We start from the raw sequence: 72089 nt of genomic DNA, 5'->3' as shown, positions 1-72089 counted from the left end.
TCCCTTCCCATTAATGCTCCTCTTCAGTGCAGGAGAAGAGCCATCAGTCTCTGCAGGATTAGGACAGCTGGAGACAATTTTTCCTCCTGGAAAAACACGATTTGCTCAAGTTCTGTCAAGTGAAAACACAAGCTCTAACTTTATTACACTGAAGGGATAAAAGCTTTAAATGATGCAAGAAAACATTAATGCCAGTGGATGGCTGTGAAGTATAATATTATATGATGTTATTGATAGCACTGGAAATGAACTTCAACTGCAATATCAGGTACGACCTCTGCCAGCTCCTGCACTGCCCCTTTCCCTTCGGAAACCATCATCTCACTGCTGCAGTTAAACTCTGTGACACCACTGAATTACTCAGCAAGTTCTTGGGTTTTATGAGCTAAAGCTTTATTTCAGGATAACTCCCATCTCGTCCTTCAGCACAGCTCCATGGAAGTCAGCGACATTACACCAGCATTAGCTCAGCACACAAGGAATGTGACACAAGTCAGCTGGGAGAAACAAAGCAGGAATTTCAGGCAGCACGGGACAACTTCCTTTAAACCCTCCTGGTTCATGAAAACAGATGTTTCATGTGCAAAACCAAATACGACACATGTGTTGGGATTTCATAGTTTCACTGATTCAGAGGTGCTTGTGTTTGAATGCATTTAGAAACATTTTGAGAGGTTTGGGGTTTTTTAGTTATTTATGAATGTAAATAAAAGTAGCTAATACATAAAAAAGAGGTGAAGAGGAGTTATCAAATACTCATCATTCATACTGCAATTCAAGAGATGTACACTCTAACTGTAGCTCATTATCAGTAAAATCAACAATACTTGGATCCAGAAATATTATACATTTTGAAGGCAGCATTATTGCCATATAAGAACTTCATCACTAAGTTTAATATTTAAAACTGTAAATTCTCAAAAGCAAAAGCAAGAGATGTGCATAAGAAAGCCAGCCGGTAAACACACTTCTCCCATCCAAAGTTCTGGCATCGCAGTTCAGGTCTAACCTCCCAGTGTGATTCCTCCCACAAGTGATCAGTGCTACATGAAAGCTCTCTACATTAATTTTGGTGTGAGGAGCTCACACCAGGTGGGTCAGGAATGGAACTGAGTTGATTTTAATTTTTGTCACATCTGAATTCAAAATTAGTCAAAAACTGAGAATATTTCTAGTCTCAATGCAGCTTGGAGCAATTTCTTCTGGATTCAAAATCATGAATCAGTTCATGAGCTTTGAATGAAAAAGATCCACCTGTTTAAGTGGAGTGACAGGTTACTGTCTGACACAATGTGCCATTCAATGATGAGGGCATGACCTGACCTGTCCTCCATGGCCAAAGCTTGGAATTTGGACTTTCCATGTAACCTTCAACTTTGTCCTTCATTTTGCCCACTTGTAATGACAACTTCACCTTCAACCACATCAGCATCAGTTTGCAGAAGCACAAAGGTATTACTGCAAGGAGATTCTCAAGTGGCAAAGAGAAGCCAATGCTCAAGTCATTAGAGGACTTGTATGACTTTAGATGATGTGTTAATTTGCTAACATATTCTAGAGTATATTAGCAACTGCATTGGAGGTGCTGATATCACTGTGACAGAGGCTTGTCTAATGAGAACAGGTGACCGTGTGGTATTTATAAAATAAGCCTTTTGTAGTTGGGCTCTTTAGAACTAGTTCATTATACAGATGAACAACCAAAATAACATTCCCTGGATTTAATGAGCTTGTAAAGTCACAGACTTTAAGATTCTCTCCCATTACACGTCTCTAGCCAATAATGTCCAGATTTCTAATGCTTTGGTATAGTATCCTAGCATGTCTTTATAAAGGAAATACAATAAGGAAATATTAAGGAAACACAATATTAAGGAAATACAATAAAACAATCCAGATGATAGCTGAATGAGTAATGCTCACAAAAGTGAGCAAATTATAGATCTGATAAACTGAGCCTAGGAGCAAATGTGGGCTGGGTGAAAGCACCTATCAGTCTTGTTAATACAGAGGGATTGCACTTTGCCTTTGGGAATGCCGCCAAAGGGAATGCCTTCTGGGTGGAAAAGCCTGTCTCCTGGCTAGCTTTAGTACTGCCTTGGGTTGAGATTATGCAGTGAGTTTCTCCACTTTTAATCCTCTGATGGGGAGGTGAAATGTCAGCAGCACAGCTCTAGGCAGAATTGATTGTAAGAAATGTGTGCTAGCCCTCCCCTGGCAATAAACGCCACTGATACCTGGAATGCTTTGGCAAGAAGCACCATGTGCAAGGAATCAGCCCATGTGAGTGCAGGTGCACTGGTTTTGGCTGGGATAGTTAATTTTCTTCATAGTAGCCTATACGGGGCTGTGTTTTGGATTTGTGCTGCAAACAGTGTAGACAACACAGGGATGTTCTTACTACTGCTGAGCAGTGCTTGCACAGAGCCAAGGCCTTTTCTGCTCATTCAGGGAGACAGCTGGGGGACACAAGGAGTTTGGGGGGACACACAGCCAGACAGCCAACCCCAGCTGACCTAAGAGATACCCCTTAGCATCATACTCAGCAATGAAAAGCTGGGGAAGTAGAAGGAAAGGGGGGATGTTCAGAGTGATAGCGTTTGCCTTTCCAAATAACTGTTATGCACCCTGCTTTCCTGGAGATGGCTGATCACCTGCCTGCCCATGGGAAGCAGGGAATGAATTCCTTGGTTTGCTCTGCTTGTGCATGCAGCTTTTGTTTTACCTATTAAGCTGTCTTTATCTCAACCCATGAGTTGTCTCACTTTTCCAGTTTTGTCCCCCATCCCACAAGGGGACACTGAATGAGCGGCTGTATGGGGTTGTATCACAACAGCATGAGAGGACATCCTCTCACCTTCCTGTGAACCCCAGTGTGCTGCACCTCGATGCTCACCCTGATAATCAGGGCTAAGTAAAGATAACTGCAAGGAAGCAACTACATTTAAACCCCACACACAACAGCGTAGGGTAGGTTGTTGTCAGAGAACTTCCACACAGTAAGAACTATACCAAGGTGCATTTACTGAGGCTGCTCCCAGCAGGGGCTGTTTGCAGAGCGGGGAGCTGGTGTGCACCAGCATCCAGCCCTGCCTCTGACTGGACTGGGTGGCACCATGCCATTTCCCTGCTCAGAGCACTGGTCCTTTGCAGCTCCCAGGTAGCTTCAATGTGTGCGTTTGTTTCACACGCAGGGGACAGGGCACCTGTGTCTGGATGTGGCACTGGGAGCTGTTGTGCACAATGCACTCTTGCAGGAGAGCTAAGACCCTGCAAAAGATTCTTGGCATTTGCTCCATTTTACAGAAAAATAGGCAATCCAGCTTTACAACATTCAATTAAGAGGGTTTCCTTACATATCTTAAAACTAGGAAACAGAGTGCAACAGAGTGCAAATATTTGACTCATTTACCAACCTTTTTTCTCCCAATCTGCCCTTTGTAGGAGTAGCTTAAGGGCAAGAGATGTATAAGAGGTTGTTTCATTGACACCTTTGTCTTCTAATAAAGACTCAAGAATATATCTTCTCTCTTCATGATTTATTTCAATTTAATCTTCTGATAAGCAGGAACTACCCAGCTTTTCCTTTGATACTTAAACTTGAGGAGTTCTTTTTAATATTTCTTTTTCTGCCAAGCTCCTGTTCATTTCCAGGGCTATTCTTGGGTCTTTCTCTAATTTGCCAATTTGCAAATGATACACATGGACTAAATGGATAAATGTCACCTTAATTCTGAAGGAAAGTAGAAGAAAGTTAACTTGGTTTTATGAATGCAGCTTGATACATATTTAAAAGCCTTTTATGTACTTACGCTATAAGCCAAATGATGAATTTGTTATTCTTTGTTCCTTGTGCCTTTTCATATCGATTGTAACCTGCTTTTCTTCTTCCCCATACATCTCTACTTTGGAGCATGGTTTTTGGTCATAGCTCTGTCTCTTCTGTTTCGTTTCTATTCTTTATCCTCTAAACTACTATTTTTTTCCCTGCTAATTTGATAAAATTAAAGTTTACCTTAAACAAGGTGAATCATATCAGGTGAGTCAGGGGTAGTGAGAAATCACATGAATTAAGCACAACTAACACTAAAGACAGGCTTTCTATGGCTCTATCGTATCAAATAAATCTGCTCAATTCTTCTATTGCCTTTAGTCCCACGTTAAGATTGAACGGGGTAGGAAACAACGTGGGCTGGGGTTTACATGGCACAAAGTGCAGGGGAATACAAGCCCAGAACTGTAGTTTGAAGATCCTACTACATTAACTACCATCAAGTTACTGGTAGTGGTATGGTGGTTGGGGTTTTTAATTGTGAATGAGGGAGATGATGACACCTTTAATGCATGAGACTAAGTAAAAAATTATAAACACCCCCCCCCCCCCCCAACTCCATACTGTAACTCTGAAATGTAGGAAAGCTCATGAATTCTCCATCAGACCAGGAATGCTGCTGCCTGTCCCTGGCAGCCCGACGGCAGATGGCAGCCTTAGGTCGCCTTCAAGGGGGAGTCTGCGCCGAGCTCTGTGTTTATAGACCAAAAGAGGCAGCAGTGAAACATTCCCTGGGATCTGAAAGGCAGCATTCACTTGAGAGGTTTTAGAGTCTGAAATCTGCTTTGGAGCTAAACCTCACTGCTGTCTCACCGCCCCAACCTTCCTAAGTAGGTAAACCCACTTCTGGCTGCTCATGCTTTGGGTGGCAACTGAGTAGTTCAGCCTACTCAGCACTAGTGTGAATGGTCAGGGATGTTCCCAGTAAGACAAAATACCTTTAGACAGCAAAGGTTCCCCTTTGAGGTATTAGACTAAAAGATGGAACCCCCTTTTTAATTTTCTGCATAGTTCTGTCGTGCATTCATAGGTGACTCAGGAAACGTCTCTTAACAACAAACATTGCAGTTACTCAGGGTTGACTCAAAATGAAAACATTTCTCAAAAAAGTGACAAATAAATCCTCAGATGAGCGAGGTCATCTGGAAGGTTTCATCTGATCAGGAACTGCATTGCATAACCCCCTCGAACTCATTAAAACCCCAGATGTCAAGAACTGACAAAACGAAACCAAAACTATTAAATTTATTGGAATACTTTTCCCTACCTTTTACTTTTTTCCCCCTGGTAAAATTTTTCACAGGATTTATGTATTTTCATCCACATCTAGGAACAATTTCCCTTCTGCTTCATTTGCCAGCATAAGATTTGCCTGCTGAAAGTAATCCGTCTTAAACATGGAATGATTTTGGCTGGATGTTCACACTCCATACGTTTCTGCCTGTGTAACCTTACCCCAATGACATTGTATTCATTTATTTACAAATTGGCCTGGCCCATGCATTGCTGTGCAAGACCTCAACATTTGGGCCAGACAAAAGGTCATTCTCTATCACCACTGCTGTGATGACAGATGTGGAACTCTTGCACTTGTTTTTACTTACAGAAAGAATGCCTTAAGTCAATGGGATCGTGTTGTCAGGCAGTGCTGGTATTAAGTGGCACTGCTACATATTCTGCATATGGATTTGGGAAAACATGTGCCTCTGCTAGTTATAAGTGAATGATGTAAGCAGCTGAATTGCAGGTGAGGATTCTTGGAGGCCAAGCTCTTTCTTCAGTCTCCTGCTGACATTTCTCAGTGTCCTTGTTTAAGCCCAGCCAGTAGCTCAGAACCACTCACTCCCTCCCTCCCTCCTTCCTCTCCCTGCTCCCGGAGGGGTGGGGAGGAGAATCAAAAGAACGTCAGACCCATGGGCTGAGATAAGAACAGTCCAGTATCTAAGGCATAACACAAAACTAATAACTGCTACCATCAGTGATAATAATGATAAGGCAAACAACAAGGAGAGCGAATACAGTTGCTTGCCACCTGCTGACCAATACCCAGCCTGACCCAAGCAGTGATTTGGGCCTTCCAGGTGACTGCACCCAGTTTCTATGCTGGGCGTGATGTGCTGTGTTATGGAATACCTCTTTGGCTAGTTTGGATCAGGTGTCCTGTCTCTGCTTCCTCCTGGCTTCTTGTGCCCCTCCTCACTGGCAGAGCATGAGCCTGAAAAGTCCTTGGTTGGAGTAAACATTGCTTAGCAACAACTGAAAACATTGGTGTGTTGTCAGCGTTGTTCTTGGGCTAAAGTCAAAAACACAGCGCTGCACCAGCTACTAAGAAGGAGAAAAATGACTGCTACTGCTGAACCCAGGACACTCAGTTACTCCATAAGCTGGTGAGAGCTGTAGGTAGATAACTGACAGGAAGGAGCTATTCAGTGGAGTACGTGCAACATCATAAGATAGATTTGTGAAGGACAATGTTAAGGAAGCAGTATCTGGGGAAAGAATGGAAAATTGGCAATCAGCATTTCTCATTGATGCTGTCTGCTGCAACCGTGACTCACTGGGGAGTGCCTGGAACACTGTGTCTGTTTGCATTTCACTTTCCCCATCTATTGGATTAATAAGGTCAGCTACACATTTCATGGGGTGACCCATTACAGCTAGCATTTCTTATGGACTTGGGGGTTTTGGATTTAATGATTAGAGTGCTATTTCAGATATACATATTTGAGTAACTGTTTGGCTCCTTTATGTCCCTGATAAGCTGTAGAGCTTATCATAGAATCATAGAATAATTAAGGTTAGAAAGGACCTTAAGATCATCCAGTTCCAATCGTCTGTAACGGGCAGGGATGCCTCACACTAGACCATGTCACCCAAGGTTCTGTCCAATCTGGCCTTGAACACCACCAGGGATGGAGCACTCACCACTTCTTTGGGAAACTTGTGCCACTGCCTCACCACTCTGACAGTAAAGAACTTCTTCCTTACATGTAACCTGAACTTCTCCTGTTTTAGTTTAAAACCATCACCCCTTGTCCTATCACTACAGTCCCTAATGAAGAGTCCCTCTTCCAGCATCCTTGTAGGACCCCTTCAGATACTGGAAGTTGCTCTGACGTCTCCATGCAGCTCCTCCAGTCTGAACAATCCTGACTTTCTCATTCTGTCTTCACAGGAGGTGCTCCAGCCCCTGATCATCCCCGTGGCCTCCTCTGGACTTGTTCCAACAGTTCCATGTCCTTTTTATGCTGAGGACACCAGAACTGCACACAATACTCCAGGTGAGGTCTCATGAGAGCAGAGTAGATAGGCAGGTTCACCACCTTCGACCTGCTGGTCACACTTCAGTTTGGCAAATGCCATTCCTCATGCCACACCTGACTCCTTCACAACCTCACATCATGCATTTTTAGGCTCGGCATCTCCTTTTTTTCAAATGCTAGTGTGTTGGTGAGCACAGTGACCACCACAAATGGCAAAGGTTGAACCATAGTAGTTATTGAGTTATTTTAGGATTTAAGACAATCCTTTAATAGAGAGTAAGAGACGTTTAATAAGGGACAATGCCTTTGGTACCTAGCTAAAACCATCTTGCATCTGCCTTGCTTTGAAGGTCTTGAATCACTCCTGGAGTCAGTGGGATAATTGACTGACCAAAAGTCTCACCTGGAATAGGAATTCCAATGGTCAATGTTCTATTTGTTCAATAATTTAGATGACATCTAGGTAACTATAGCAAAGAAGAACATTTCTAGCAACAAGCCATTTTCTTCCATATTATTTCCGCTAATTGGGACTGCTGTATCCATCAGAAAGTTCCATTGTTCCAGCAAGCTTCAATTTTGTCCATTATTTGGTATTTTCTTCCAATCCAGGTTCAAGTTCCTGGAGAACATTACAGTGATTACAATCTGAACATGTGGGCTTCTGGCCTTCTCAACTCATCCTGCGGGTATGACTTTGAAAGTTTGTCTTTCCAAATCTGTTTGGTCTGGTTCATAGCTGCCCACTGTGTTTATCTTTGTGTAACTGTTTTGCAGTTAGTTTATGAACTCTGGATTAGAAAGAACTCAATGCCTCGAGTGAAGTCCCATTAAAACCATTAGTTTTTTTGAAACCAGTTCATTTGCTTAATTTCCCCAACAGAAACCCCCTTTCAGCCATATGATGTACTTGACACCAAGCTAAAGGCCACCTGAAATGTCAGACTGAGGATTATCAGGAACACAGGTTTGGATTGTGTGAGAATTTGGCAGAGGTTTACCTCGCCATGGGATCTCAGCTCATTTGGCAATGGCTACAGGAGAGTCTGAAACTAAGTTTGCCTAATCTGTCCTCAAACCTGAGTGTCAGCAAGGGGCTGAGGTCCAGGACATGCTTATTACAACTGTTTCTGGCATCTGTGTCCTGCAACTTCCATTGCCAGAAAACAAGCTGTCCCCTGCCTTGCCTTTTCCTCATGGATAGCAGGTGTCATGAGGTAATCAGCCTCATTTTTAAGTTTCTGAACATTTCTGTGACTCAAAATGGGGTATTCTTATCCAGTCTTGTGTCTTGTAACTCTTCACGGGTACTTCCAGCCACTTCCTCCCTTCTGCAAGGGAATTTTCTATCTGTTCTCTTTTGCCTTCAACCAAAGACAAACATGCCTCATTTTAATTGCTCCAGTATGTGCATATCTGTACAGCTCCAACTGGAAGTGATATTTCTACTATTTAATTGCTGACCCTGAAAAAGACTCTGTTTTTTCTTTATGCTGCTACAATGCCCACAGCTTCCCTTCTGTTATTAAAATAAACAAATTGTGGTGACTGAATGGGGAGTTTGACTGCAAAAGAGCTGTTCTTGTCATGACATACTCATAGCCAGGTCCGTTTTTAGCATCTGTAGTAAAATCATAAGTCACAGCTGTGAAAATAATAGGTAGGTATCATCAGGTCAAGGACATACTCATATATCCTTAAAAAAATTAGGTACACCCCACAGCATGTTATAATTTTAATTGCCTTTTAAATAAAAACCAAAAACCCAGGACATGAATGCACCAGCTGTTATGATCAACCCCTTGGGCAGCCAAACTATTTCCTATTCTTCATTCCTTTATTTTCATTTTGAGCACAACCTTCAATTTAGGAATGAGAAAGCTTCTGAAGATGCATCTACCTCCCTGTCTTGTCATGCCATGGCCCCACTGTGCATAAGCCATGCCATGACTCAGGTGTCTCTCAAACCACAGGGCTGGCTATGCTTGGTCTGGACTAGTCTCATTCTAGTTAGTTTTTCAGATCAAGTTTTTGTGTTGTTAAATTTGCTGCCTGGGGTCACTGAGTCCACGCTGATGTTTTCAGGTGGGGTTAATGATTTAATGTGACTCATATGTCAGAGCTAACTCACTCAGCTCTCACAACAAACCCAGCTGATGACTCAGGAAGCCTTTTTATCATTGTATTTAGATGATGTGTGCTTACAGTGCCCAAGGTTTCTAAAAGAAAGAGAAGTTACATATATTTGGCAGGGGTTTTTTGTCTCTACTATCTCTTTTCAACTTTGTGAAGTGATTAGATAGCCGTTATCAGAAACAGAACACATCACCCAGAAAACACCAGGTTATGGCCTCCCTGCTGCTGATAGTGGGCTGGGTTTAAAGAGGACATAATGGTTAATGGTTTTGCAGTTAGCATGTGACTTCAGCCAGAGGGGACACACAAGTAGGAAGAGAAAGGGGATCTGGGTATCACGTAGCACCATCAGGGTTTCTGAGTGCAAAAGACAGAATCATTTCAGGCCTTATCCAAGCATATTCAAATCCAATAGAAAGGAACCCACCAATTTTAGCAAGCTTTGGACACCACCTCTAATGTGCACAAAGATTAATAACAAGAACATTATAGAAATACTGTGTTTTGCAGGCGATGGTGTGCACAACTTTGGCATTCAGGTTTATGCTCAAACACAAGAAGAATGGCCTCCAGCTTAAATGGATCTCAGGTCCATGCCAGGATGAGGCCTTTGCACAATTCCTGTCACCCTGCTACTGATTTCCCTGGGGTATTGTACAAAAAGGAGCCATAGGGAATTACAGATGGATGTAGTTACACTTGCCCTGCAGTTTAGATACAGCCAGTAAGAATTCCAAGCTCCATTGGGGAATTATTTATATGGTTTTTGGTAGAATACCTTCAAGTATATTTCCTGCTTAATTTCTGAAAATGAGTTAGAATAGCTTTTTCTGGACATAGCTAAAAGGCTATTGAATGCTGCAACTAGACACTGAAATCTTTCTTAACACTTATCTTTTGAACAACTACAAAGCAAGAACTTGGTTACAAAGCACTGATTTCAATTAATTCTCGAAACGGTGTTGAGTAGGGATTATGGTAGGTATGACTACCATATATCACTGTCCCTGTTGCTTTGCCAGAGGCAGAGATAGTACAAATAGAAGCTGAGATTTTGGTCAAAATTAAAGAATGAGTTTGAAATGTTGAATTATAATAGATACCACATAGGAAAAGTATGCGCACAGTGCTGAGACATGGGGGTGGCTCACAAAACAAGACTTCTTTAGCAAGTATTAGTAAAAGCTTAAATATTGTATTATATAAATACAATTCTCTGTGATGCTGATGAGAGATTGGGAATAATATTATTCCCAATATTATTTTACTGGGAATAATAAAAGCATCCTTATTGTATTTGTGCATCCTGCAATTTCATATGAAAACACTTCCGGAGAGTGACCTTGATATTTACCTAACTCTGGATTTTTAAGAGTTATAAATAACTGGTAGGAAGTACTACACGTACCACTAGTTTGTGTAATATTTAAACGAGGTCAGTGTGCAATGAACTCTTCAGGTAACGGAGTCCAGTAGAAAATTATTGCCTGACACTTGAGTTTTCTATTTGGATAATTTGAACTTTTAATTGAGCACTTAACCTGAAAGTTTACACAGTTTGGGGCCACTTTCAGGGAAAAAAAACCCTCTACTATCTATATTCTTCTCCAATTTTCCAATTAAAAGGAAAAACAATTGAAAAGTGTAAAGGTTTTCATTTAGCTGATGGCTGGTGTTGAGGCTCATGTGAAAAATACAGGGGTGTTTTTAACTTCAATTGGTGTTGCCCATGTTTTCCAGCAGGGCAGAGTGGGTCATGTACTCGTGTCAGTGTTGGGATAGGCTGCACTCTCTGGCCTTTCCCTTATCGCATGAAGGATTCGTGCTGACTATTTGTTCTGCACACACATAGTAGACCCAGTGTGAGGTGGGTTTGCTGTGCATACACAACATGACCATATTTCATGTTTTCCCAAGAGGCGACGCTTTCCTGGGAGGACTGGGTTCGCTCTGTGTGTGCAGTTCATTCACTCAGCAAATTCTTAAGGACATGCTTGGAAAAGGCTTGAGGAGGCAGCAGCCTGGACTGGGCTGTTCCTGCTGCCCTAATGATCAAGCCTGCCTACAACCTGCTCTCTTCACTTCCCAGATTGCTCCCCAAAAGAGGCATTTCAAAGACTGGGCTGAGTACTCTTTTAATTGTCTTGATGGTCCAGATATTGCCTGCAAGTTGCAGGCTGAGTTGCATACCTAAATATTGAGACTGGTTATAAAAGACAATTCTGCTGAAAACATTGTTTGTTTAGGAAAGCCACATCTTGATAGAAGAAAATACAATCCTTTGTGTACCTTCTGCAGCAGCTGGTTAGTCTTCCAGCTCTTACGGACTCCCCAGCTGGTAAAATGGGTTATAACTCTACAAAGAACTAACACGAGGTTTCTGACAACTCAAATTCCAATGCTGGTGGTTTTTTCTCACCCTTAATAGTGTCTAATAAAAGATAAAAGATGAGAAGCAAACTGTTTTCCTTTAGATCAAGGACTGTTGAAAGCAAGGGCAGTGCTCTTACTCATAAGCAAGCTTGAAAATCCCAGCAAACTCACTCATCCATTCCCTGAAACAAATATATTCCAGTTCAGATCATGCAGTTCATTTCTGGTAAGAAGGTGGGACAAACTTTTGCAATAAGCTCCTAGGAGCTGATCACCTTTTTCTACTCATTTTTTTTCCTAACAGGTTGCCCAATAAAATTAAAGATAACCCCAACTAGACTTTGCACACCACTGACTACCTGATGCTTTTGTTGGCTGCAACAAACCTGGACTTAGAAGGTTTTGTGCAACAAATAGGTGGAATGGGAGGTGGGGAGAATAACTGAAAATGCAAAAGCAAACTCAGCATTTAGGATGTGGGATTTAGGATACTTCTGCTTTGGGTAAAAGAGGGACAGAGAGAAAGGAGTTTGACACAAAACTAGTTCTAGCAGAAAATTCTCAGTGAAATTCTAAGGAATTCAGGAAGAAATGGTTGTGGAAGATAACTTTTATAGCAGTTCTCAAAACATTGGCATGGCAAAGAGAGAACAGTGGCTATAAAGACTTTAATGTCTTTCTTGCCAGTTAGGCTCTGATTATTTCAAGCATCCTCTGTGCAACAAGAAAATGATGTTGACTTAAACCTCCCTGAACAAGGTGTCCACAACTGTCCTGATTGGCAGTTGTAGCTGAAAAAACAAGCAATATGTGCAAAATTAATGATAAATTCTCTTCTAGAAAAAGACTTGAGCTAATGGACTTTTTATGATGTCTGTCTGGAAATGGTCATTTCCAGCAGAGCCAGACATATCCCTTTTACCATCAAAACCAGGAAAGTAATGTGCATTTGGGATCTTGTATGTCCTAATAAGGTGGAGATATACAATTAATGGAGACATAAACTTTAAATCAAAGTAAATGTAAAGAATCTTGTTTAGCAAATATCACAACTGGAACGTCCTTCTGCTGTGCTGGTGACAATTATCAGGCACATTTCCTTGCACTTGCCCATTTTTCTTTCATAATAAACCACCCACTAAACCATGAGTGGAAAACAGACCAAAAATGGCTGAAAAACACTTTTCAAAGAACAGCACATAGCTACATTCCTTTTTTTCACACACCACTAATAAATAACTTGCACTGACTTTGAGTTGGGTTCCTTGGGCTGGATCAGAACAGGCAGTTCTGTCAGTTCCATGGGTGAGGGCTAAATCAGCTCCTGCTTAATTGATCAGAGGTGCAGGAGTTCATATGAGAGCAAAGGAAAGTCATAACCTGCATGTGTTTATTGTACTGTCAGTCAACCCATTCTGCCTCTAGCCTTGCCCTGAGACACAGCCATCCCAAACTTTGTGCTCCCTCTGTTCTGGCTGTAAGACCCTTTTCACCTTCACCCAAGGAATATTAGCCGTGTGCTCTGAACTGATAAGGTAGAAATCTTGCTCTGACAGTGCCCATGAGAAGGAATGTTTAACTTGTAAGAGCAGGGAAGGGCATTCTGGAGTCCTCAACATAAAAAGGACATGGATCTGTTGGAACAAGTCCAGAGGAGGGCCACGAGAACGATCAGGGGCTGGAGCACCTCCCATATGAAGATCGGCTGAGAAAGTTGGGGCTGTTCAGCCTGGAGAAGAGAAGGCTGCGTGGAGACCTCATAGCAGTCTTCCAGTATCTGAAGGGGGCCTATAAGGATGCTGGGGAGGAACTCTTCATTAGGGACTGTAGTGATAGGACAAGGGGTAATGGGTTAAAACTTAAACAGGGGAAGTTTAGACTGGATATAAGGAGGAAATTCTTTCCTGTTAGGGTGGTGAGGCACTGGAATGGGTTGCCCAAGGAGGTTGCGAATGCTCCATCTTTGGCAGTGTTCAAGGCCAGGCTGGACGAGGCCTTGGGTGATATGGTTTAGAGCGAGGTGTCCCTGCCCATGGCAGGGGGGTTGGAACTTGATCTTAAGGTCCTTTCCAACCCTAACTATTCTATGATTCTGTGTGTTTTTATTATTTGTGTCTTAATCCTGTGCAGTTTGGAAAGTTTAAAAGCAAAGGATACTTTATTCCTTATGTGAACACAAATATAGATTAATCCCTCTAACCTTACAGGAAAATTGGGGGTGCTGAGGGACCAAAAGGAGGGGAAATCTGTATGGGCCTGAAAATACATTAACATTTTTGCAAGTAAACATAATGTGTAGTTGGGTGATAAAAGCTGCTGCATTAGTTCAATATTATTCTTGGAACAGAGAAGCAAACACTCAATTTCTGTTTCTCACTTAACCTTTCAAGTAAAAATAACATTAGACATGAGAGTGTCATATACTGCTGTGACATAAATGCAGCTCTCCTGGCTTGGTTTTCCTACCCAGATTTTCTTCCTTTCTTCTGAGCTGTCACCCATCCACTGACACTGACTCCCACTTGCTGCACCACAACCCATGGTGGCATTTTTGTTTTACACACATGACCCGTATTATCTTTCTGCAACAATGCATCTTAAATGATCCTGATCCTTTATTTCCTCTTAAATCAGGACTATTCCCTGCTTTTCAGACTCAAACCAGCTCCTGACACACTTGTATTAGGGAGTCTGGGAAAAACGTGCAGCTGAGACTTGTGATCCTTCACCTGCCACTTGTCCCTGCATCCCTGTGAGACATTCCATCCCTGTGATGCTGCCCTCCTACATCTACAAGCGGGTTGAATAAGGCAGCTTGTGGCTATTGGCCCCAGTTCTGACTTTTGAGGCTGTGACTGTTCAGTCACCAGCCAGGAGGAAGCTTGTCACCCTGGGAGCAACAGCCCCCCCCCAGCATGGGCATGAGTCCTGGCGACACAAGGCACCTGCTGCTTCTTGCTCAAGCATCCTGGCAGAGCCCTCTATTGTTTTTTAAGTGGGTATCAAGTCATAAGGTTCACAGAAGCAAACTGCAAAGCAGTGGGAATGTATTGCCATGCACTGTCAGACTGGTTACTTATTGAGACCTTTTCTATTAATAGTAAAACACCATCCAGAGGTCAGGAGTGCAAGTTCAGTCAGTGCATTTTTCAGCTGAAGGATGCCAAAAATAGACAGGCAAAAGTCCAATCCTAATGAAATTTTAATTGTTTTTAGTACAAAACACATACTACACTGACTCTGTGAGCCCTGGAGGCACTGATCCCTGATACTCGCTACTTCCGTGGAAGTTACTGAGTAAACACTATGTTAAAAAAATCAGGTTAGCATCCTCTACCTTGTAATCTCTCTTTTAGTAGTGTTTACAAATTAATATAGATCAAAGTTCATTTCAGCTTTTCATCTGATGAAATCCTTGACGTTAAGTTCAGGGATTTTAAAATGTATTTTATAAACTGCAGTCATTAAGCAACTGTTAAGTCAATTCTAAACCAAGTAAGGTATTGGATTTCAGATTAAATGTTATGAAGCTGCCAAGATTCATCCTATGACTGCAGTCGCCCCTAGTTAAGCACATGCTGATGTAGTTAAGAACCTACCTGTTCCCAAAGATATTCCACTAAGGACCCAAACCTATATTTCTTGAACCTACAAGAAATCTAATGTGTAATTTCAGCATCCAAGACAGGGTTGAACACTGCAGGATCTAAAGACAAACCAGGCTAACCAAAAAGTTGTTCTCCATATCCGAGGAACTGTTCATCCTAAGCAGCAGAACTTTCAGGCATTAACAGTGAAGTAGTTAAACCTCCTGTTTCTGGGATGTGCTGAATAGCAAAATATTTGGTGTAAGAGCTGCTCCAGATCCCTCCAAACACAATCCTAATTTTTCTCCATGCCCTTCCACAGGAAGAAACAGTGACAAAAACAAAAAGGAGAAACATCTTAAAAGAAAGGAGTCGTACCAGCTATACCCTGTCTCCTCCCCAGCAGTTGTAAGACATTGCATGGATGATGAATAGTTGCTTTAGACACAGTCTGTAAATTTCTCTTCTTGAAGCAGACCAGAAGAGATGCTTTGTGCATAGTCCACCTTTTTTTTACATCTCACCTATCGGATGCCATTCATCAATGGCAGCAGGTTCATCTTCTTTTGCAGTCACCCTCCACAGTGTCTTGCTGGGGCAATAGATGTGCTAAAACAAGCCTTCTGGCCATCCTAAAGTAGCTCAGTCAGGGACACTGGCAGAATATGTTACCTTCATTGCCCTGTATGGTTTTGCTCAGCTTGTCTCAACTAAGATATGGTGCAGGCTGAGACAACATCACAGGGAATGCTAGGAAGTGGGTAGCTGGGTGGAATACGCGTGTGGGGATTACCCAAGAGCAAAGGAGAAAGGTGTCTGACACGCTGTGATAAGCACCAAGGGTGAGAATTGATGGATCCTCCATTTCTATCCAACAGCACGAGATAAATCTGGCATGAGATAAATATGGAAAGGTGGAGCATGAAATGAGTGCTCTGCAGAGACACAAAAGAGACAGCATCTGCCTGCTTTTGAGCAAGTATGGTATTAACTTTAAGTCAAATGCTGTTACCAGAGCTTTTAAAACCTCTTCCTGATTTAAGTCACTAATAAAATATTTATGCTTGCTATACAAGCAAATAATATTACGAAGTCCTGCTCAGACTGTTGGAAATGTCTCAGAGGACAGGTTTCCACCGTGAATGATGTTGCCTAACGTAAGTGTGGTCCTCCAAGGCAAGAGTCACAGAAGCAAAACTCTATCTCTGGATTAGCAACTGCAAATAAACTAGTTGAGTCTTTGTGGACATGCTAAGACAAGAGCATGTAGGAAAGGGTACAATGGTTGTGTATTTCTGAAGACTTCAGTGTTATCCACACATAAAATAGATGCAACCTTTGACAGAAGTCCAGTGTAAAGTTTTCTGATGACTACTCAGTTATTCATTGGGAAAAATCTTTGTCCTGGCATAATTTCTTGTAACAGCCCTGCTACTTCTTAAAAACAATTCTAAGGAATTGTTTTCCTTGGAAAGGAATCTAAAAGTCTCCCACTTCATTTTTATTTAATCCCATTCAAATTTCCAAACACAGAAGAATTTTGTATTTCAAGATTGGCCAAAATAAATATCAAACCTATTTCTCATTCTCCTTCAGCTGCAATGGAAGTCACCAGCCCTATGCAAGATGTAAAGACAAGGAGCTGTCAGCTTCAGTACACATAGCACGGAGTACAATATCCCTCCAGAAAGAAGAATGGAAAGTGGAGGAGTTTGAGCGTGGCCAGTGTCAGGCATGTGGCTTCACAGCCACTCTGTTGTAAAACTGTGAGCATCCTGTAAGACTGTTGGGGAGGACAGCACATGTCCGTGCTTTGGGTAGTGCATTTTGTTGTGACTATACAAGCACGTTCCTTGGCAGTGCGACTGTCCCTGTATGCCATGCAGGTCCAGCACCCATCTCCCTTGCCTGGGCACCCTGCCCTGGACATGATGGTGCTGGAAGATAGGAGCTAGGGGATGTAGACCCTGGCGGTAGCTGTGCCCAGCACAAGCACTCAGGCTGCCAAACACAACATCCACTTCCTGACATAATCCCCATCTGCTTTGTACCTGATCTCTGTTAGTGATTGCTGTGTGACCTGTCTGAACACCCTCTACTTTAATCTCCCTTATGAGCATGTTAATTCCATTCTGCAGGATTCACACCTTTGTTTATTTGCCCAGCAGCTCTCATTTTCCCCAGAACTGCCTGTTTCTACTTCAATTGTTTTCCCTGGATCCCATTGACTTCTATAGATAGCACAGTACCCTTCATGTTGTCAGAAATCTTTTGCCTTTTCCAGTGAAGCACATTGGGTGCCAATCACAACCCAAGAGGGGCTTGGAGGAAACAGTGGCTTCCGAGGGGCTATTGAATATGCAGAAAAATATATGTTCTGTTTTCCTAAGGGCACCTGCCAGAACCCTTTTGTTGGATCAAAGCACAGACCAAATATTTGGCATCAGCAAGTAGTATAATATGCTATTTTTAAATATTTATTCCATTCATTTATATCTACACATAAACAAAACTTCCCTCCTTTCCCGCAGTGACTGGTGAATATCTGCACACTGCTGGCTCAGAGCTACCTCTTTGATTCCTCAAGGATTGAGCTGATCTGGTTTCTCTTTCAGTTCTGCCTTTGGGCAAGAAAAACTTTGCAGGAGTTATGAGTCAACTGTATTTGAAGCCAGTCTACTTTCTGGAAAATGTTCTCAAGCACATCTTCCCATGCATTAGTTGCCAGACTTGCCACTGTGTGTGCCCCTTTGCTGGAAATCTGTTTTGCCATGGTTCAGCAACAAGACCAGCTTTCACAATTACTTCTTTTCTGATTTGTTCAAAACAGAAGTTCCTGAGTGAAACTTTGGCATTTAGGGTAAAAAACCAAAAACCTAAATCCCCAAATGAAAACATCCTCCAGGATGCAGATGGCTTAATTTCATGTAAATATTTAGTAATCTGAGGGGTTGCATTGAAAACTAAATGATTCAGCACCCATATTTCTCTTGAGTGATCCTGGGAGTCAACTGCAACTACAGGTATAGTTTTATGGTTCCTTTGAGTACTATAAAGCTGTGCTGCAGCTCAGACACAGTGGTCTTGCCCTTTACAGCTCCATGGTGCTATACCCCAGATACATGTTCATGCCACTTCCCTGCTGTTGACTCCAGCAGTTTTGTAGCTAAGCGGTGAATCAGAGCAGCTCTATGATCCTACCTGCAAAGAAGGGCTTTGTTTGGATCAAAGTCTCCTGGTTGAGAGAGAGCAGGATACACGGTCATGAGAGGGGTGGATGATGACAAACCATGATTAGTCTGTGAACCCACAAAGTTCTCTTGGGGTGCAATCTCCATGGGGCTTTTATTGGAGGTTAGCTAACCACACCTAAAACCACACACAACTACCCTACCTGCTTTTTTGAATTGGTGTCAATGGCTTCTAGGGACAAGTCCTTTCCATTTTCAGAAGAGGCTGCAGAGTTTTAACTCTCACTGAGAGCTAATACAATGGAAGCCCTAGATGGCTAAATCAGTGATGAAAGCATCATTTATAAAGACACCTCAAAAACCTCCAAAACTATCCTTATAATAATGGGCCTGCATTCTTCTTGTAACTCTACTGCACTTTCTCTCCCTGAAAAGTCTTCTACAATCTGCATGTAACTAGGTATTTAATAGACAGGCAGGTTGAGCAGAAGCCTCCACAAAGATGCAGCATTGCTTCTGGATGCAAAAAGCAATTTTGACAAAACAATATTGCATTTCACTGCAAATGTTTCCCTCAGTATGCACTTTTTATCAGTCCTTTAAAGACAAAGCACTTAGACATGAACCTTGAAATATTACATTTTCTTAGGAAAAGCAAATACCTGATATGAAGCCGAATTCTAATAATATGAACATAGCTTTTATCTTTCCTCTTTTCTGGAAGTTGGTCCGATTAATATTTCTTTCTTTTATTCAAGTGTTAAAATGGATAAGTCATGATAACTGGCCGTCTGCATGGAGCACTGTTTTGAATTGAGGTGGTTGCCATTAATAGCAAAGTGTACTTGGACTCTTGCAACTTAGAACAATAGCATCTTTTTATTAAATAAATAATTCATGGAAAGAAATTACCATTTTCTTTATAAAAATCCAGTATTTACACTGAAGTGTCTCTGCAGGGATGTATACTTTTGATATGTACCAAAACCTGATTTTTTTAATATCTTCCTTGATGACAATCCAGCATTATTTTGTTATCTAACAAATTTCTGCTCCCCCATTGATTTATGTTCTTCAAAGCTAAATGTCAGACACTGCTGCATACCTCCCTTCCTAAAAGCAAACACCCCCAAATTCCTTTACTTTTCACCTCTCAAGTAACGTTTTCCTCATTTACTGATGAATAATTTGTATTAGAATGTAAAATTAAAATTTCTTAGCAGAAACTCAGTTCCATAAAGAACTTTATTTGGTCACTAACCTTGCGAAGAAAATATCCTGAGTTTTTACTGAGTATTTTTAGAGATGTTATCAATGCTTATTATAGGCTTTTGAATTTCTTTTATACACGTAATTGAAGATCTCCCTGCTTATTGCAGAGAGGCGGGTTGGACTAGATAATCCTTAAAGGTCCCTTCCAACTGAAGCTGTTCTATGACTCTATGACATACCCAAGTGTTTCATTCACTGTGATGACTGAAAAACATCATCAGTGAAACACTGCTGTGAGAACATACCTGTCTGATTCATCCTGTGACAATATTTAAACAGAGCATTGCATTCAATTTAATTTTAAAGGAGAAAAACTTCTATTATGAAAAATTAGCACCCAGAATTAGCTATTTAATAAAGGTATATTGCTGTGGGTCAGGTATCATGAGCAATTCGAGTATGTGAAATATGTTTAAGGAGCAGCTAATTTTTCCTTCTTTGAAATTATTTAAGGATTTCACAACTCTTCAAGCTGCACAACCTGCTTCCATCAGATGATAGAAAATCCAAGATGCTGTGGAGTTTAGTCTTTAATGATTAAAAACAACTTTCAGTGGCATTCCAACCTCTTGTATACTTATTAAAAAGAGAAGCTACAGTGGAAGCTCCTGATAAGGATTTAATAATATGTCCATGTTGTTCAATTATTTGAGAAATTTAAATCAGGGTGTTCAGTGACTACATACAAGATATCTCCTGTTTTGTTATCTTTGGTTTGGTTGGGTCCTTTTTAGTAGGGTGTGCTTTGAAGCTTTTCACTTGCACTGAAATGAGATACTGAGTGTGTGTGTCACAAGGAGCAATGAATATTTATAGCTTTTCTATTGCTGTGACTTTCAAACATAGCCAGAGGGAAGACAGACTTGTTCTAGAGTACCAAAACTTGGCATCTCCTGAGCAGAGGAAATGATGTGTGTGAACCCAACTACCTACAATTATCCTGCCCACAATCTTGCTCACAACATCTTCCTTATTCAACTTATGCTCTGCAGGCCCTATTTAAAATGACTAAAACCTGGGTCCCAGCGGAGGCCTTCTCCTGGGCCAGTTTAATCCTATCCAGTGCAACCTCAACACAGTGAGTATGTTGACAAAGAGCAGTCAGGTATCTGCAGCCTGTGGTTGAATGCCCCTGCCAAAGAATCTCCCAGTTTTAGGACTGAGGGTGGCTTTTGCCCATGGATCAAGCTGGCTCTTGGCTGACACACCTGATAGATATGTGGGTACCTTTGCCTTGAACCAAGTGGGACTGTGCTTGATTCAGGCATTGACCTCATCTGCTACACTATTTGTGATTCCCATTGGTATAACTGAGATAAACAATAAGGGTTTTTTGGTGTTTTTTTTTTTTTTATGGGAACTTGAATGTCTAGATAAGTGCAGTCCATACTGCCTGAGCTGTGAGCTTTTCAGGCTTCCTTCCATTATTTACATTCTTTCATTATTTACATTAAATTTGGATAACATTTTTCCTTTCTTCACCTTGAGCTTAATCTGTGCCACTGGAAGTCCACCTGACAGTGAGGATCCCCTTTAGATTAAGGTAATCAAGACATGCACCATTCCCCTGATTCTCTCCTGTCTCCTCTTTTATGTGGAACACAGTTCAATTGCAGTGTGAATCAGATGTGATTTGTTTGATTTACAATCAAGTTTCTAGGTACCTAAGTTGATAGTGAAAGGCAAAGTGTATCATAAACGTGCATACCAGTTGGGGAAGACCAAGGGGTAACTCTCTTGCTCAGAGTTCCCTTTATTGCCTTGTGCTCCCTGCCAGCAGCAGTCTCCACTGCCTTCCGTTCTCCTCGGATATGTGGTGCCTGGAGTTCATTCAGCATGCTGAATAATTAGAGGCAAGGAGTTCAAACTTGCTGAGAGGAACATGCCCATGAAAGCAAAGTATAATTTACCCTGATTATAAACTGCATTCCATTCCACACCTGTTTTGACACCGTCTCTTGGAGAAAAATATTCTGCCTCATAAAGAAGTCTCGTTGTTTTTCTTGTCAGGAGGAGGATCACTCTATAAGTGTTCAGCTCCATCCAAACACCATGATGTAAAGATTCATAAAATCTCCTTCTGAACCCTAATGTTATACCTAAAGTTTAACTTTTTCTGTTGTTCTAAAGCCACAGGCTACTGATCATACAGCTGCGACAAAAAATATGGACAAGAGATGGAAGTCAATGTAGTTCTTCCCGTGCTAGCAAAGAAGAATACATAAATATAGAGGTTTAGGTGCAGATAGGTATAGTATGAGGTGTTAATGCACTTCTGGATAAAAAGACAAGAAAGAAGCGAGCAGTAATATTTATATGGAGAGTTGGGCTGTCTTGGAAAAAGAACACTGTAATGTTGAGCCAGATCCCAAATGTGGCCTCCATTAGTACCGGTTACACCACCCTGCCCAAACAATTGTACTGATCCTGTCATGACCAATACCAGTTTTGTGTTAGCTTACATTTCTCAGTGTCAACAAATGTATTCCTGGTTTATATCTCAACGTATGAAAGGGATTTAAGGCAGTGAGATTGCAGCCCTGAGCTACAATACAAGAGGGTTGAGAGTTAGGAACATCAGCAGAAAGGACAGGACATGTGCTGTTTCTGTGACAAAACAACTCAGCATCTCTCTATTTTTTATTCTCTTGAAAGCTGACACTCAGAAGTACTCAAGATTAAATGTAAGTATAATGCTCAGTTTCATAATATAACATTAATGCTTTTTCCCAAGCCATGCCTAAGAGGACACACCAAAAAAATTTGAATACAGCCACCCACACGACGGTATATCCATCCACAAGTTATCAGAACAATACAGGGCAGGAGATTAATGAGACTGCTTGTAGTTTCAATCTCAACAGGCCCTTCATTTCAATTATCTGAAGTAAAAAGGCAGCTTTTTTCTCTATAGCTACAACCCTTACATGAATTTTGAGCATGTGTGGCACAAATGACATGCTGGAAATAACGATAATAGAGTAAACCCCCACATGCGCACATACAGCCTCACTGAGGTCAATGTGATGTTTCACATAGTTAAATCTAAGCATGTGCAAAGTTATTCTCCTACAATTTGTTCTAGAATAAACTTTAGCTGGGAGCACCTTGCAGAGTTATTTTTTCAGAGCTTGGGTTATTTTGTCCCATCAGTTAAAGTCAGCATTGACACAGCTATGAATCCTACCTCTAGCTGCTGAGAACAAAGCTCTTTCTCAGTATACAAGAAGGCAAACTAGAACACCTTATCTGTCATCTAATCGCAGCACTGAGAGGTGTATGCAAAGACTGACTCAGAGCAGTGTGAAACAGCCAGCTTATAATGAGCAGGACATGTATGAAAAAGGCCAGCTTGTCAGTCCTGGAAACTGACATCCTCTATTCATAAAAATCCCCACAGATAAGCTGGCTCCAACTTCATTTTTATGATTCCCACTAACCTGCCTAAAGCCTGAACAGAATTGCTTTCCTTCGGGATAGGTAAACCTCGTTCACTTCCTTGTCGAGAAAGTTTATGTGGAGGCCAATTAATTCCATGCATTTCACAATCCAGCTATTTTTCTCTGAGGAGTAAGTGTAGGAAACTATAACAGGGAAGTAGCTGTGTTGTTGTCTTTCTCGTAAGTAATTCTGAATGAGCAAACCATTTCAAAGAAGCAAAGAACTGAACTGAATGTATCCAGCTGACCACAGATGAAAGGTTTCATGGACATTTATTAATCTCAGAAGCATCATGCTGGATTTCTGAAATACGAGAAAAAGCAAGCCATATGGGTTTCTCCATGTTAAAGTCTGGCTCGGTCATTCATTATCAGTGTAGTTTGATAATTACCTATTTCCTAGCTAAATTGCTTTGGACATTTACTTTGAGGTACCAGATTAATGAAGTTCTTTGAAAACTTTAGGAACTTGAAAATCTACAAAGCTTCCGGAACAAGATTTTCCAGGTCGGTGGATATTGTACCTTTAGATATCCAGAAGACAGCACACATTTGTTGCTCAAAACCTTAGAGCAACACCTGTGTATATCTTTGAGTCCACTAAATTTAAATAGGGAAAATAACCAGTATTGTAGTAAGCATGAACCTGTGATTTACTATACAGAAGCAATAAAGGATTTCAAAATAGCTGATAACTAGGCTTTCAAGGTCAGTGCAACTAGATAACAACTCTTCTCTGGTTGGAACTTTTGTGTGCAGTGTGATGTGCCTGGAATTGAACAATAGACCTTGCTTTCTCTTAACACTTGTTTCACATTGGCTCAACTCCATTGGCTCTAAGGAGTAATATTTGTTTATAATACTATATACTATAAACAATATAACAAGAGACTTAGTGTATATTATTGTTGTAGAACTTGTGTAGATCTCTGCACATCATCTTGCACCTTAGGGGAGCTGCAAAAGCTTCCCACTGATCATGAAAGACCTATGGTCTCCCAGCCCACCCAGTGCTCCCAGCTCTCAGAGTAGTTTCAGCAACACAAACCAGTCACTCCAAAGGACACATTGCAATATGATCTTCGGAGAAGTGACATGCTCACAGAGTGCTGTATGGTTTTTCTTACACCACCACTCAGACAGAGGCAGCCTTCACTTGGCACAGACAGCACGGTTTTGATAACTGTCAGATTTGCTCTTTGCGTAACCACCCAGCTGTCAGTCACGGTGCTGGGTCGGTGGCACTTTTTCATATCCATCATTGCTTTTGATCATGCAAAGCTCAAACTGTTTTCATCCTTCCTCAAAACTTTATATTGATTTTATCTTGTCATAATGGCAGAGAAATGTAACAACCTCATCCCTGGAGACCTCAGTACAGTCCCTGCTGGGGAGAAACGTGTTCAGACTGTCCTGTGCATGCAGGAAGCCTCCTAACATTATTGTTTTTTGAGGTCTCATAGGATTAGGGGTAAACAGGCTGTCAGCATGGATTTAACACATTCCCAAGTAGTGGGGCTAGCCTAGATTGGAGGAATAGCAAAACTAATGACACAAAAGGAGTTTGGCTTCAAAGCTCCATGCTGCAGGGCATTACATCCCTGCACTTGTTAAGCTGGGATCCACCACACCAGGGCTGGCCAGGTGCCGGGCAGTGCACACTGCACCCTCCCACCAGAGCTGGGCTTTGCAAACAGCTTCCCAGCTAGGGTGTCATTACAGCCACAGTGAAGCAGCTTGGGGATAGCATAAAGAGGAAGATTTTCAGTGTTGCATTAAAGTAACTGCACTTTGTATAATTTCAAGTCCAAGTCTATGGAGGCGATTAAACAGAGGAATGAAAGCACCACAGCAACTTGTTGCAAGAAGTTACCACATATGAAAAGATTTTTGTAATGCTACAAAGACTTTATAGTAAACTATGGAAGACTATTTATAGACAAAATAAATAGAAATCTTTATTTTATTATAAAATTTACTGTTACCAAATTGACTAGAAATGTTCAGATAATGCACAAATCGCTTTACACATTGTAATACGGCAGCAGCTTACAAACAGCAGAGGAAAACTAAAAAATGCAGGAGACAGACCAACAAATGCCATGAAGTTGTAACATTTCAGAATGTAAAAAAATAAAAATAACCATTCATGTCATATATATATAAACCTGTACTTGAAACTGCATCATGGGAAAATGCACTAGTAGCTGTAACACCTAACATAAGGTATGACATGCAGGGCAGTGACAACTTAAACCTTCAGATACAGATATTGAAGTCTCCACAAGAAATGTGAGATCTCCACAAAAATATTTAGGATCCTTATTTCCTGTGGTTCTTTGAAACACATATTTTATATTATTCATTGATAAAGTAACTATCCTGTTAGGATAATCATCATTTAATAGTGGCAGAACCCATAGGATTCTAGTGATTCTATTTATGGATAAGGCCTTTCATGCAATAAAAGACCATCAAGGTTTTGCAATAAAATCATGAAAAAATGGCTTGTGTGGCAGTTGGAGGCATGAAACTCTATGGGTAAGAGCAGAGTATGCAGCAGTATACTCTGTACTCAATAGTACTGCAACTGTTGGAATCAAAGTACTGTGCAGGAATGAGGAATAAATCCTGTTATAACCCTTTGTCCTTATTTCCCTGTTATTAAGGAAGTGAATAATGTTAGGGACAGTGTATTTCTTTATCCTAATTTTTAAGCCCTGTTGTTACCTTTGCTATAGACTGCCATCTTACTTCTCAGTTTAATTCATTACATTGGCAATTTGATAAAGAGTAAGCGAGTTTCTTTCCCCTTAGGCTGACTTCTCAAAGCCCCTCAACTCTGAGCTAACAGGGCAGTTCAGTCAGGGCTGTTGCTCCCCAGGTGTCCTACATGGTACCCACAGACTGGAAGCCAGCTCTTTCCAAGCCAGCCTGATGAACAGCTTGAGGCTATAATAATTTCACTGATCACTAATAAGAACTGTACATAACACTGCACAGCTCACTATCAAGCTCTACCCTGTACAGTCCCCCTCAGCTGCACTAAATCAGATATTTGCATACGTATATGAACGTGCATGGTATTTTTCTTTCCTTTTAACACTGCTAAGCACAGCTGAACTAACTAACCACATTCTCCCAATAAAACAGTATGGGAGATTTTCTTGGTGATATTTCTGGCTCAGCAGTTGTTCAAGGGACGTCTGTAGCAGTTTCTCCACTGGTTACTGTAGGCTTTGAATTTCCCAGTTGATATGCATTTTTTCAGAGAAGCAGCAGCAGGGGTGTCATTTATTTTCTGCAAGCTGTGTTAAACAGAAAAAGAATCCTCAGAGTGATCCATTATTTAAAAGCAAATAGCTCTGAACAAACTTCAGTTAAAGGAATTAATACCCTTATTCGGATTGTACTGGGGGATTTTTCTAATGTGGTGTTGGCCAACCAAAAAAAAAAATCTCTCACAGTATTTAAATGTCACTTGATTTCTAATTTGAAAACTTAATTCTAGACCAAGGACCCAGATTTCCTATTTAGATTTTTACATAAATAAGCTTTTTTGTTTGTTTTTTCTTATTTGTATAAGCTTGTGAGCAGAGAAAATCTTGAATTCAATTTTTTGGAAGCAAAAACTGTATAATAAAAGTTACAACATTGCATCGCTATTTACAAGTGGTATTTTTTTGCCCTTCTGCCTAAAATATATTTTTGTTCTCAAAACTCTGTCGTGCACTGGTGCATTCTTCCTTCACTAGGGAATTTTCTTTTTAATCTGTGTACTGATGCTCAAAATCAAATGCCATTTTCCAGGAAATATCTTCTAGAAATGCAGTGGAGAAGGTATAATAATAGCCATTATTTTGTTTTCTCCAATGGTATATACATTTTGATTTCCCTGTTTCTGATCTGCACCATGCACAGAAGACAAGCTCTTGTGAAATTTAAAACTTGATGGCTACCTTCAGAGCCATAAGTACAAAACTTGTGTTCTTAGTACATAGAATATTTACTGTTAAAAGTAACAGAAGGTGATGGTGTTTAATAAATCTCACATTGTGAGAGTAAAGCTTAGACATCTGCTCTGTGATCCTATCAAAATCCTAAATGAGGTTCAAAGAAAAGCCTCCTGCACTCAAGAGACCCTTAGGCACATACCTTATCGTCTGTGAAACGCAATAGGAAGCTCCCGGCTGGGAATCAGTATTCCTGAATGGAGTGTTTCTACTGGTTTGTCATCAGTTGCTACAATTTGGTATTTGTGGATGAGCTGAAACACAGACATTTTTGTCAGTGTGCTATGGCTTCTAGACCTTCTCATTAGGTTATGTGTTGAACAACTAGGCACTGCGTATGGAATGCCATTTTTAGAGTATTTACCCAACAAAGAGCCAAGTGAAGCTGTAGCTCTGCGACGCGGCGTCCGATGCACATCCTCTTCCCAATGCCAAATGGAACATGAGAAAATGGATTTATTAAGTTTTTCTGAAACCAGCGCTCTGGTTTAAACTGAGTCCAGCTATTAAAGTACTCTTCACTGCAGCCCAAGGCATGGCTATTTATCATTAGTATGGTCTATAAACAAAGCAATAGAAAGACAGTCTCGTTACAAACTGGCTTAGAGCTACCAAGGGAATCAGTTTGTTAATGGAACAAAATAATTCAACAGTAAAGGTGAGGCAGTTTTCACTGAAGATGTTGCATAATTCTCTGAAGATAAATTCCAACACCAAAAAGGTCATCATTTTCTCATAAAATCGTGGGAAAATTTAACAAAAAATTTTTAAATGGCACGCAGAACTGTTTTTGTCTAACTCCAAAAGCAGTGCAGGCAGGTATGGCTTTCTGTTTATGGGAATTCTTGGTGCAAATTCCAAGGGATTCGTCCTTGGGTGAAATTATTTTGAGACTGAAATATGACCAACTTCAGTGGTTTAAGGACAGTTAATCAATAACAATATATTCTAGTAAGGTGAATTAATTTGACTTACCCCTTTGGGCAGCTGATAATCTCCCAGAACCATATCTGTGTCGATGGTGCGAGTGGTAAATGGTACCGATGGTGTTAATCTACAGTGAAAGAAACAAAATGGGTTAAATTTCCAGCATTTTTTCTTCCTGTATTTATCATAGTTTCCCTTAACCAGGAAGATGAACAGAATTATATATACTAGAAAATTCTTTCTCCCTAGTACACACTGGCTGGTAAAAACCTTTGTGATCATTTTGATTTTTGCAAATTATTTGAGAACTTTACCTCATGGATTCTTTCAGACATGCTTTTAGGTAAGGCATATTTTTCAGGTTCTCAGCACTTGGACCCTCATTAGCAGCCAAAACACTCTGTATTTCCTGGAAAAGCTTCTGCTGAACATGTGGATTGCGTGAAATGTTATACAAAGCCCATAGTAAACTATTGGCCGTCTGAAACAAAGCAGAAAGAAATGCAAGACCCCCATTGGTGGGGACAGAAACATGAAGTTGCCAAAAGTTCAAAGCAGCCTCTATGTCTGGTCTCTGTTTTGCAGTATTTTGCAAGCCTAAAGGGCTATGAGCCATCCCAGTTGTTCTTTAGGAGTACTGAACAGAAGGAAGAATTCAGTGACTTAAGGTAAAAATTCACTTGGACGTAGGCCACCAAAGGTACTACAGGATGAGCTCACTCTCAGATGTTGTGATGGTTAGGTGATGGAAGAAAGCAGGGAGTTGGAACGGTGCTAATTTTAGTGAGCTCTTGGAAAGGCAGAGTTACCGTTTCAACTCCAGCAATCTGGAGCTCTGCGATGGCAGCATACAGCTCCTTCTTGGAAAGTTGTCCTCCAGAATAGATGTCACACAGGAAATCCTCCTGAGGGTTTGCAGAGTGTTTTTCCAGTCGACAGTCAATGGAGTGCTTGGCTGAGGAGGGAGGAGCAGGAGGTGATTAATGGAAAATCACTATAAATACTGTAATAATAAAAGCAAAAGCATGTTTCATGCAGGATTTTGAAAGAAGATACCAAGCTGTGCTCTTTTGTCAAGCAGTGAGCATTATAATGAATAAATAATGCCATTTTCACCTTTTAGACAAAAAGAAAAAATAAATAGATTACAAAAATCACTTCTGAACAGAAGGAGCTTCTGCAAACTATTAGGAATTCTGCTTTCTTAAATTAGCAATGGAAATCACTGATGTGTTGAGTGAAATATTTAGCAAACAGGAATACAAGCATGTAAAATTTATTAGCTTGGATTTTCAAAGGGGATCAAGGTGTTAGAAAATCAGACACTTAGCACTCAGACTCCCTGAGAGGAAATTGAAGCCTTTGATTTACTAAAGGAAGGCAAAAATAGATGCCAAATTTTTACATTTTCGTTTGTTTGCTTTTAAATATAGAGGACTAGACTTTGGCCACCCTTTCTCATGAATATCCCAGTTGTTTAGAGCAGTTCCTAGTAAGGAGCTCTTTCTGTCAAGAGAAGGTGTCAAAATTGTTTTTTCTGGACAAAACTGGTTTCAAGTGTCCTTCCTAAAGCCCATAAACTAAGAAGCAATAAATAAGTGCATATGTGGCTGACATGACCAAAAGTCCTGACCTACCAAGTACTCAAATACCTAAGAGAAAGATATCCTCAGCATCTCAATCATGCAAGTGCCAAACCCTCTCTCAGTCTTCACCTGGAACTGTCACTATCTAGAAAAATATTGAAAAAGAGGAATTGCACTTCATATCTGGAGTTAGAGTAATTTTTGTAATGTGAAGGCCAATCCATCTTAGACATTGTTGTCAAAAATGTTGTCAAAAAGCCAAACTGTAGCTTAGGATTTAGACTGCTGATGCTTTTAAGAGTTTAGACTATATTCCAGGTTGTTCAGAAAACCTATCATTTCTCTCTTTTTTGTTTTATTGAAGCAAACAGGCTTTTCTTGTATGTAAAATTCTTGTTTCTCAAGAAAATAACTCCCTTTGAGGTGCATTTGAGAGCAGTCCCTTTTCTTACACATATACCTCACCTTTAAAGAGTTTATACACTTTCTGACTATTTCATTTTATGACAGATTAAAGTTGGCTCACAGCGTTGCTAGCCCCTAAATTTCTGGGGCTTTCCTGGGGATTGGGTATTGCCTTACAAGCAGACCTAAGTGTTAGTCATAAGACAACAGTATTCTCGCGCTTGGAAGAGCTTTGTGGCTAGCTGCAGCAAGGGTCTTAATCTTCACTGAAGGCAGCAATGAACAGCAGCACAGGGCAGTAGCAAGTATGAAGGAAGTTAATTCCACCAAGTAGGAAGCAGAGTCAAAGGGAAAGGAGAGAAATCATGTTTAAGACAATAACCTGTTTTAAATATATCATCCCATGCTTTTGTGTGAGCCTGCCAGACTTTTGTGTTCAGACCCTTGTGAAGTTCTACAGGGGTCACCATCATCATTCCAAAAGTAGCCATCATCTGTGGTGGAGAGAAAGTTTTTGAAATCTCTCTTTATCTACTTGCAATCTCCGAACAACATTAGACTGCAAAGTAGGAAGCAATTTTTAAGGAAATCAAGATTCTGGCAGGTATTCCAACCTGGATGAAAAGGATGGGTCTCAATCTACTTGGAGCATATCCAGCTAAAAATTAGCGACAGCCAGTGGAGGTGAGAAGACATCTCCAGCAAGTGATTCATCCTATTTTAGGCACCTGTTTTAGAGTGGGGCAAGCCACTCTTTGGCAGTGCTTCTCTCTCCCTTGAAAACAGATGGATCCTAAAGTTAGCCATCTAAAAGACAGGTACCTGGTCTAGTTTTTTAGGCTAAAATTAGGCAGATGCATATCACCTGAGTCCACATTGCAGCAAAATGCACATCAGGTGTGCTTGCAGGAGTGACTAACCTCCAAACCCAGTGTATTTGCATAATCCCACACAACTCCAGGAGTCCCACTCAACAAACAGCAGTGTTGCACAATGGGTGTCTCACAGGGAGAGGAAAGTTAACCAACCAACCTGACAACTCTATTTCCAGGATTACCCTGATGTCCACACAATATTTTTCCCCTACAGCTTTAGGCATTTTATAAATGAGACTGTCAGATGTTCAGTGCTAGCTTTGCACATGTAAGTGTAACCTTGGATATGCAAGGCTGCCAATACACTTGTAGCACAGAAGCTTGAGTTTCTTTTTTCAGGTATCCTCTGATTAGTAATAGGAGTAGAAAATCAAAACAGCCCCTGTACAGACTCCTCCATACCGTTTTTACTGCCTTGATGAAGTTCAAACTTTCTTCTTCTACATCCTTCTGTAGGAGACCAAACCTCTTTCCATACAGCACCAGACAGATACCTGTTGTTAAGAAATATTATAATTAAATGATATAAACAGAAGGGTGCATGGTGTCATCATTTCTCATCAAGGAATGCTTGGATTAGCCTGAAAAACATTCAGTGAGAGCAGCACTTCACCTTCTGCACATTTGCCTCAGACCCAGGAAGCAGTATGTCTAGCTAAGGTGTCCTTACAGTAGCCGTTTCTTCACAAAAAAGAATAACTACATGGATCCCCTCACAAGCAGCAGATCATTCTGCCAAGCAGGGCTGGCATATTTGGCAATGCTACTCAAAAGAACTGAGTCACAGAAAACTGGAGCTGGAGAAGCCATCTACTCCAGCATCTTCTTGCCCTTTCCACAGCCAGAAAGCACTTGGAAACACTGGCTGCATCCCACACTCCACCAGTTTCCACCTCTTTCCACTTGCTTTTTTCTTGTTTTAAAGATGTCACTTCCTATTTCTCCCTTTCTAAAAGCAGCCATCACCGCAGAGTGGAAAGAAAAACCACACCCAAACACTTTCTGAGCTCAGTACACAGGTTGCTGAGGTGAGCCAGCCAAGAGCTGATGTGTCTGGCAGAGCTTCAGTTCCACTCTATAGCTGACCATCCCTCCATTTGGGAACCACTGATGCAGTTTCTTCTGCCCTAAGTCATTCCTGGCACACAGTTCCTTAGTGTACTCTGAAAGGTTTCTAAAGGTGGAGGCTCCCATCTTGGTAACTTATGCCAGTGCTCCTCAATCCCAATGTAAACATTTAAAAGGGGATTTTCCAACCCTTGTTTACAATGAATACACTTCACTGTTATTGAATTGATTCATTGATCTTGTGCTGCTGATAATTAACAAATATCAAATGGCCAAAAACAGTCGAGTGCTGTCTGATCCCACTCTAGATAAATGAACTGTGATTCCCCCAAGTTTTGGATTTATAAGCCACTTTTATGTTTGAGGTTTTTTGGAAGAGACATAGATGACCAGAAGAAGAGTCTGTATACCTGCTGCTGAATTTTGCAAGTGTCCTGCTAGTCCCTGGCTTTTCTTCAACCCACTTCCCATATCATAGGTGACAGCTTGGAAACGATCAGTCCACACATTTCTCACTGACCATACTTTAACTGAAATGCTGTAGAAGGTACAAAATGCATACTGTTCTCAGGCAAAACCAACTTACTTTCAAATGACCATTTGTTGAATTCGGAATAGACATCTTCCATTTGTCCATTGTGGTTACAAACCTCATCTATTCTGTGCATGAAGTCTTCCAGGACCTAAGTGGTGGAGAGAAGAGAGAGAATAAAAGGGAATAAAATTACATCAACTAATAAAACCCCGTGTAATTTAGCATTTCAGCTGTCTTTTCAATAGATAACAATCTCACATAGGAGAGGAATACTTATGTGCTTTGAAAGAGATTCAGTTTCCCTCTGTCTTAATATGTCTTGATTTTACATGATTCTCTTATTACTGCGTGTACATTGATGAACTGAGCTTTCCTCCACAGGGTTGAAATGCTTCAGTCTGATGCTGGGACAATAGGAGTTTCACAATAAGGAGGATTAAGCTGTTTATCACAGATGCTACTCAAACTCAGTGAGGAACACAGAGGTTAAAGAGGATGAAGAAATAAAGGCAAAAAACCACAGAATACAAAAAACCCCACCACGACGAACAAGAAAAAACTCTGGGTTTGCAGGTGCCTGAATCATTGTGGAATAATCTTGCTATTCTTAGGGAGACAGACAATGTCAACTGTGTGGTCTCACTTATGGTCAGACCCAGACAATCCGTTTGTCTTTATTATTCTCAGAGTATCAACTCATGGTTTTACTGCTGTAGTCAACAGCTATCCAAGTAAACTGGAACATTTGATCTGCCTCTATTTCCCAGGATTCCAAGGGAGTAGGAATAGAGAAAGACTTTCTCAAAGCACAATACCTCGTTGATCGTGGTATCCAGCTTCGCAACTTCCCTGGGTTTCATCAGTTTCTTTTGAAAGGCAGTTCTTACCCTCTGCCAGTCCTTTCCTTCCCTAGATTGAATTAAAAACAGCCAGGTTGGGAGGAGAAAGGCTAAAAGAAGTAAGAAAGAAGAAAACAGCCCTGAACCAGCAGCATGTGCATCGGGACCTCCCCGGCAGCGCGGGGCGCGGATGCGCCTTCACCGCCCCGACGGGGGCGAACTTGACTCCGCAGCCGCTTCTCGGGGGACAAGGGATGCAGCCGGCCCCGGGAGGGGGGGGGAGCCGCGGGCACAGCCACACAGGGGAGGCCGGGGAAGCTCGTTCGCCCGCCGGCAGCATCCACAGGCACCTTGGAGACCGCAGCGGCCCTCCCCGCATCTCCGCAGGTGCGCTGCCGACGCCACTTACAGGATCAGCAGCCCATAGCCCTCGTCGCGAAAGTCCCGATAGGCTTTCCAGGGCTTGATCTCCAGGCGCTGGGGGCAAGCACTCTCCCGGCGGTACAGAGCTTCTAGGAGGCAAGGGGCTGCGATGTGCACTGAGTCGAAAGCTCCCAGCTTCATGCGGAAGATCTTCCCAAACCTCCTGTGGTACTCGGCCTGGGGATGTAGAAGAGACCGACCCCCCCCCTCCGGTGAGTGCGGGGCGCTCCCGGCTGCCCCACATACCCCGCCTCAGCATCCCCATCCCTCCGCCCGCCTCACCAGCGTGTCGTGCTGCCTTTTCAGCCCCCCTTTCCAGAGGACGTCGGGCAGGCTGCCCATCAGCGGCCAGCGGGGCGGCCCGGGCAGTGCGGCCAGCGGGTGCCCGCGGCCCCGCGGGGCTCGCAGGGAGCAGCTCAGTGGCCGCAGCCCGGCGGTTCCGTGCGCTGCGGGGCTGCAGGTGCGGGCGGGGCGCCGGAGGAGGAGGATGCTGAAGCCGCTCATCGCTGCGGTGACAGGCGCCCATCCGTCTATAGGTACATATATAGCAGCCGGGAGGTCCGCCGGACTTTCGTCTGGGGCCAATGGGAGCCCCGGGCGCGGTGAGGTGGGGCCGGCCCGGCCCGGGGAGGACGCGGGGCAGGCGGTTCGTGAAAGGGTTCAGGCGAGGCAGGAGGGCACCGCGCCAGCGCCGCCCTCCCCAACGCCCTGCCGGGGGCTCCCGGCGGCCCTGGCCCCGCCGACTTGCCCGGGGGCTGCCGCAGCCGCGGGGCAGGTACCGGCACCCGCTGCCCGGCGGAGCTGAGCTGCCGGCGTTGTGCGACTGCTCCCTTCAGCTATTTCTCTTACTTATTTATAAGGGGCCCCAGTCACACTTGCATGAAGCATGGGGCGCTGCGGTGTTCATCCTGCAGTGCGCAGGTGGATGGACAGTTCAGTCTTCCTTCAGCGTTTGCACTTTGAAATGATGGAATAAAAACATAAACGCAGGGAGCTGAGCAACAACAGTGTTCAGTGGTTGGGCTGCTCTTACCCTATCTAGCGGACTAACCACCTATTTATGGAAAGGGCATGTGAGTGCATCCTCTAAGAAGGCAGAATTCACTTCACTCTTAGTGTTGGCAGCCATTTCATTCTGACAAAAATCAGTTTTTTCCAGAAGAATTTTAATCGGCAACTGCACCGTAACCCTTAGAGAGAGGGGTAAGCCTCAGATTCTAAGTGAAGGCAGGAAAAGTGCTAGTACAGAGAGAACAGCACAGGGTGGCTGGGTCCTTAGTGCTCTGTCCTCTCCTTGCAAAAGAAGTCAGAGAGGTTGTGTGTGGATCTTGCTGCAAGACAAGAAGTTTCCCATAAACCAGAGGATTTCCAGGAAAGACAGAAACACTACAATGAGGGCTTAATTTCTCCCACCCCATACTACCTTTTCTCATCTTTCCCAAGTTGCATTTTGTGACTCAGCTCTTAATCCCCTTTATCTGTATGACGGTAAGATGCAGAGTGTGCAGACTGATGGGTATGTTAGACCAGGGACAAGCAGAGGAATAATAAGATGGGTTTGACATGGATCCTGAGACCCATAAAGGCACAAGTCTCACAGTGAAATTAATAATAATAAAAGACTGAGGTATCAGTGATCACTACAGAGAAAAATGTACAAAAGCATGACATCTCACTGCAGATTTCTGTGATTTTTGTGCGTCCTTCCCAGTTTTGCCCCTCTATTTCAGTGATTTTCTTCTATGGGATCATACTAGGCAGATCATCTTGGACAGGATGAGAGCACTTTTGAGGCAGGCTTTAAAATTAAAGCTGGTTCAAAGACTTGCATTATTATTTAGTTGGTTTTTTGTTTTGTTTTTGGGGAACCATGCCAAGTGCAAGGTCCTACACCTGGGTCGGAGCAATCCCAGACACAGCTACAGGTTGGGAAGAGAAGAGATTCAGAGCAGCCCTGTGGAGAAGGACTTGGGGCTGTTGGTCGATGAGAAAATGAACGTGAGCCGCCTTCAGTGTGCGCTCACAGCCCAGAAAGCCAACCATATCCTGGGCTGCATCAAAAAGGAGTGTGACCAGCAGCTCCAAGGAGGTGATCCTGCCCCTTTACTCTTCTCTCATGAGACCTCACCTGGAGTACTGTGTGCAGTTCTGGTGTCCTCAATATAAAAAGGACATGGAACTGTTGGAACAAGTTCAGAGGAGGCCATGAGGATGATCAGGGGACTGGAGCACCTCCCGTATGAAGACAGGCGGAGAAAGTTGGGGCTGTTCAGCCTGGAGAAGAGAAGGCTGCCTGGGGACCTCATAGAAGCCTTCCAGTATCTGAAGGGGGCCTATAGGGATGCTGGGGAGGGACTCTTCATTAGGGACTGTAGTGGTAGGACAAGGGGTAATGGGTTAAAACTTAAACAGGGGAAGTTTAGACTGGATATAAGGAGGAAATTCTTTCCTGTTAGGGTGGTGAGGCACTGGAATGGGTTGCCCAGGAACCCCCCTGTCTGTGTTGAACAGAGCCTTGGGTGACATGGTTTAGTATGAGGTGCCCCTCCCCATGGAAGGGGAGTTGGAACTTGGTGATCTTTAGGTCCTTTCCAACCCTAACTATTCTATGGTTCTATGATTCTGTGAAACATCACAGCAAGTTAATATTCGTGTGATTTGCTTTCTTTGAACCAGTTCTACTGAGAACACATCTTGCTGTCCTTGTTTTCTGAGGGCAGTCTGGACTTCATTCAATGGTAAGTTCTGAGAAACCAGACAGGAAGAGACAGTTTGTATGTTCTGTGGACACCTGTCTATTTAAGGAATGAAAATGAACTCATTTGAAGGGTCACAGCTTAGTGTCTGTGAAACAATCTCTGTGGAAGAATCTTGATGGAATAGGCAAGTCAAGACTAAACTGGGCACAGGTCGATCTATGTTCATTGCTGCTATGGCAAAGAATCCACCCTGTTGATACGAAATCTTCTTTAATAAGCTATTTTCAAATTACAGAATGGAAAAGGTTTTATTTAACTTCTGTGGTCATGACATAACTCTCTGGCAGGGAAGCTCAGGTATTTGTCGCTCAGCTAGGCCTGGAGCTGGGAGAGCTAATGATTGCCTTAATTTCTGGTTAAGTGGAGTTCTAAGGGCATTTTCAGCCTTCACAACTTCCTCCCCTCCCTTTTAAGAGATCTGAAAACAAACCTTTAATTTTTAGCAAGACCTTTTCTTGTGACCTTTAGAACGTATCAAGGGTTATCATAAGTATGACACTACAGGGTTCTTGAACTGAGTTTTGGGAGCATATCCTCACAGGAGTATCACTCTACCAAGGCACCTGTACCAGTGAAGATGTCACCCTTGTCCCACAGATGTGTATCCATATGACCTCCCAATATTTTCTGATGACTGTAACAGGTAATGACCACTGTTGAGTGAAAAGCCCTCTTCTTTTCTGTACCACAGCAAGGTGTACTTTTAGGTCAAAGATGAGGAAATGTGTGAAGAATAAAACTAAATAGCTTATTATACATATACTAATATGCTTCAATTTTGCTACAGAAAAAAATGTCATTTCATTTCTGCAGTCTCAGGTGTCAGGAGAGAATGTTCCTTGACAAATGATCTGCCAGTCTGATGCTTCTGCAGATCTGACAGGGACTGTTGTAGAGGTACAGAAAGGCAATATCACAGCATGTTTTTTCATCACTAAAATATTTAATGAGTACCTGAAATCCAAGTTTTATTGCTGATTCCTAAGCAGAAGGAATCGCTAGTCCTACCACTTGGGAAACAATAGTAACATATTCTTTAAATAAAGCTTGGAAATCCCATCAAGCTATGAACTCATTACCAGGAATTAAGAGACTGAGGTGTGCTCGGAAACTGCACCGAAACAGCAGCTGCCCTTCCAATAAACATATCAATAGCAGTGAGCTCCTACAAAGTGAACCAAGCCCTTTGCATACAGTGCATTTCAAATACACTAAATATTACCAAAATAACTCCTCAGTGGGAAAGATCTTTAGTTTGGTAGTGGATTTTCTTTCTTAACACCTGTAATTCCAGGGGGTTTGTTTTGTGATATTGCACAATTCTTCCTCCTGACCTCTAGTCTTTGTCCCTGTTGGAAAAAAGCGTTTGCTATTTCGGCTCTAAAATGCTTGTGAAGTGTCCTGCATTTTCTAAAATGCTGCAATGTAGAAGTGCCCAAGGAGAATGGGTAGACAACACAAGGAAAATCTCTGTCACAGGAAGAAATTCAGAGGCAAGGTATTTCATAATGCTGGGGAAGAAAAACTGAATGCACTTGTAAATGCCAGTGTCAAAACACAAAGTCATTATTCTAGGTTTTTGCTCATGTTTGTTTATACACTTTTAATTCTATGCCTCTTTCCAGTTGAGGTTCTAAGAGTTTTGTAAACATTGATGAATTTAGCCCCAGATTAGGAAATGGAAAAGTACAGTAATTCGCGTTCTACAGATGAGAAACTGAAACTTATTTGAATATTGAGATTTCCAAGTTGTTATATAGACACTGACTGTGAAATTAAAGCAAAAGAAATCTTTTTTATGTTTTTACTCAAACACCAGGGTTTTTAACAAAAAATTCTTCTGATCTCACCGCATATTAGAGGATTGCACTCCTATAGGATGACAGTAGCAGTGTGGGAATAAAGTTCTGCTGAGCAAACTGAAACCAATATAATACTGTGAGAGGCATTCAGAAAAACAGAAAGGCAGATGAGCAGCTCAAACTCCACCAGCCAAAGAGTCTTCTAGCTGGCCATGACCTATTCGGGATATCTTCCTGCAATAAACATTTCGACATTCAACTACTGAAGGAGTCTTTAAATATGGGAGTACATGGTTCAAGAAAATTGAGAGATTTCTTGACTTAAAGATAGCTAACGCTTACCTAAAAAATTAAAATGCAACTATATTTTCTGCGCATAAATACTATCTGCTTTATGTGGCAAAAGCAATGCTCCACGCACACTGCATTCTCTAGACTTAAAACTTACAGGGAGTCAGGGAGAAAGTCGTGACCATAAACCAAGAAATTGAGGTCCATGAGAAGATATTGTGACAGTCAGCTTGGAAATACGCAGGACTTGACTGGCTCTTCCCTTTTCTCCTGATAACTAGAATCACTCTCTGGCCTTTTAGAGTTTTTTGTCTCTTTTAGCATCTTCATCGTCCTTGAGCAGGGAAGGGAGTTGTTTTAGTGAAGGATTTGTGCAATAAGGTGCTGCGAGAATGAGTTACTGCCCCAGGCTGAATTCTCCTCTTTGGACAGAATTGACAGAAGTCTAGAGGCTTTCTTCCCCTTCCACACAGCACTGTGGAAAGCACATTTAGTTTAAAAAGGAGCAGCATTTAGGAATCTGTCGGAATATTTCATTTTTCAGAGCCTTTGATTCCTGGTCAGGGGGTAGGAATTTCACTAGTGGGTGTTCTGCCATGGAAGATGATACTGGAAATCCTGGGTTTTCTTTATCATTCTTCCACACTTCCATGGGGAAACTGAGGAAATTCAGAGTAAACTGAGTACCTCCAGATAGCTCAAAAGTACCTACTGGAATAATGATTTTGTGATTGAGCAATAATTGCAGGTGGATAACTTCATCCTAAGCCACTATAGAACAAGCCCTGCTGCTTTTCTCAGCCTCGTTTCCCCCAGATGTCCATAACCCATCTTTTTTCCATTGACACTCATCCAATCCTCTCTGTTCTGCAGCTATTCACTGGCTTAATGTGCAATCTAACTATATTTACATTTGTCTCAATGAGTAGGAATGCAATTTGGTTATTTACTTGCAAAATAATTATGTATGTTTATGACAGTGTAAAATTATAAGTGTCAATTTATTGCTCCTGTTATCAGCATAACATGGTGTTATGCAAAGGAAATCTTACACGACACAAAAGGTATAATGTAAATAGTATTTTCCTCACTTCAACAGGGTGACTTGCCCTCTTTCATGCTGCCTAATGGTCCATGACATTTAAGCACTGTGCCTTTAGATTTAGTCTTTGTTGAAACATTTTAGTTTAGCAGTATCAACAAGGGACTACAGTGACATAGATTCCATAAATTACCATTAAACTACTTTATTTTTTGTGATGGGTGTTAGCGACTGTAGATGACGTATATGAGAATCAGGCCAGCTTGCATCCAATTCAGGTTAGACCTGCAGACAATCTTGTGTAAATATGCAATATCTAGGTATCCATCTTTATTGACCGATCCTAAAGGTACATAGGGCAGGAGGGTCCTGGGAAGTATTAGGAGGGACTGTTTAAAACTCCACCTAAGGAAGCATGTGGGTGGTTAAGTTATGCCCAAGATTCACGCCAAAAGAGTCTGTTAAAATTTGCCTTATCACATGGAGACATGGAGTCTTAGATCTCTGTGCAGTTCAAAATCTAGATCTTCAGGCATCCCAAATGCAAAATAATTCTGTAGGTATTTATGTATTTATGTCTCCAGCTGTAAAACCCCCTAACAGCTTCCATCTCTGACGAAATGAATGTACGCAGCTATCTGCGTTCTGAGATACTAACTCTTGGTGACTTTTCCCTAGTGAGAAATTAATCTTGATCATAGCTCTGCTTACAGAAACAATGTACTTAAAATCAATTGCGTATATTAATTTTTATGTGCAATTACACATTTAACCTTCTGCTAAGACATTTTACATGTGAGGTTGCTTTATTCACATGCGGTTAATGCACAAAGCAGTACTTGTGTTACTGTACTGAACAACTATGAAAATATTTTCAGTGTTAGTGGGACTAACAACTCTACAATGTAAGTAAAGACCAAAACCATTTGCCAAAATCAAGGAAAGCTCTCAGGAGCAGGAAATATTGAGTATGATTTTATTTTAAACAACAATTGAAATTTAAAATAATGATCTATGTTTATGAATCTGAAGCTTTTAGTCGTGTGACTGTCTTAAATGCCTGGAAAAATAACAATCGCATGTCCTCTTGAGAGAATCCGCTAAAGCTGGTTATACAAACACATGAATGAGATGCAAACTCATGCAAACTACTGGATTTGTTGATTAAGCCCATAACTTTTGCACAGATTATTTTACTTTTGGTCTGATGGATGTGTTTCTGCTGAGGTAAAACTGACCTCATACCAAGTCTTTTTAGAAGCAGATGCTTGTTACTTGCTAAGATTTTGAAGGCTCTATTTCTATGAGACAGTACTAGACATTTTGTCAAAGAAAAGCCAACATTGTTTCTGAACATTCTGCTTACATGCATCTTACAATAATAAATATTTATTGTATTGCTGCACTGACATGTTGCTTAAAATCTCATAAAACAGAATTGTGTGAATAGTCTTCTATGTTATTTTTGTATTATAGAGTATTGTAATCCTAGAATTAGAGTTTCACAGATATTAATTTCTGGTCTCTGAATTACCCTGAAATACCAAGACAATAAGTGATGCTCTTATGAGGTTAGCATCTTGGACTCTTGCCAGTATATGAGAAATATGGTTTAGAGTTTAAGTTAGTGCCCAAGTAAGTGATGCCTCCCCCTAAGCCAATACAGAACTCAGAGCCCCAACCAGATGCCAGTAGCTTCTATGCCCTTTGCAGCTAGTGCCTTCTGATGCCATCTCGTCCATGTTTACAGTTTGGTGTTCTCTTAAGTTCCCAGAAATGACAAATAAATAGGAAATTTTAAATGTTTTTGCTACTATGGAGCACTGCTGTTTCATCCCAGGGAAGGGGTGTCTGAAACAATTTTTGTCTGTGGCCTTTGGAGTATTTTCTGATGAAAGGTCTAATAGATATGTTAAAGATACTATTAATCCAGCAGTACTTCTGTAAAACCACAAAGAGATGAGTTTGAACTTTAACTAGTGACTTGCTGTGAAATGAGTGCATTTTGCTTCTATTGTCTTCATGACAGTCATAAGAAGATATGAAAACTCCATCTCCCTTCACCATTAGTCAGCCAAAAGGCACTTGGGCTATGCTTCACTGAACTCAGTACCCTCTGGGCCACATCCTGGTTACTTCTGGTCATTGCTTTTGGAGGGATTAGGGCTGACTGCATCAGTAGTTGATCAGATAAAGCCCTTGCCTGAAATCCTGCTGTTTATTTCAGTTCAAATGCCTGGCTGCAGACCTCTCTAGGGAAGGGTTTAGTTTCCTCAGATGTATGACTACAGAATGCAACTACTGCCCTTGGGAAAACATTTAATATATTTATTGCTCTATTTGGTAAAGTATCAAATGAGCACATCTGATACCTCCCTGAGGAAAACTCTTCTCCCAGATTCCATTATGATTCTGCCTGCACTACCCCCCCCCCCCAAAAAAAAAGGGGGAAGAAAAAAAAAAAAAGACAAATTTGTGCAGATTAAAAAATGCTGAGTAACACTACACCCAGGGCATGTTACTGACAGACCTCCTATGAGGTTAGAATTAGCCTCTAAGTTCAGTGGCAAATAAATTTATAATGCTTTAAGATGACAGTATCCAGAAGGGTGACAGTTAAGGAGGGAACAGGACTCTACTCTTCCTCACTTGTATTTTCCAAGAAATACACACTGACTTTTAAAACTGGCCCTGACAGTGCTGCTCTTGGAAAGGAAATTATTTCTACCTGGACGGGTGTAACTGAAGACCTAATTTCAGGTACTCTGTGAGCAGTTCTTATTGAAGATGAATGACAAAAGTAAAAAAGGAGCAAGACTGACACTGCAGTTGTAGGCCCTGTAGAGGGAGTTCCAGTATGTGCCACAAAAAATTCCAGGTAAACAGAGATATTCCACCACTACAGCTGTTTCTGGGAACAGGATTGTGGAGCAACAGAAATACATGGCTAATATTTTGGACTCTGGTATATTCCCTGCTGACACTGAGATGCCAAGTAGAGGTGAGGAAGGGCAAGGTTGCAAATCCAGCTCTTTTGTTTTAAATAAAACCAGCATGAGGCAATAACTGTTCTGCTTGGCCAGAATTATGGGATCATAAAGCACTGTGTTTACAGACTATCCTGCCACAAAGGTGGAGTAACATCTCTACTGTGCTTAAACATAAAGGGATTTCCCAGCAAAAGGGAATTTCCAGCTTCCATCTCAGGCACAAACAGTCAGCAGAAACTCCCCTTAGCTCCATGGATCCACGTAATGCTGCAGAACTCTCTGCAAAGCACTACAGCAAGGGAAAAGACAAGTTTCCTACACAGAGAGTAAAGTTTATTAGGATAACTTGTAGAAAGGAGCTAATGCAATTTAATAACTCTAATGCTGGATATATATGAACATAGAGGAGGGCTTGAATGATGAAGCGGTGATGTTTTTTACTAACAGGAGGGATTTTCTTTCTTTGAAAGAAAAAGGTTAGAAATCTGAGAAAGTCTGCCTTCCTTTTCTCAGACCACAAAGAATGAAAAGTTAAGGGGCATTTGTCCTATAAATATTTAAGACTTGTATACCATTAAGAGCTGGCATGTCTTTTTGGAAAAGAACACCCTCAGTAGGGGATTTTTCCTTTGGCCTCCATTCCCCCCACAATGCTGGTACAAGAAGGGCAGACATAGACATTCTGATGTAAGGACGTTTATACCACAATAAGTCATGTTGTCTAACACTGGAAATGCCATGCTACTTCGACCTTGGAGTCTCCATGATATGGAAGCTGTACCTCTTTAGTATAGTGGCATAGTATATACTATTATCATATACTATGGTATAGTCTATTAAAATAAAACAACTTTATGCAGCTTTTGCTAATAGCAATCTACTTTTAGATAAATAGCAATTTATCTAGATTTATCTAAATCTATATAAACCATCCACTTCATCCCCAGTAAGTTTTCTCCATTTCTAATGCATCTTTTATTAACAAACATTATTGATGTGTAGGTGTTTCAGGATGCTCAAAGACTGATCAGAGCTCTGTGTAACTTCAGGGAAAGGGTAAAGAGTTTGGTAATTCAAAACACCTCAGGCAGAAAAGAGCATGGGAAGATTCTTTCCCACTGAGCTATATTGCAAAAGGCTACAGCAAGTAACATGGCATGAAAATGTGAATAAGAATCACAAAGGACAAGTAAGATGAAGGGCATGAGGGTTACACACACCATGGGAGGGATCCCGTGGCAGCACAAGGTGAAACTAACCACACTTGCAACAAGGAGGACCAGTACAAGAAAGAGCAAGTCTTTTTATGCAACTGAAAGAGAAACAAGGTCAGTGAGTTCAACGAGTTTATCTTACTCCACCACTAGATGCTTGCACTCGTGCACTGTTTTCACTTTTATTTACATAAGAAAGGTCTACAGTAGGTTACTCTTGGCAACATGCTCATTCCACAGATCTTGCCTGAGCATGTGGGAGAAAAGCATTTATTTTCAAAGCCTTCAAGTCATCAAATTCTTACGAAATCCTTTTCTCTTGAAGGAAATCACACTGGCTCAGACCTAACAAGCATTATTCAGCTAATCCACCCATGGAAATAACCAAGGTTTAGGTTATACCCTTTCATAGTAGGATCATTATGAAATGAGAAGACAGCTGACTTAGGAAACAGCAGGACAATGACTAGAGATGAGAGTTTTTTCTCTAAGAGATACTTAGAATGAGATTTATGTTTTCACATCAGTTAATAATAACATAGTTCTCCAAGGAGAATTTTTGTGACTAACTTTTTCCTCAGTGGGAAACAAGTCATACTTACGCACCAAAATAAAATGTAAGTCAGTGTGAGGGCCACTCAAAATATTTTATTTTCTATTCTGTTTTTTCTATTAGTTTGTGACAGGAGTTTTGAAATGAGCAGTCATTCTGATAAAAAAAACACACCAAAACCAACCCGAAAAACAACCCAGAACTTTTTCATTCAGTAAATACCCCTTACAGAATATTTTGATACATTAATTGTTAAGCTAGAAACCTGCTGCAGTCTCTCCCACAAGTAGCTGTAACTTTCTTACATTTATTCAGCAAAAAGCAGTTATTGAAAGAGAGCTCCCAAGCTAGCTCTGCTATGAAATGAAGCTGAATGCTGTCAGTGTAAACTCCATCTCCATAAGTAATAAAGGAGGAACTCAAGCTTTTCCTTCTTGCAGACAGCAGGGCTGCTATACTGTTTTCACCTATGATGGACAAAGTCAAGGCTGAGAGAGAATGGTGTTGGCGTATGTGCTAAGACTTGAATGGAGTATGCCATATTTCAGCTCTTCTTAATAAGGCCTAGTTTCAGGAAATCAATAGGAAACTTTTAAAATATACACCCATTCTTCTGTTGGGTGTTGTTTTCTATTGTCCTTCATGGATCCCCTTTGGAATGGGCTACCATGGAGGATGGATTCTCCAGCAGCTGCAGGATTGGATTCTTCCTCATAGCATAGTGGAGACCTCTTAGCAGCTTTCCAGTATCTGAAGGGAGGCTATAAGGATGCTGGGGAGAGACTCTCATTAGGGACTGTCGTGATAGGACAAGGGGTAACAGATTCAAATTTAAACAGGGAAAGTTTAGGCTGGATATAAGAAAGAAATTCTTTACTGTAAGAGTGGTGAGGCACTGGAATGGGTTGCCCAGGTGTCGTGGTTTAACCCACAGTTGTGAATGCTCCATCCCTGGCGAGGTTCAAGGCTAGGCTAGACAGAGCCTTGGGTGACATTGTTTAGTGGTGTCCCTGCCCACGGCAGGGGGATTGGAACTGGATGATCTTAAGGTCCTTTCCAACCATAATTATTCTATGATTCTATGATTCCTCAGCAGCAAGGGGTTCTAACTAAAGTAAAGACATCCACTCTGTTCCATGGATTGTTCCTATATTTTTCACTATAATGTTCATTGGATGACATACAGAGTTATTCATGGTTCAGGCATTAGGAGGCTTGTGGGAGACATGAATTTAGATGCCATCAGCAGAGAAATGAACATCAGCCTCCTGTATTATCAATTAAGTGTCTGAAGAACAAGGCCATTGTATGCAATCAGGGCATTAGGATTTACGAAGAATAACTTGAGAAAGAAAGGTTATACATTTTGCCTTCAGGAAATGGTTTTGAACTTTGGACTCCAAACTGGTCTGAGAAAAGGTTCAACAGTTTTGGCTGCCTGAGACTGAACGTGCTGACCCTAGACACCTCCCTGGTCACAGCAGTTGCCTTTCTGGAGATCCAAACTCTCCCCAGACACTGCTCAATGAGCTGCAGACTCTACCCCAGCTTTCCAAATTCCTTTCCAAAGCCAGACACATTAAAAACACACCAACACAGGGCCCTGAACTCTCTGCACCCAGGCACTTCCTTTGGGTCTAACCCCATAGCTCACAGAAGGGCATAGCAGAAAGATGAATCACAGCAGAGTACCTGAAGATGTTTTCAAACACCTTTCTGACTTACACTGCAGGCTTGTTGCCATCCCCACCTGACACTGCCACCACAGCGCACCACGGGGAAAGATTTGTAGCTGAGGTGTATTTAAATACAGGTACTGGAGATGCTGATTGTTCCTCAGAAAGGTCTCGGCAGACCCAAGCGGGGTCTCAAGGACCCTGGGTCGCTGTTGGCAGCAGCTTGGCCAGGCTGTGGCAGCGCTGGTGCCTCCAGCAATCCTGCCAGCCATGACCCCTCCTGTCGCTCAACATCCACGTGTGCCTGGGCCCAGGTTCTTGGACCACGGGCCCTGTACGCACTGCAGCTGGATGCCAGAGCACACAACACCCGAGCTGGGAGATGTGATGATCTGCTTTGGGTTTTCTTTTTGTTTTGTAGCTGTGAGAAGCTAAATACAGTTCAGCATGTGAAGGTAATCATGCCGCATAAATGCTAGCTACCCCTGTTCCTGTTTAGAAACTGTCAATCAGCCTTTTCAGGAAAAGAAACCCAACTTATTTTTGCTTAAAAGACCCTCTGCAGTGATTTGAACTTGAAGGCCGCTCACACATCCGTTTCCAGAGAGGCGGTTGGTCTGCCTGGTGAGGGCTGAGGACGGCTCACAGGAGTCCCCTGCTCAGGGGCCGCCCTCCCTCAAGAGGCACCGTGCCGGGCCCGGCTGCCCTTGCGGCGTCACCGCGGCTGGAGGCCCCGGCAAGAGATCCGGCGCGCGTCCCATGTCTCCCTCTGGCGGCAGCGCTGGCAAGCCGCGGCCACAGCACTCCTGCCGGCGGAGCTGGGCTTCTGCCACTTTAAACAGGACGTACCAAGCGCGGCGGGATGGGCTGAGGTTTACTGTGTGCCCTGTGGTGCCTCCGAGCAGCCCGCCGGGATGGGGCGGTGGGGAGGAGGAGAAACGCCGAGCCGCGGAGGGCCGCATCTGCTGGGAGCTTTCCTTCGTTTTTTCTGATTTTCCTAAGCCCCCGCTCCTCCTTTGTGGGCAGGACGAATGGGTCAGTCCTACCATCATGGCCGCCACCATGAAGAAGGCGGTGAGTGCGGGAGGAGGGAAGGGTGCGTTTTCGTTTCTCGGTCTCTCCCTGCCCCGTGGTTCCGAGGAGGAGGAGGGTCCGATGAGGAGGTTCTTCCGAGCAGGAGGTTCCTCCGAGCCCCTGTGCTGCCCCCCGGGCTGGGCCTGCCGGGCTCTTCATCTGTGGGGGGCCGTCGTCTCTCGGTGCTGGGGCGGTGCGGCCTTGTCACCTCCGCGCTGTCTCCCGCCCCTCGCTCCGGCACCGCAGAGGTGCCTGTCTGAGCGGCTGCCCCACGTTCACTCAGCCCCGGGCGGCAGGACCTGGTGTGTGCGTGTCCTTTTCCCTAAGCCGCTGCCAAGTCCGGCCAGCTCCGGGTTAGGCCGTGCCGAAAATACCCTGATCGCTTGTCTGTGAGTTAAGGTCTTGGTATTGTAAGCTTGGCTCTATTGGTCAGGAGTTTGGAGCATCTTTGGCCTGTTTAGAGAAGAAGAAACTTGAGAGAGAATCTTGTTAATGCAAGTCAGTATCTGAAAGGAGGATGATGCCAGGCTCTCCTGTAGCACTGCAGCACATCACTGCTAACCAATTATCATAAAATGATGTTGCTCATGGATCTCATTAATGTGTTACACTCAGCTCTGCAGTGATCATGGAGCAGAGGTGTCCGTTTCAACTGTCAGTGCTGTAAAGGAAACAACAATTTGGATGCCGTGGATAGCTGGTATTTTAAGTGGCTGTTACTACAGCCTGTGCCCAGTTAAACGAGGGTATTGCTGATATCCTTGAGGATGCTTTTCAAGAAATCAAGTGTATAAGCAGAATCTAAAACTGTTTTTCAGAAGATCTGTAAGAGTAATCTTGTCGTCAGATTCAAGTTAATGTAAGAAATAAAGTTCATATTGACCTCTCCTCCTGGCAGGCTGCAGAAGATGTCAATGTTACTTTTGAAGATCAACAGAAAATTAACAAGTTTGCAAGAAATACTAGCAGAATCACGGAGCTGAAAGAAGAAATAGAAGTGAAAAAGGTATATTTGCTTCAAATATCACTTCTTCATTACCCTAACTTAATTTTCAGCTGTAACACAGGAAACAGGAGCAATGGAATACTGCAAGTAATGCTTTGGTTCTAATACTGGATTTCTGATATTTTGAAAATAGAGAAAGTTAAAGTGGAGAAAGAAGTCATGAGAAATAAAGGCCACCAGTATATTTCTGTATGCAGTTCATGGAACTCTGTAGTTGTCATGTGCGCAACATTGTCTTGTTACAATGGCTGTTTGTAGTGTTTGTAAAATTTCCTGCCTGTGATTGTTTATACTTATTTTTTCTGGAACCAGTAAGGCAGTTGTATGTTATGTTCTTCCTTTGATGCACTGACAAATTGAGGGTCTGTATTTTCCTTGTCTAGACAGTTAATTACGCTATTAATGACAGATAATGAGTAATGACTAGAAATTTCTACTGGTAGAATGAATCTAATACTTATGCTGAATTACAGCTCTGGAACTGTACTGTTAAACACATTGATATCATGCTGGCAGGTAGGATTTTTCCTCACAATACAGGCTCGCTGACTTCATTTTACTCAACTGGTAACATGACAATGTATCCATTAAAATCATTTATCTGGTATGAAGTGACCACCTTTCTTATATCTTGATGAATAGAAACAACTTCAGAACTTGGAAGATGCTTGTGATGACATCATGATGCTTGATGATGGTGATGCACTACTGATACCCTACCAAATTGGAGATGTTTTCATTAGTCATTCCCAAGAAGAGACACAAGAGATGCTGGAGGAGGCAAAGGTTTGTATGGGCAAAAGGGAGCTCCTATACTGTACTGCCTGCTGTGGTGCGATGAGCATTGGAGTGGGATAATCTTTCCATCCTTAAACCTCTTACTTTCTAAAGTTCATGTTTGAGTTCTGATTTGAGGAGGGGAATGTGCATGCATGGCAAGTCCTAATTGCCACGTCAGTATACGAAGCCTTTGTTTTGCCTTGTAATGAATCTTACAGCCTGACTTAGCAAAAAATTGTCAAAGAGTACCTCTTAATAGTTTGTATGTTGCAGGCAGACATGACTCAATTTGGATTAATGTAACTGGTTGATTGTTTTTTTTCTTTTTCAGAAAAGTTTACAAGAAGAAATTGATGTGTTAGAAGCCCGAGTGGAATCAATTCAGAGGGTCTTATCTGACCTGAAAGTTCAGCTTTATGCAAAGTTCGGAAATAACATAAATCTTGAGGCTGAGGACAGTTGAAGGTCTTCTAAATATACCATACAACTTTTCCTTGGTTTAATAAATATTTTGATATCATTGTTCCAATTACATTTAGAACAAAATCCGACACTTCTTTTTGTTGTTTTGTTTTGGTTTGGTTTTTTTTTACTTTCCTCACTCGGGTTCCATCTATTTAATGAGAGCTTTCTTATTTTGGCTATTGCAGTTATTTATTTGTTCAGGAAAGCATTAGCTTCATTAATGATGATAAAGCATCAAGATTGGGATATTTGCATTGTATATGAAATTAATAAAATCAGGCACGTATTGTAGTTTCTTTGGTCTTGTTTTCCACTCATGAAAGTGCTTAAATAGAAAACCAGTATAAATAGGGAACTTTTGATTTGCCGTGTAATGGCTGTTTGATTGTATAAGAAGTTTCTCCTATACATGATTCATGATTTGGTTGTAATGCTATTTATTATAATTTTATTTATAATGCTGGTTTTAGCTGCACTCCTGGAAATACTAAGTCTATCCTTTGTCTTTCCATCTTAGTTCAGATAGCATACACACTGTTAGCTCAGTGCACAGCATGGCAACAAATTGACAGGGGAGAAAGGAGATCTCCTTAAAACCTGCATTGGTATTGAAGAAAAGCTTTTGGAGTCACAGTCATATTCAGTCATTTACTACTTTGTATTCGGCAGTCACAAAAGATGCTGTAACTCAGAATGGTGAGTCTTTAATTTCTAATTTTCCTGAACAGTAATTTTCTAATCCACATTTCTGTACCAGATTAATGTCAGATAGTTCATAGATGCTGTTGCTGTGTCAGCATCAATCCCTGGAGCTACACCTCCATCACTATGTGAAGTTAAAAGTAATTTTTAAATGTCTTAATTTGCTGACTCCTTACATCCTTCAAATAATTATGTACTGTCTCACTCTAAAATTCTGATTTTGGACTTTCGCCTACTGATAAATGCTGTTCCATGGAAATACCTGCTGTTTATGAATTTGGTCTTAAAAATTAAATCTTAGCATGCTGGGAGTGTTGGGATGGGTTGATGTCCACCTACCTCAGCACATCTATTTTAAAGCTTCCTTGATCAGCATGGCAAATCTCCTATCAAAGCCGCAAACCAGCGCCACTATCTTCCGGTAGACCTGGCCTCCCAGATCCAGTCCCATGTTCTAAATAAATATCTGACTATGGCAGCACTGTTCTAACTATTTATTAACCTGCCAAATCCACCTGGCCTTTTTTAAAGGTTCTCCCTTTGGCCTGGAGATCTGATTAAAAAAAACTGTCTGAGCTCCAGAGCCCCTAACCACACCTCCCAGGGCACCGTAATCCTTAATGATTCCCAGGCTACTGCTGTCAATACCACTAGCAGGATTTAGGAGACCAGGCAGCTTCTCTAATCTGAGCTGCTGGTAGGCAACACACCTCCCTCAAGACTGGGTCAGGCCAACAGATGGATGCCTCTGTGCCTTTCAGAGTAGGATCACCTGCTACTATGACCTGCTACTTTTTCCTGGAGGCACTAATAGTAATCCTCTTTACTGGTGCATCAGCAGGATGTTCATTTGGTGCAGTGGGCACTTCCTTGTTAGCCCCCTGCAGAACTGTGAAGGAGCTCTGGGTAGAGATGTTGGATTATGGAGGAAGCCCCTTGCTTTTAATTGTCCTCTTCCTCTTTTTGTTGTTTTTTGTTTTGTTTGTTTGTTTGGTTTGGTTACTGGTTCTCAGCTTGTTTGGATTAATGCCCTCCTTCTTTTCTGTATGCACTATGATGCATGCTTGTGGCCCCTGCACAGTTTGGGCCTGGAGCAAGCAGTACAGCTCCCTCTCAGCTTTCCTGACACCTTTCAGCTACTGACAGTCTCCCACAGCTCAGCCACCTGCTAGAGGAGGGCGTCCACCAGGGTGCACCGAGTGCACTCCATCCATTTGTACACCCTTGCCTCAAGAGACCAGTTGAGGCACTTTCTACACTCCCAGGTCTGTGCTGCAGCCTCCCCTCTCATCAGTTTTGTCTGGGTGCTGATGCTGTCCCTCCTGGTGCTGCCCTCTCTGAGTCAGCTGCTCACATCAGCTGAGCTGCTGGCTCCTGGGCAAGTCTTGTCAAGGACTTGAGGCTCCCTCGGTGGCTCTTGCTTCTCAGAATTGAGGCTACTGGATGCTGTGTATCCCTCGTTCTGGTGTTGAAGGTGTTTTCTCCGGAGCTACTCACCTCTGCAAATGATTATTTGTTCTTAATATAAATAATCAGAGTATGAGATTAGTATATTTTCATGAAGTGATTAATACCTACTTACATGCGTCAGTTGCATGGCATCTTCAAACTGTAAACCTGGAGGAATCAAAAACAGCACATGCTTTCTCTACTACTGAAGTAGTTCTAACAGAGTAGTGATACTGAACTTGATATTCAGTATGTCTGAACAGGATTTCACCAGTGCACTGTTACTTAGGAATTACAGTATTATAACTTACATAGTTGTTTACATAAATTTGTTTAATGTTGAATAAGGTTTAGCATAACCTTAAGAGAGTATTGCTTTTGACAGGGGAGATCTAACTCCTCAGCACAATCACCTCTGTTGCATACAATGTGTATCAACTGGTGGCTCCAAGTTTCAAAAGCTGTGCTAATGTTGGGCTTGTCTAGCCCTGGCATTTCCCATATTTCTTTTTGGTAGAATTCCAGTGGTTTGTATGCTTCTGCATACAAATTCCCTGGCCATAACTGTACAGATTTTTAACTTTGTTTTCTGATTGTGGTTTTAATTTAAGTCTCTGCCTCAGGAAAGAGATCAAGTTTTTTGTTACTTCCTGAGTGAATACTTAGTTACTCTCAGGTAAAATGTGGATTGGGTAGCCATGGCAACTCTGCTGCTCTATCTGCCAGCCAGTGCTTGTAGCAAACAAGTGTTGGGCCTTCAAGGAGACACAGGTGTTCCTTTACATAATTTCTGAACCCTCCATACAGTTTCCTATGTTAGGTATCAAACTGCTTAGAAAAGTTTTGGGTTGACCCAAAGTTGTTATTTTAGGCAATAAAGAGAGAAGAAGATGTCCAGTTATTTGATAGAAGCCGATGAGACTTGTGGATGACTTGGGTGAGTCAGTTCTGCCTTATCCTCTTTTATTAGATACAGCTCTTAGTCCAAAACTGTGAGCAAGGTTAGTCTTAGGAACTGTTGGTATGTTGAGGTTTTTTTTCTAAACGCTTGTCGTATAATTATAAACCAAACAAGATGTAAAAGACTTCTTTAACCAGGTGAGAACTGGACTAGTGATGGAGTTAGACCCATAATGAGAGGCATCCAGCAGATGGCGTCAAAGAACGCGGAAGCGCTTTTTAAGGAGCCAGAGCCTCAGCCCTAAGTGCCAGTGCTGATGTTAGTAGCATGAAACTTCGGCTGCAGTGATCCCATTCTCATTGATTGGTTGGTACACTTTAAAATTCACTCCAAAGTGATTGCTGTGCCAGCTCTCCTGTTGTGAGCATGCTCATGGCTGTGCAGACTGCAAGTATTTAAAATGATGGTTTCCAGAGAGGCAAATAGTATGAATGCAGTTTCATTATGAAAAGGAAAAAGGTAGCTAGTAAGGCTTAACTAGGATTCCAGTGGCAGCTATAAGACCGATGAGGACCATAGTACAGTAAAGGACCCTAAGGGAGAATGCTAGCGAAGTGTGGAGAGCTTGCATTATCCCTGATGTTCTTCCTATAAATTGAATTGTGCATATATGACAACCCTGGTGTTTAGGGAAAAGAAGCCTGTTAAGACTATTCTTATGAATGCCAAAGGTCTTTACTCTTTAGTGCTGGATTTTGGTCCAGTGGGGTTTGTTTTGTGACCCCACCCCTTTATTTTCTTCCTTTTTTTACTGGTTATCATGGTGTTGGTATGTTTTAGATAGTTTCACTAGGCCTGCCTTCACTACTGTAGTTTAGGCTTTTATGTTTATGATGCACCTTTCCTGTTTGCTTAGTCCTTACTACAAATTGTATGTCCACACAGCCTTGAAAGTGTAAGTGCCTTTTTGCACATGCAATGTCCAGTTTTCTGGTATGGTTTGGAGAGTTGTGTTTGCAAGTCAGGCAAATAATTATCCAGCAGACTTTTTCAGATTAGGGTCTGGGTTTTTGTAGTTTAGAGAACTACTATCCCAGACAATCATTTGCTATTTTTATATGCGTAAAATAGAACATGCAGGAAACTTCTTTTTTTGTTCTTCATTTGTCATTGTAGAAGTTAATTTGCAGATCATCCATCAGCTTGGAAGTATCTGAGTCCTAGTTTTTTCTTTTAATAACCTTTCTTCTCCCTAGGGAATATATGAAATTGTTTTTCAGTTGGCATTTATTCTGTTCAAAGCCCCATCTTCTAAGTACTTTTTATTTTTGGTAGATTGGAAATTTCTCTTACCTGTAATGATGGTTGCCTTCAGAGAATATAAGCCCATTAAAACCCCCTGGTCCTCTGTGCACCTCTGTACATGTCATAAATCATTTAGCTGCACTTGACTATAGATTTTTTAATATTGTTGTCAGAATGCAAATAGTTTACTGTCATTCTCTGTTTTGTCAAGGGAGAGATATTTGTAAAGCACTTGAAAAATTAAATGCACTATAAAAGAGGTTTAATTTTAATCTAAGGGCTTCGTGTAGAGTGTTGGGCCAATGATCTCTTATGATCTCTTAGTGACTGAATTAGCTCCGTCATTGTATTAAAATACCATTTCCATGCTGGTTTTGTTTTGCGAGTCATAGCCACCAGTGGCTGGCTTCTCACTTGGTTGCAGCAGTCAAAGCAGGTGAAAGAAACCTCATTTCAGGAGGTCAAGGAACCTTAACTTACCAGTTTTCAAAGTAGCTTGCTAAAAACTGTTAAACATAGTAGGACACAATTATATTTTCATGGGCTTGTTTGTGATTCTGTATCTTGTCCGCTGATACAAAAATGTTTTCCACATGATGGTCTCTAGCATAATCTTCTTCTGTAGAACCTTCATTGCTTTTGTATAGAAGATCCTGGGATATCATTGCGTTATATATATATAAATGTGGTTGATAATTATTCAATAATTATATGAAGTGATGTTTAGCCAAAGTACAGAGAATTTTGTGGTATCAACTATCACAAAGAGCTAAAAGAAATTGAATTCTGAATACTGAAGCCATATTTTTCTGTAGAAGCAACAGAATTAAGTAGTTTGGTTTGCATGAGTCAGTAGTTTAGATAATTTATCTATTCTACTAGACTGATTCATGAAAGAAAAAACAAGGATATATATAGGCATGATAAGGCCTGACAGAAACTACTTACGACCAAGTTTGTCTTTATATTGATTCTATGAGTCATACAGAAAACCAGATTATTTTGTAATTAAAAGTTAGCTGCTGATGGGAGTGCACAGAACGCAGTGCACCAGAGAGGCATAAATATTTATGAAGGATTTCCCTCAGCAGGCGATGAGACAGGTTTACAGTTAAGGGGACTGTTAACTGCATCCAGCTGTTAGAGACATAATAAAATATTATAAACCTGAGTAAATACATGCAGATTTACAAAAATATTTTGTTTGCTGTTGCTCTCTAAAGCTGGTTAGTATCCTGTGACTCTGATCTCCATTTATGATCTGCAGGTGTCATTAGGTGGCCATCTATACTCAGGCCAGCAAACCCCACCCTTGGGGATGCTGAGTGGTGAGGTGCAGGGTTTTATAATGTCAGTTCATCAAAGGATTGCTTCAGGATAACCATTGTGGTCTGGTCTGGCATTGTACAGGGAAGAGGAGAGACAAGATGGACTTGGTGTTGAAATACAGGGTAGGCCAGTATTGCACCTGACCATTTCCTTAAGATATTGGGAAAATTTCCTGCTTGCTTCCTCAACACAGCCCAGCACAAGTGAGGAAAGGTGTTGTTTACTTTTCCCACTGACACAGCAGTAAATCTGGTAAGCTTATTGGAGCAAGGTAGTAGTACACAAATACATATAGACTGTCTGAGCAGATGGGACTGTGTTGGTAGGCTATGCACTTTGCAGAAAATGCTGCTACAACTCATATGTACACAAATATAAGGAATGACTATTTCTTGAAGAAGGAGCAAAATGGAATTGACTGTTGAAGTGTTCTGTCCATGATTACACATTTTATTGTGGCCATGGTCTTTGATTTTCTGAAAGTGATAGCAAAATCAACTGTAGAGTTTATTTTACTAATTAATTTGTTTTGCAACATCTGATGGAGCTACAGCTGAGGGTGTTTTTCTTTCTGTTCTCTTCACCATACAGATTTGGACATTAGTGACATGCAGCAGCTCTCTGCTTGTGGTTGTTACTTTGAGATGACTGTTGCAGAGGTTTTGCAGTTATTCTCTCCCAGATTATCCTCCTTGCAGTTCATTCTTATATGAGGTAGCCATCAAGATTAATAGCGAAGGAGTGCATTGTAGCAATCCTGCTTACCTGTGCAGTCACTTCTCCGGCATTATTGCAGGTACGAAAAACCATGGGATAAAGGACACATATATCATATATCATACTCTAGAGGCAAGTATGGGTTGGTTGGTTGGTTGGTTGGTTGAGAGTTTCTTGGTTTCTTTTCTTTTTTTTTTTTTTAAGTTCTTGAAGAAAAAGCAGCTAGAGGGCACAAAGTAGGATGTTGTAGTCAGCTTTGAATTGGATACAGTAGCTGTCAGTTAAAAAAGCTGGTATTTTATCTATATGGTATTGTTACTTTCTAGTAACAACCTTGTTCTCAAATGAGACATGGAACTTTGATGTACTTCTAACACTCCCCAAACAATACTTTGCATTTCAGCCACATGTACTGTGACACTGAGCTGCTGCTTTTCATTTTTTTTACATCCAGCTTGGGCTTTGTATTCTTTCACTTCTCCAGACAGCAGACTGCTAAGTAGCTCTATGTATTTATAATGCTGTTTGGTGACATCAGCATCAGAATTTCACATCAGGTTGACTTCCATTTATTGTCACTGGCTAGAACTTCTTGACACATAATTTTATTGCCATATCTGATTTTTATTGATTTTATTGTCATATTTGATATGACAGACATCTAATAAAGTGAATTTCATTTTATATCAAAACAAAGATCTATTTAATATCATCATGAAGTTTCAACCAATGCCCGTTGCTATGACGATATGCAGTAACTTTGAGGTTAGCATAGGAATTATCTCAAGAATTTCCTGAGCTTGATGTCAAATATGAATGCCTTGCAAAGCTTTCCTTGTACTAGACAGGACGTGTGGGAGAAAGACCAGAGGCTCGTTCCCTCTGCTTCTTAAATGCTGGTTTCGATTCCCATTTATTTCAAAGGTGAAGTTCTTCTTGATGTCAAACTTGATATAAAAGTTAGGAGATTTTTCACAGTAATTTGTCTCTAACCTGCTATTTTCGTTTGTCCTTTGTACTGCAGTAAAGACGACAGTTTGCTTTTTACTCCACAGCAGGTTTGATGCATTGATAGTGAGCTCTGGATCAGGTTTTTCTATAGTTCACACACTTCCTAGTGTGCTGAAAAATATGCATTTAGGCTCTTACTTTTCTCTGCTTCCATGGTGATCTGTAGCTTCCTGTTGAAATGTTTGTATTTCAATTAATGGAAGTGTATAGATGCTATTCACAAATTGTAAAAACAAATGAATCAGTCCATTAAAATGAAGAAGTGATTAATTCAGAGCCAACAGAAGTCAATTCCCCTTAGCTGTAATGAATTCTGAAAGGAGCAAATAATAGAGATTCTCTGTAAATGTAACTTCTCTGAAAAATCTCACTATGGAAACAGAAATCTCAGCTATGGAAAAAGTGTAACTAACTTCATTAACATGTACCTCTAAGTTTATTCCATGCTATTTTTCAAAGAAGGCCACAAAGTTGGTTCTTATGCATCAGTGTACCACTTACACCTAGCTGAATTGCATGAACCAAATTGTGTCACATTCTATGCTGTTAATCATCATAATGGAGGTAGAAAGATCTAATTCAGCTTTGAAAATGCTGCTATCTTGGTCTTTTGGTTGTGCAATAGAACTGAATTAATGAGCTATGGTAGTCTGCATAATTATACAGGAACAGTTGATTTAAAGCACAAAGCAAACATGGAAATCTGGAACAACTCAGAAACTATAGAGTCATTTCCATTTCACAGCTGTTATGCTTCATTTGGAAGCAACAGGGTAAGAAAGACTAAGAAACGCAGCTTGCAGCGAAAAGGTGACAGTAGCAATGTTTGAAATGTCTGTACTCTATTTTATAGGCAACAGAAGTGCAGTAGGACTTTCTGTTCATAGGGCATTAATGAGTTCCATTCCAGCTTTTTCTAAAGGGGTTCTGAGCACACCTGGGAAAACAAACAGTGCTTTGGAAAAACACCTAAGCTTGTTTTCTGTGTATACTTTTGCAGAATTCCTGCGTTTGTTGCTGTTGCATTTGTGTAAAATCACTATGTGTGGAACTAGGGGTGGAAACACAGAATAGTTTCCTGTCTTGTCTGGGGGGGTTTTGTATCGATGTTAGTAGATTTATTAAAAGTCACTGAATTTCATGGTATTGGGATTTTCTCCCACACGAAGAAAGCTGTACCACACCCTCTATATTCTTTCTTTTACTTAGATGTGGAATTTGACAGAGTTTACAGGGAATCATTTGACTGTAGTTGGGAACAAGCCTTTTGTATGTCTGAAACGGCTTTGCTGATGATCTTGGCCATGACAGAAACAGCACTGCAGAGCAGAAAACCCCTCAACAATCTGCCCACTTTTCCCCACAATTAACACTTCAGTTCTGTTGAAGTATTGGAGTTGACCCTTGTCTGCTAAACCATTACTGAATGCCCCAGACACATTAGGTTAGAGGAAGGAAGTAAATTGAGCATAAGCTTCAGCACTGTCTATAATCTGGTGAATGTAAAACCACACGCGCAAAGAGCTCTGCTGTAGTAAAAACAAATGTCCTCAACTCAAAGTCTGCAAAAGTTGAATGTGATTTACGTTAATCAAATAGTTCACATTTTTCCTAGACTTTGTATTAAAATTGACTCAAAATCAGTGCTAAAGTCTGTGAGAAATGCTGCTTTAGAACAAAAAGTAGCAATTGCCATTATCTCTTAAGAGAAAAGGCAATAGCAGAAATTGAGAAAAAGCTGACTGGCATAAGTGTAAGTCTCTCAGTGTCTCTGCAATGTAGTTTTCAAGATTATTATGTATTTCAGAAATGGAAAATCTGAAAGCACATTACTCGTATTTTTTTTCTACCCTGTGGCATAAAAAGGTGTACAATCAGTAGGCAAGGCAGCATTACTGTGAGAAGAAAGGACACAGCCACTTTATAAAGAGTAATGAGATGAAAAATTCAGTAAAAGCTACAACTGTTCTTTCCTTGATTATTGATATTGAGCTTTATTAGAGCATTTAAAAGCTTGGAAGGGATTATAGTCATAGTACTGACTACCATGGAAATGCCACTTTAAATGGTAAACCCCTTAGAGTGACACTGGTATTTCAGAGGATATCACAAGTAATTATTCAGGAAGATGTGGATTTGGGAATTTATTTCTTTATTCTCCCCCACCTCATTTTCTCCTGCCTTTTAAAAAAAGTTAATTGTATCTCGTCTCTGTTCTTTGTGAAGCAGGTGTTTGGAATGCTTATTTCAGCTTTCCAAAGCAGTATACATTACAGTCATGGCAGCTAAGAGCACACCTATCCCTAGTGCCTGCAAAGTGTTAAAACAGAAAAGCAGGATTCTTTCTTAGTCCCTAAGGAGAGGAAAATTCCTTTCCTGTAACTTGTGATAGTATTAATGCAATAGAGCCAGGCACCTGTGATGTCCAATCTGTTGTAGGTAAAGACTTGAAGTGCGTGTAGTTGTCCTCATTTCAACTAGCCATGTGTCTGGCCTGAGAAAGAGCTGGAGATTTGAATGCCTATTTTTTAGCCACAGCCTCCTAGGCAGAGCAGTCATTAAAGAGGAAGCAAGGTAAAGACATGCTGACATTTATACACTAATCCTTTTGGGTTTACTTTTCAGAGGAGGTTCAAATTGTGTTATACTGTGGCTGTACTAGTTCATAGAAGTTGAGGACAGATGAATATTCAGGTATGCAGAACATCTGTCTTTCAGTACAGTGTGATTTATAGCTTGAGAGAAGTTTAAGCTCCATAATTCTGCTGGCCTTCTTTTAGAGATTGCTTCCATTATTCTCAGTTAAGCATAAAAAGCCTATCTTTTACATAAAAATCCAATCAGTGCTAGAAGCTTCACTGAAAGTATAAAAAATATTTATACTCTGTGTCTCAGGGACATCACAGCAACTGTTCCAAGTGTTTTGTGAAGCTACATATGAACAGTTACATGAGAACTAGTAATGAAAAGTGATTTTTAGGACAGAATTGCAGATAAGAAAAAAAGAATATAGATCCATTGGAAGTATCTATTTTACAGTAATTTCATCTAGTAATTTAGACTTGAAATCTGTGGCTTTAGGTAGGAGGGACTTACTTTCTGCTATCAAACCACTCTGCTTGCAAACTAAGTGTGGGACTGAGAATTCACCACTGTACAGAATCTGGAAAATTAAATTATGGACGTGAAAATCCTCATGGAAAGACTAATAATGCCACCATTACATACGCAATGAAACCAAGACTTGAAATAAATGAGACTCCTCAAAGTCTTATGTCACAGTATCACAGTATGTTAGAGATTGGAAGGGACCTCAAAAGATCATCTAGTCCAATCCCCCTGCCGGAGCAGGAACACCTAGATAAGGTTACACAGGAGCGTGTCCAGGCGGGTTTTGAATGTCTCCAAAGAAGGAGATTCCACAACCTCGCTGGGCAGCCTGTTCCAGTGTTCCGTCAACCTCACTGAGAAGAAATTTCTTCTCAAGTTTAAGTGGAACCTCTTGTGTTCCAGCTTGTACCCATTTCCCCTTGTCCTATCATTGTTTGCCACTGAGAAGAGCCTGGCTCCATCCTCATGACACTCCCCCTTTATGTCCTCAGTAGAGGATGAATTCCAGCCATTTAAAAACAAGCAGGGATGGGTGTATTCTAAAACTTCAGCAAGAGCTTTGCCTGGCATGTATTGATGTAGCTTTCTGAACAGTTTATCCACAGAGGAATCAAGTGTTGCAGATGCTCTTCCTTGGCACATAAAGTATTTTCTTTTTGGTATATTCACATTGGCTATTTCAATGAAGACTACGTAGGATGACAGAAAACTTTAACTTGCTTCTTCAGTTATAATGAATACAGAATTGCGTGCTGTTTTAATAAAGTGTCTTTTAGAATTGACGCAGGTGAAGAAAAGCAGCCTCATGCAAAGACTTACTAGAACTGAATGAATAATTCACGATCAACAATTTATTAAAACACATTGTTTCCCATTCTGTTCACAAATTGGCCACAAATTGAGTGACTTTATTTGATCAATTATTCAAGAAATTCAGTAAATAATTTTTGGTCTCAAGTGATGTCATATCAGCTTTATTAAAAGTAAGAGAGATTTGTAAAGTAACCTGTTTAGTTGGATGCAAATCTCATACTATGGATCTTGTTTGAAGGAACATGGTTTAGTGGTAGACTTGATTGTGCTGGGTTAACAGTTGGGACTTTATCCAGTGATCTTGAAGGTATTTTCCAACCTACATTATTCTATGATAGCAACTGATTAGAATCCAGGCTTTACTTAAAATTACTTTGCTTTTTCATCTGATGTTTGAGTTTTGTATTTGCTTTGAATTTTTTTCTTATAGATGCCAGTATTCCTGGAAATAATATCATTCACAGTGGAACACCAGAGGAACAGCACCAAATTCTGTGATATAAGAGTATTACAAGGGGAAAAAAGAAGACAAATTCCCAATGAGACCACAGAGTTTACTTAATATTAACAGTCATACAACTCTTACCCTAAAATTCATGTTTTAAGGCATAAGCCAGCCATTTACACAGGAAAGAGAAGATTTCTCTCCAATAACTTCAAAGTCATTGACTAAAGATTTTCTTATATTCTACATACAAATCACAAAAGTAACACCTCTGATTGAGGAAGTCAGGGCAATAGTTCTCCAGGCTGAGGGGCTACACAAAGAAAACCGCTGCCATAGGTTGGTTCTGTTCGCATAGCCACCTTTGTTTTGACCACAGTGGATTACTCTCAAAGGAATGACATGAGCTAGAATGATTTTCAGGCTAAGCTGGTGTGGCCGTTCTGACACAGGGCATTTCAGGATAGCATTCTGACTCGCTACAGCAATAACTGTTGATTTTGATTGAATGCTGTGACAACATAAATAAAGCTTACTTTCTAATTTTTTAACATTTAACCAAAATCAGTATGCTCTTGAAAATGTTTGATTTTTCTTCAGATGAATATTCCGTCCAGTTCTTTTTATCCTCCTCAGATAAGCTGGATGCCTTTACTTATCTGTCTAAATTATTGCAAGGGTGAATTAGTCAATGTTTTCAGAGCTTTCTAAAGCATCATGTAGGTGTCAAGATGTTAAGTAATCTCTCAGATAACATTTATCACTATATGTAATAGGCTTTCAATTAGAATGACAATTAAAACTGATTTGTTTTAAAGAAACAGACATTTTTAATTACAGCATGCACTTGTATTTAATTGCAGCGAGATTGCCGAAATGGTGTCTGTATTCCTAGATGCACAAGGACAAAGCTTTCATTCAATGCTCTTCAATTGGGATGAAGTAGGAATATTAAATCATCAGGTGCAGAATAGCTCCAAAGGGAAGATCTGAGAAGCAGGTTTCTGTGGCCCTGCTGGCTGAATGGCTGTAGTACTGTAGAGATGAGCCCCAAAATGGGATCTGGTTACCAGCACTTATTGTGCTAAAATCTGCAAGCACAGCTCAGGAAAAGCTGGAATTGTGATAGCTAGAGCACCCTCTCCTACTGCAGAGCTCACCATCCTGTGCTGAAGTTCTTCATGAGAGGTACAACTAATACCTCATGGAAGCAGCACTATTGCAGATGATGTTGGGGCTCTAATCTCCCCATAGTCTACACAGTGTGACTTTTGTGTGACTATAAGGGCACAATGCTGTAAGACAAGAGAAATATCCATTTTGTTCATCTGGGGGTAGCATAATGTGTGTCATGCAAGATGCTCTTGACCCTGCTGGAAGGTAATGGTGGACTATCAGGGTGGTGAGGCACTGGCACGGTGCCCAGAGAAGCTGTGGCTGCCCCATCCCTGTGTTCAAGACCAAGTTGAACGGGGCTTAGAGCAACCTGGTCCAGTGGAAGGTGTCCCTCACCATTGTCCAACCCTATGATTCTGTGGCTGGAGGAGTGGTTTAAATGAGACTATTTAGGTTATACCATATTGTGCCCTGGAGACAAGAAGGGCAGGCTCCAGCCCTTAGATTCTAGTCAAAGGCCTGAAGAGTGCACAAAATCCCAGTCTATAATTAGTCTCACTGAAAATAGGACTATACAAATATGTCAGAAGCTTGATAACTGCAAAATGCGTTCCTAAGTCTGGTGTCTAATATGCAGTGTCTACAAACTAGAGTTTGTTTTAATATTGAGTATTACTTCCTTTCTATCATGCTCTCAGATCTCACTTTGCAAGTTCTGTCTTTTACCTTTGAACATGCTACACTGGTATTAAAAGGTCTGGTTTAGATTTTTTTGTCCATTTGTAAAACACATTGATTTTTAATATGTCACCTAGCAGCACTTGAAATCTCATACTTCTAGATACTCTGGTGTCAAGGTGAATGACAGTCTTTGAAGTTTTAGTACAATAATCCCCTTACCAGCCAAACAAAAGATTTTCAAGGTATTAATTTCCTTCAGTTTTCCAGTGTTATGACTACACAAAAAAGCTGTGCTTCACTAACTACAGTTAGAGGAAATACACCTCTTGTGAGATGTCTCACAGCTAAGGATGTTAAGTGTAAATTTGGAATATGGCATTATAAATAGTGATGCTGATCACCGGTGTGATCTGAAGTATCCTGTAAAAATAGGTAACCATCTTCTCACAGACATTGAAGCCTGAATTTGTCCTAGTGATTTATCACTTGTCCACTAAGCCAGGATAACTATCATGGCATTTTCCAGCAGCAAAATAACTCATTAGCTTAAACCACCACAAAGCTTTCACCACATTAGAAAATAGTAGCTAAACACTGAATTCATAGGTTCTTAGAACAACACACAGCATGACAGTATGTATAGTAACTGTAATGGTACTCCATTTCCACATGAGTATTTAAGTACCTCTTTCTTTAGAAGATCTAAAGTCAAAAAGTTGAAGTCATTTTGAAGCAGAATGTGACAAATGTCTGGACTGTGTGCCATTTGCAAATGGAACAGAATAAGCTTCTCAGCCACTTTTATAATTAAAGTAAACAAGGTTAAAATAAACCCAGAGTGGAAAATAAATGGAGCTGGGGATATGATTACACCTAATTTTCATGGGCTTCATGTCATTCCTCATTCATAACATAATTCCTTTTTAGCACAATTGTAAACATTCTCATCTGGTCATTGATTCCTCTTATCCTAAGGAACAAATTCATCCATAAGCATCAAGTAGAATATGAACATTCAGTCCCTCTCCACGATCAATGTCATACTTTTAGGGAAAAGCTGTGTTTGAATGCTTTCTCCCTGCTTCTGTTATATTCATGGCACATGCTCCAAATTTGAGCAAAAAAGATAGACCTAGTCTTGTGAGTCATTTTCTTGATTGATCTAATTTACCTTGAAGGTTAATGTATTCTAAACTAATTCAGAGATTAATAACCACTTAAAGATATATGAAAGACATTTAACTGTATACCAGACAAGTGGTGTAACCTAGTTTATTATCTCTTCAATGACTTTGGGAGTTCATTTGATGAGATTTAAGAGTTATTTGATTGTTTGATACACAGAGTGGCAGGTGCAAAGGAAAAAGGTGTTTTCAAAGCTCACTAGTTCATTCTAAAAGCAAGGATGTAATTCAGTTTGCTTATACTGCGTAGTTCAAATGATATATTTATGTTCAAGGTGATAATGATTTTTTCTTATGGCATTCATTAAAATCCTTTTGGTGAGTCAATAATTAGTTGGACTAGGACAATGCTGGACCTGTCCATTCTCCAGCCTACTTTTGACTTCTAGGACAGTAGAATTGTCCAGTAATTTTCTGAAGAACTTACGTCTGACCTGATAGAACTAGCAGATGGAAGAATGAAACAGTACTGTGTGTGCTCAGGAGTCCTCAGTGGGCTGACACATGTTCAAAAGTCTCATTTTCCAGTGTAAGTAGGTTAGTCATTATTTAGAGGTGCTGAAGATCTCAGTAGTAAATCCAGCTTTTGTGTGAAGCTCTGTACATCTGCACTGAACAGAAGCATTCATGACTGCATCAGATTTAGTGTTAACATAAAATAAAACCACTGCATATTTGCAATAGATTTAAAGTTATTCAAAACCCTGGACAGAAATGTTGTATGCTGGGGCTATAACAGCCTGTGTTTGGCCTGGCTGCTCTCAGTAGACCAAAGCTGAATGAAGGCTGGGCTCGGTATGTCATTCTGGTATGGTCAGTCCAATTCCAAATTTCTTCCTATCTGAGGGAAGGAACATTGGCTGCTTAATCTGTGTTACACAGATTATGTGAGAGCTTTACACACGAGTTTGTGGCCTAGGTACTTCCCTGAGTTGTGCTAAGGATCTGCTTCTAGACCAGGAACCCTGTTCTGTATCAACAGAGTGTTGTTTGATATTTACAAATGGTGAACGTCATCAGCTGCCAGACACTGGTGAGAGTTACAAGTATTAAGCAGCAGCTGGGAACAGATCAGACAAATAGTGACTATTTACTCTAAATATTTTGTTTTGTACTTACAGCCAGATAGGTACCAAAATTGCCAGAAAGCCGGTAGGCACATTATTTCCTCTGAATATTGTGTGTGTGGTCCCATTCACTGACCTTTATAAATAACAAAGATGATATACAAGGTGTTTTGTTGCCAAGAGAATAGTATCCTACTGATTGTAGAGCTTTTATCATGTTCTACCTGGGTTTTTTATCTCAAGCCATTGTTGTATGAACAATGAATGCACAATGAGCCCTGACTACCTGATTTATGTCTGCAAGCTTCTCATGATTTCATAGCTCATGAGTATGAGAGCAAAACTGAGCCTAGATTGATTTGTGAAGGGGCATCAATAAAGAGTGGAAGAGAAGAACTGATCTAGAATCAGGACTCTGTGTGCAGTACTGGGCTAAAGAGGTAGGTATGCAAGTAAAACCTATTTCATACCTAATCCAAGCCAAGCAAAGAGAGTTATAAAGTAGTTATAAATGAAGAAAACCCACCACAGGCTTTGTGGGACTTCAGGTAACATTATGGGGATCTATGCATAAGTCTATAAATACAATAGCTTTTAATATTAAAGTTCTGCTGTGCTGTCAGAGGGAATAAAAAGCCTCAAAAAGAGGTATGTTCAAAGTCTATAAAAACCTTGACAAATACTAAGAAAGAATCAAGCAAATGAACTGATGAATAGGTATATGAATCTGTTAGAAAATGCTGTGTACTGGTACCTTGCTGACGGCGTATCCCATCAGCAATTGCTATTAGTTGTATGTATCCCTTTGCTTCCTCAGACTGGTCTCATGGCTTGCTTTGTCCCCTCAAACTGGAAAATCTAGGAAAGGCAGGATTTCAAAAGTGTAATTTTCATTACCATTAACAATTAAAGGAAAAACAGCAGAAAATATCCTGTCTTGAACAGCACTCTGTTGGAATGTTTTCTTGAGAAGAATGTAGTCAGTACGTGCTATCTGATTCATGATATAGCTTAAAATGCGGAAGAGATGCAGTCAGTGAGGTATTTGTAGAAGTATAGCATGGCATCTCTGTTCTAGTTCTTATCAGTGGATTTGACAGAAGCATTTGACACTGTCAAGACTGGGACTTTCACAATGACCTGCGAGTTAGGCTCCCCAAGATAAAAGTATCCAGACCAGCTGTAAAATTCCTTCAGAGGCCTTGGGGTTTTAGTATGTCCCAAGGGGGAGTGGATTGTTAGTCAGACAGAGACAGAATCAGATGCAATCCAGGAAAGCGTCTGCAACAAGTGAAGCTGAGTAGCTGTGACAGTATCATGAGATTGCTCTGTGACAGAAAGCCTGGCAGATGGTGTAAGATTGTCCTTGCACCGCTGATGGGCAAGCACTGTGTTGTGAGCACAGTTGAACAGACTGTGAAGTTTTACAAGGACTGAATGCCCCTGATCTGCTGATTACTGCCCCATGGACATAAGCAGGTACACAAAAAAACACGAGCTTGGTTTGAGAGGTATTTGCTCATAGTTGACTTGGTGGAAGAGGACATTATGTATGTCATTTTGTATCACAGCCTGTCATTAGTCATTTTAGTTTGCAACATATGTTAGCCATGGAAATGTTTGCTATTTTGGAAATACATTATTGGAGGGTGTTCTCTGGGACAGAGAACTGTCAAATATCGTTAGCACAGCCTGTCCATCTTTGGTGGGGTTGTTTTAAGAACTAAAGCTTGGAAGCAATATGGTGTCAGTCTCTAGATTAAACTAAGGGTCTGCAAAGTGGATATCTAATTTTCTATGCAAGAAGGCACAGATTTGCTACTGACAATGCATACAGCTCAGGAGAGATTTCATCTGCTTATCACACTGTGCATTCAAGGAAGGAAGAAGTTTTGTTTTAAATCATTTTAAAGCTTCCAGGGAGCTGAAACTGCTATCACTACAGCACACTTCACCTGCCTGGTCTTATACCTGGAATTGAAGGCAACAGTTTGGGAAGACTGCCAAGTCAGATGTTACTTGTTGAGCTAACAGAGGGAGTATGTCGGCAAGGGTAGTCAGATGAAAATCTTCCACAACCTCAAGCAATAGGATATTGATATAGGGAATTATTGACAGCAAAGAGGGTGTGCTGGTGTTGGCAGTTTATGTTGGGATGGTTTGATCTGACCAACAACACATAGCTAATGTCAAAGCAAATGACACTGAAACTCGACAGGATCACAAGGCAGAGGTTCGAAAGTTTTTTGACTTGACTTACACCTATCATGGAAAGGAATGAATGCACTTCATGCACTGGACTTCTCAGGGTTTGATGAATCAAGATGCAACACAGTGATTCAAAAATACACTGATGTGAGTAGAAAATACTTATCACTATAAGCCATTTATTACTGCAGCATCTCAAGATGCAGCAAAATACAATATGATGCTTATCAGAGAAGAGGCATTCCTTAAGATGCACCTCTGAAGCCTGAAAGAAAACTCACATCTTAAACACTTCTGATTCTTTTAGTCTTACTGTAACCCAGCATTGCTCTGCACTTTGAGCTTCTGTTCTTGGCTTTTGTGCTGCTATCTTGAATGCTAATAACAACAGCTGTAATAATCAGATAGAGGATCAACTCAGTAGATCTGCTCCCAGATCATGAACAAACATACAGTTTTTGTTGTCATAACCATCTTCATTTATCACTTTTATTTTCCCTCATAGTATCAATTTGGTTTTGATGGCAATTAAATAAGAAGCAGTCAAATCAATTTTCAGAGTGTAGACTGTAGAATTTAGCTGGATAAAAAAAGCAAACCTATTCCTACTGTCAATAACTGGATTAGGTTATGTCTTTCATCCTGTCTTTGGTCAGCCTCAAGATCAGTTTCATAGTTTTAGATTCTTTATAATAAGCTTCTATAAACAAATCACTTTTAGTGAGAAAAATACAACTTTTTCTGAAAAAAATGAGATCTATTTTTGCCCACTTCTAACAACGTGATAGTAGCTGGTGGCTTAATTACGAAACCAGAATATCATTTGTTAGCAATACAACTTAACAAAGACTTTCACATGTCACTAACAAATGTGCTATAGTAACTCATGAAATGAGACTTTCTCCAGTGTCTGTGGACTTTGGCTCAGATATCTTATTTTTGCTTTTCCCAAAATAGTCCATTATATCCATGTGCACTATATCCATGTTTTGATATATAAATTGCTGTTCTGACATTTCAGCATTGACACTGAACATTCTTGGCTATCTTAGCTTCTAGTTTAAGTTCATTAGTTACAAACTTTGTAACATTTATTTCCTTGGTACCTGTAGTCACTTAGCAAGTTCATTGATAGTCTTGAAAAGTTAGGATCAGACCACCTGCAGATAGGATTGATATCCTGCTTGAGGCTAAGTATTTTAATTGCCATCTTAAAAATCTGTGGATTTTACTGTCTTTTTTTTGAGTATGCAGAGCTTTAGAAAAACGCAGGCAGACGCACATGTCCATTTCTTGAGTTTAGTCGATTGCAGTTAAGTCCCTTAACCACTTTAGAATTGTAGATGGACAAATTGTAGCTATTTAGTTACAGTGTGCACAGAACGTTTAACAGCACAATGGTGATATTCGCAGGATCTCTTATTTCACCATTGGAGGTGATTGATTGGTTGAAAAATATGTTTAGCATTTCCTATAAAACAGAAAATTGCTTATTTCCTTTCTCTTTCCTGTTTGATTTGCTTCGGTATCTATGTCCATTGCATTTTTTTATCTAACTTACCAGAGTGATTCTGTAATTCTTACTATTAACTGTGCAATTAAGGCTTAAGCACTATTAGCACAAAGGGTTTGGAAATTGGGATGAGATTGAAACGCTGACATCAAATTTAAATGTCAGCATTACTGGAGTAGGAAGCGTGACTTTCATCTTTCAGATAAGAGCTATGTAGCTCTGCCATGCATATTGCTAATGGGTATAATGAATGATGAGGCATCAGGACTCAATGTACCCAGCAGCAGTACTTAACAGACCTATAATGGATTTACCCATGGTGGTTTTGGGAATTTTATGTATGCTGACAGCATACTAATGATGAAATGGGGCAAATTATATTATTTTAACCTGTTTATCAACTTGTCATCATCACCTTTTTTTCAGTGCAGCAGTGTAAATCTGACTCATGCAGAGAAAGTCACAAAGATGCACTGGCCTGTCTAGATTTCCAGCAATATTATTATGAGAAATACATTAATTTGTCTGTTTGGAAAGGGTTTAAACGTTGTTGTATTCATTTGTTACCAGAGACTGAGCACTTAATCACACCGACTCACTTCACCAAGGAAATTATCTCTTCTTTTCAAGTCCATTAACAGTATTTTTAGAGTCCTGAGAAATGTAAGAATTGGAGGATATTAATGCAGATGACATCTATACCTGAGGTATTGGTGTCCAAAAATGTGATTAAGTGCCCTGTTGTGTAACTTTTTTTGCTATGTTGCTTGTAAAAGTAAAATCATTTTTTAAAGCTAACTGGACTGCCTAGAAAAAGACCAATGGGCTGACCTGGGTGAACTGTTGTACCATCAGTGACTTCATCATACACACTCTGTAAAGCAAAAGCTGAAGGGAGTATTTTATTATTACAGCAGTGCCTCCATAAGCACTCCTCCTCTTACTATTCTTCTACCACCAAGCAAAATTTTGTTGCAGTAGGGAGAGAGAAAAACCTGTATTTTCCTTTTAAAGATTGGAATTTGAGGCATAGAAAAATTAAAGGTCACCAAAAAAGCATGCGAAGATCTCCCATTTACCAGTGATGTATTTCTTGTAATCAGTACAGTGGGAGTGGAGCTGGTTTGAAATTCTGGCCCTCAAGAGCTTAGGCAAGAATGGTCAGAGGAAGTACGGCATACCTAAGGACTGACCTTGGATCTCTTGAACACAGTTTGTAAGGCCACTCTTCTAACTAGGAGTTATCTGAAGTCTTATTTCCTTACCTCAAATGGGCTTTTAAAAAACAAGAGGAAATCACATAGCTCCAAAATAGCATTTTCCTTATGAGACCTTTAAGTTCTTGACTGGAAAGATTTCCAGTGAGTTACGTGGAAACTGAGTGAATGTAGGGTTTGCAGGGTCAGGCATCAAGATATTTGTCTTAAACAGAGTTCTCAGCTGGCCCAAGCACAACTCAGACTTGAGGAAGAAACCCTCTGACATGCATTACATTATGGAACTAATTATTATGGACAAATAATTGCAGTTTTTCCTACAACTTTGCCTGACCTCTGTTCACGTGTGTCAGAGTTCTGTTAATGGGATTAATTCTGGTGAAAACACAGGTAGTTTTTCCTATATTACTATAGGTAAGAAAAAAAGGGCAAGATCAGCACCTTTAGAAACAGCCCTTTAGTTCAAGAAAGTAGAGGGAATAACATTCTGAAATGTATCTTTTAGAATAGCAGTTCATTCTCTTACTTTGGCAGCGGGGGGTTGCTATTTAACAGTGAAATATTAATTCCTGTTAGCTTCAATTTTTTGGAGAAGCTTCTTGCCTTGAAAGAAACGCTCTGATAGCAGTTGTAAAAAATTATCAGGCCAGCATTGGAACATACTTCACAACCAAGGAGACATTAAATTCACTCTATTTCACTGCATTTGCATTCTGCAGTTATTAATGAGTTAATGATCTGTACAGTTTTAATGAATAGAACATAAATGGAGAGAAAGAATATTAGAGTGTAGCCCGTGAGTGAAGGCTGTAATTACACTCCCATCTTCAGGTCATTAGCTGCATAACTACCTGTGGACAATCTGATAATTATTCTATCATGGCACTAATGAGTTTGTTCTTTGTTTGGATTGATAAAAATGTTAATATCCCTTGTATGAACATTTAAACTTTCTGTCATGAGGCACATGAAGAACTGAAGTCAGTATACTTGACCATATTCTGCATGTCTTCCTTTACCCCTCATGCTGCTACATACTGGTTGTAATTAAAACTTTACCAGAATGACTTCCAATTAATTTCACTGCCATTTGGACAGCAAATCTTTGCAGTGCTTTGCAAAATGACAGGTAGCAAACATTTAATTTTTCTAAGTGTTCTGACAGAATTTCTAGATACCAAAACTGGTTACATTATTGTTGAACTTAAAAGGTACCTGCTTCCCCCCCCCCCACCCCCCCCAAAAGTAGGAGTATACCTCATGTCTTCTTTTTGATAGTACAAAATGGGAGGACAACATAGGAACAAGGTGTCTTCAACTTTGAGAATACCAAGGAGTAACAGTCATATGTCAAACATAAGCTAAAGCATGTTTAAACACTGGATAACAAACACCTTGTTGCCTGGTGCAGATTAACAAATACTTCAGATGTATTTTTCTCTATATTATTGTTAAAAAATTGCTATATGCCTTACAGGATTCTTAGGCACATAACAACTTAGCCCAAGTAAAAAAAATAAAAGGCCATAAAGGCATCAGAAGCTAGAGAATCACTGGACCAAGGACTTTGGGGTCAATTTTGAAGACCATACAGAATTTCAATAGCTAAATCAACAAAGTTTTTGGAGCTTGAAAGAGGCGTTGGCAACACATCAGGATGCTCAAAAAAGAATTTGTAAAAGCAAACTATCAGCTTCCACCTGTTGCATTTATAAATATACCGGAGTATAATTCTGCTTCTCATTATTATTATGTGCTGTGGACACCAAGAAAAATTGTTAACACTCTTTAAAATAGATTCCATGCTATGGAAGGACTCCTTTGAACTGAAAACTAGTGTTTCATCACTCATTTAACAGGCATCAGATTTGGAGAGATATTTCACTAGCCTTTGATCTCACAT

The 72089-nt window shown here is 40.8% G+C and overlaps 2 protein-coding genes across 2 annotated transcripts; one reads left to right on the top strand and one right to left on the bottom strand.

The window, feature by feature from the left end:
* Positions 1-27187: 27187 nt before the first annotated feature.
* On the bottom strand, positions 27188-34269 carry LOC133224133 (1,25-dihydroxyvitamin D(3) 24-hydroxylase, mitochondrial). Its single transcript, XM_061375414.1, has 11 exons — positions 34048-34269; positions 33752-33942; positions 33319-33412; positions 32555-32651; positions 31303-31394; positions 30408-30519; positions 28844-28989; positions 28349-28515; positions 28083-28161; positions 27472-27666; positions 27188-27361 (listed from the first exon to the last, which is right to left on the bottom strand). The coding sequence occupies exons 1-11, from the start codon at positions 34267-34269 to the stop codon at positions 27251-27253; spliced, it is 1506 nt and encodes a 501-aa protein (XP_061231398.1). The 3' UTR covers positions 27188-27250.
* Positions 34270-46969: 12700 nt separating this feature from the next.
* Positions 46970-49708, top strand: PFDN4 (prefoldin subunit 4). The gene is made up of 4 exons (XM_061375373.1): positions 46970-47166; positions 48065-48172; positions 48815-48958; positions 49284-49708. Exons 1-4 carry the CDS (start codon positions 47143-47145, stop codon positions 49413-49415), a joined length of 408 nt encoding a protein of 135 aa, XP_061231357.1. The 5' UTR covers positions 46970-47142; the 3' UTR covers positions 49416-49708.
* Positions 49709-72089: the final 22381 nt, after the last annotated feature.

The sequence above is a fragment of the Neopsephotus bourkii genome, unplaced genomic scaffold (assembly GCF_033783945.1).
Source record: "Neopsephotus bourkii isolate Nb327-2 ecotype Australia unplaced genomic scaffold, CSIRO-AGI_Nbou_v1 NB_1663, whole genome shotgun sequence".
In the NCBI taxonomy this organism is placed as follows: Eukaryota; Metazoa; Chordata; class Aves; order Psittaciformes; family Psittacidae; genus Neopsephotus; species Neopsephotus bourkii.
Note: the sequence above shows the minus strand (reverse complement) of the source record. Positions and strands in the feature narration are given on the sequence as shown.

Coding starts and splice junctions, on each gene's coding strand:
- LOC133224133 (XM_061375414.1), bottom strand. CDS start 34,269: ATGAGCGGCTTCAGCATCCTCCTCCTCCGGCGCCCCGCCCGCACCTGC. Junction 31,395..32,554: donor CAACAAATGGTCATTTGAAA/GTAAGTTGGTTT, acceptor TCTTAACAACAG/GTATCTGTCTGGTGCTGTAT. Junction 28,990..30,407: donor GGATGATATATTTAAAACAG/GTTATTGTCTTA, acceptor CTCCCTCCTCAG/CCAAGCACTCCATTGACTGT.
- PFDN4 (XM_061375373.1), top strand. CDS start 47,143: ATGGCCGCCACCATGAAGAAGGCG. Junction 47,167..48,064: donor CCGCCACCATGAAGAAGGCG/GTGAGTGCGGGA, acceptor TCCTCCTGGCAG/GCTGCAGAAGATGTCAATGT. Junction 48,959..49,283: donor AGATGCTGGAGGAGGCAAAG/GTTTGTATGGGC, acceptor TTTCTTTTTCAG/AAAAGTTTACAAGAAGAAAT.